We start from the raw sequence: 72,089 nt of genomic DNA on the forward strand, positions 1-72,089 counted from the left end.
AATAAGGAGATAATTTAGATAGCTATGTTAATTGAAACATTTTTCTAGATTTCAAACTAGATATATAACTAACAATTCTTTCTATTTCTAATGTCAGTTCCCATTTATAAAGCTATTGTTCTTTTCTGAATTTAGGGCATGTAACACATGACTTCAGGCTAAAACCCATTAAGTGAATTTGAATTATATAATGTATTGTGCTTGTGAATAACTTGAGATAGCTTAAAACATATGATAGGTTTTTTTAAAAATATTTTTTTTTATTTATTTTTGGCTGCTTTGGGTGTTTGTTGCTGTAAGCAGGCTTTCTCTAGTTACAGCGAGCAGGGGCTACTCTTCATTGCAGTGTGTGGGCTTCTCATTGCGGTGGCTTCTCTTGTTGCAGAGCATGGGCTCTAGGTGCAAGGGCTTCAGTAGTTATGGTGCACGGGCTCAGTTGTTGTGGCTCACGGGCTCTAGAGCACAGGCTCAGTAGTTGTGGCACACGGGCTTAGTAGCTCCTCAGCATGTGGGATCTTCCTGGACCAGGGATTGAACCTGTGTCCCCTGCATTGGCGGTGGATTCTCAACCACTGCACCACAAGGGAAGCCCACATATGATAGTTTTATTCTAGAACTATAACTAGAGTAAATTAATCATAATCAACTTAGTCTTATAAATCACATAACATGAAAAGTAAATAATTCATCATAGTTATACACCATTAATTTCTGGGAAAAAAGACACAGAGTTAAAATAGAAAAATAATTATTATTCAGATTAAGGGGGACCGTAAATGTTAGGATAAGGTGAATGTTACTTTCTTATCATTGTAACTCTTTCAAAAGTTTTGAGCAAAGAATGGACACTTTTTTATAAAATGGACTTTGGGAAGGTTTCTGTAGCTGTTTTATCTTGAATTTACTTGAACAGGGTTCGGGTATGACAACAGAAAGCCCAGATTAGTAAAAAGCTATTGCAGCAATAAGAGAGAAGATTAGTCTTGACTTAGGGGTATATCAGTGGAAATGGAAAGAAGAGGACACACATGAAAGACGCTGAGGCAAGGATATCAGTCATTTTCATTAATATTTCTCTTTACTGCAGACTTTAATAATCAGCTAGAAGATACTTTCAATATGGCTTCTCAATGATCCCCATACATTTAAGATTTTAATCAGGCAGTTACTGTCTGGTAATAAAATGATATTTAATGTTATAATGATGGGCCTTTCAAAGAGCTCTCATCAGTGATTGAGTTGATGCTCAGTAATGAGTTGATCTGTATTAATACACTGTGCTTAGTTTAATGAACTTAAATTTAATTTTTGCCAGAGCTGAGAGCCTTAAATCAAAGCCATGGCATTGTGTCCTCACTAGAAAAGTTTTAAAATTTTCCATAAATGTATGTGGCGAATTATTCTTCAGTGGGCACTTGGAGAATATTTCTGAGCTTTTCTAAATGCTATACTTTCCTTGTTTAAGCACTATTTAAATTATCAGTTGTTCATCAAATACTTCACAAGACTTTACAGTTAGAGCAGATAAAACATATTGTCTCCAAATCTCTAGGTTAATGAAGGATGACTTACTAAACAGAATATTAAAAAACTGAGATTAAAAATGTTTTCTCCATATTATTTAAATACAACAGTAATTTTTTCTGATAAAATTCAATGGAAAAGGAAATTAGATAACTCAGACAGTTAAGAGATATTTGGATTACACTCCTTCTCAGCTCTATCTATCTATCCATCTATTTATTGCTGGACAGGTATTTATATATTTGTTTGCAAGTTAATAATTTCAACAAGATACTGATCTTTATCCATTAAGTCATTCCTGACAGATGCCTCTCGAGCAACTAATAACAAGTAGGAGAGAGAATTATTTTAAGATTCCCACTATTTATATGTATTTTCTTTATATAATAGGACATAACAAAAACTGCAGTAACATTCATGAAACTGTTCATAAGAGAAGGGAACAAGTTACCTGCCATTCAAATTGTTTTCATTTGACCATGTTCTCTTATTATCCAAACGAACATACAAATTTTAGTTATAAATTTACTGTGAGTATAAATTTATAATACTCTTTCTCTTAGTATTTCTCTTTTAGTATTTTCTCTGTTGCAATATTACCTCAATATGTGTACATTTTACTAGATGTTCAATATTCCATTTTAAGTATTTTCTTATTATACTTCATTCTACCCTCTTAGCATGTATAATAGTGAAAAAATGGCAATTGGATATCCTGTAGTAAACATACTTATGCAGAGAGATTAATTTTTTCCTTTGGAGTATTTTAAAATACTCTTTCAGAATCCTTTTATTATAAAACAGTGGCATGATACTTAACATACCTGTCTAATCTGTTTGGTAGCATAGAGAATTTGGGGCCAAATCTTTTCCCCACATAGCCAAAGCTCAAGATATATATTTTATAAGTTATTTTCTGAGTAATTTCAGAAATACTAGATTTTTCAAAGAAAAGAATGTCCCACTCAGACTTCTTAACAATTTTTAAGAGAACTGCTGTATCTTGATGTATGACTTCATGTTAACCAATCTTTTGGGTTAAATATTCTAGACCTATAGAGACCATTTCTACTGACCAAAGACTTAAACATAATCTATTTGTCCAAGAAAATGAAGCTTTTAATAAGGAACCTAAAATAAAACTGTGTTCTCATTTCTTTTGGCACTTGAGGGGAAACTCTGAAGAACAGCTCAGAGATTTAACTATAAAAAATAGCTTCTGTGAAAAAGCAGCCACTACTTTTCATGAAGATAATGTGACATTTTAAAAGCAGCCCAATATATAGGCTACAGAAGAAAGGGTCCCCATGGAAAAACTATAATTGTCTTGTAAACTAAATATTTCCTAAATGTAATTCAGTTCTCTTCCTACTAATAAAAGTAGGAACTGCTTTAAAGTATAGGTCCATCTCATAAATTACAACAATATTAAAGAAGGCCTTTGTAGTCCACTGAACCAAGGATTATTTGGGGTTAAAGGAATTATAACTTTGTCAACAGAACTTACAGAGATGTGCAATCTACTGAAATATTTTGCTTTATTTGATTAGGCAGCTTCTCAAGATCACTCATACCCCAAAGAAGATGCTAGGCTCCAATAAATGATTTTACCTTTCTACCATTGTAAATTTACTGAATAATGGTCAGTATTTTTCTTCACCTTATGGCTGAGAAATCTATCCACGTTCCAGGTATCTGCATACACTTTTCAAGTTAGATTTCTATTTTCAAATCTATTACACATGAACCTTTAACAACCATTAAGACTACAGTTAGTGTTACCTCCCACGCTGCTGGCTAAGATTCAGCAGCTCACGTTAGCCTTGGTAGCTTGGCCTGAGTGTCAAAGCTATTCCCTATTTAACTACAGAACTAAAACTTTACTGTAAACGCTCATCTAAGGGGCTTCCCTGGTTAAGAATCCACCTGCCAATGCAGGGGACACGGGTTCGATCCCTGGCCTGGGAAGATCCCACGTGCTGTGCAGCCCGCGAGCCAAAACGACTGAGCCCACGTGCCACAACTACTGAAGCCCAGGTGCCTAGAGCCCATGCTCTGCAACAAGAGAAGCCACGACAGTGCGTTCAGTGCACCGCAATGAAGAGTAGCCCCCACTCACTGCAACTAGAGAAAGCCCACGCACAGCAATGAAGACCCAAAGCAGCCAAAAATAAATTTAAAAAACAAACAAATAAAAAAAAATCATTTAAGGGAGCTAATCAAGCTCGGATACATATCAGTAATGAGATTAAAACTCAGTGCTTCCTGAAATAAGTGGGAAATTTATACTGGTACACATCTGACATCATGTAGGACCTCTTTGACTTTAAATTGGGCAGGAGAGCCATCATTTCCACATTTCCCGGTCAGGAGCCAGCCTCCTACTACAAACTGAGTAGGTAGGCTATCATCCAGGTAGACACCGTTATTCACATCTGAAAAACTAACCCTGGACCTTCTTGCACTGCTAAGGAAGAAGTTACCTACATAAATCACAAATTCATTCCTCTGAAAATACCCTAACTATATAACTGTATAACTACAACCCATAGTGTGATGGGTAAGAATGAGGGAAAAGATGCTTCTAGGCTTGAATTTTTACTTTGAATTTTGAAGGAATCCTTGAGATACACAGACATGTTCTTATTTCTGCATCAACAAGTCTGCCAGCTCAGACTCTTAAACTATGGATTTTCTAGGTCAGTTCCTCATAAAAAAAGGGGAATGGAATCAGGTCTAATAGCAATGATAACAAAATAGAATCACCATCCTATAGTTTGGAAACCAAACTCTTTCATTTCTTAAACTGAATTTTTTTCTCATCTTTTTTCTCCCTCTTTCCCTTCTAAAATTATTTTTCACAAAGTTTAAATGCCAGGGCCCTGTATGCCTCTCCCGTTGCGGAGCACAGGCCCCGGGGCGCGCAGGCCCAGCAGCCATGGCTTACGGGCCCAGCCGCTCCGCGGCATGCGGGATCCTCCCGGACCGGGGCACGAACCCGTGTGCCCTGCATTGGCAGGCAGACTCCCAACCACTGCGCCACCAGGGAAGCCCAGCCCTGTATTCTTAATACCTGAATACAAACTCCACTTTCACTACCCTTTAGCTCTTTGACTTTGGTCAGTTGCATAAGCCCTATCTTAACGCTGGCCATAATAAGTATACTCACTTCACAGGACTGCTGTGAGAATTAAATGAGTTAATGTACACAAATAACTTAAAATAGTTTATATACTTGGGCATATAACAGTATCATACAACAAGCCCAATAAATGTTGCTGTTATTATTAAATACTTAGCATTTTTTCAGTAAAGTTCCATTTGTAGCTTTCCTTTTACTTAGCACTAGAAAGCATATTAAAATTTAACTCGTGGAAGATTTCTAAAATGGAAGAATTTCTAGTCCCTGGAATGCTGGTTATGGAGGTATTCTGGAAGAAGTATTATAAAGAAAGGGTCTTCCCTGTTAAAGTACAAATCCTTTGAAGGGTTGAGTTGAGCAAAATCCAGAAATACCATTTTTACTGCTAAAGAAGAAGTAACTAGTTAAATTACTAAATTCTTCCTCCCAGAATACCCTAACTGTATAGGTATTACATTAAACCTACTAGCAGAATTTCTGTACTTCAGGAGGGACATTAACTGTGTTAATTTTCAGATTGCTTTTTGACAGGACATTTTAACTGAACGGTGACATGTCACAGAGATTTTTATCTTGTGTTCCTGGTCCTTTGTTGAACCACTGTCCTCTCAAAAGTAAATCATCAAATTTTTCTCAATGTGAAAAATATTGGAGAGGATAAGAGGATAACGAATTATGTGCATACCTGAACATGTGTGTGTGTGTGTGATGGAAATATCAAGCACTGAGCAGAACAGCATATAATTTGCTAGCAGTAAAAGGTGTGGAGGTGCTGAAACTGTAAGCCTGTTGCAAAAACCATGTTTTTTTTTTTTTTTTTAGATCAGGCAAGAACACTGTCTTTTGAATATATATATATATATATATAAAGACTTCACCTTCCAATGCAGGGGGTGCCTATATATAGGCAGTTAACAGTTCCATTCAAATGCAGCATGGTGCTAAAAGGCCACAGAGCCAGTACTAAGTAAACGCAGATGCTTTTAAAGACAGTCCAAAACACATTTTACTGTAGTTGTTATCACCTGGCAATTTTGCTGACTTGTTTAATGTTGCTTTCAGTCTTTTTAAAAAAATTCCTTCAAGTACACAGGGGAATGTTCCAGTGTTCAAAGGGTGCTGCAACACAAAAGGGTCAAAAATTCCTGCTATAGCAGGAATACACATACACACACACACACACACACACGTACACACATTAAACTTTAAGTCAGAAGACTTGTCTTCCAACTGTAAATAACCAATTTTGCATCGCCTGTCATGGTACTGGATCTCCCTAAGCTGAGGCATGACAATCAGTAAGATAAGTCTGATAATACCTCCCAGACAGCAAGATCTTTGTGGAATAAAATAAATGAGACACTGCATGTAAAAGAGCTTTGTAGATAATAAACACATTTAAAAAGAAAAGATTTCCCAGAGATCTTAAAAGAGGACTCTTTGGGAGTGGGGCATAAAACAGACAGTTATATAGTTATAGAAGAATAAGGAGAGATGTACAGACTGTAGGGCTTGAATTGTAAAGGGCAGGTAGCAGCAGGAGCCTACTCAACTGGCGTGTTCTGAGCTAACAGGGACCAGTCTTGGAAACCAAGTAGAAGGAGTTATATGTGTCTCAGTTTTGTCAAAAGCTGACTGCCAACTGCTCCATCCCATGGGCTATTGCAACTTCAGGGGAAATGTTGTATTTGCTTTAAGTTCCATGGCTCCACGTCCCCTCTGGAGAAGTATAAGCAATTACATCAAAAGCCAGATGCTTGGCCAACCTCCTACTTATAACAAAATTTCCTTTTTTTTCCCAAAATTTCTTAAAACTTAATTAATTGGAATACTTGACCAGAATAGGTAACAGATGGATTATTTACTTGAATGTTTGAAGAATTTATGGTATAGATCAACTCCAGCTATTTTTTTATCAATGCTTATTCTATTCCTAAGGGTATCCACAGAGTATATGCAAAAATCCTGAGGCAAAAAGTTACGTTGTTTCATTTTAGCTTCCAGGATGGAAATATTAGCACTTTTATAATCTTTAGAATACATGAGAGTAGAAATCTGTAACCCACAGAAGAAAAATAATAAAAAGCACTGATTAGAAGCTTTTAATTTTTGTTTCCAGTCCCTTTCACTTTGTTATTCTTGACCACCCCCACTAGAGATGGAAAAAAGTTTGTAATATTTAGAATTGTGACATTTTTGTGAATGATATATTGTGCAGTTAAGTATTCTTTATCACAAAATAATCTTTATATCTCAAAATATATTATTAAATTATTTCAGTAGAGTCTTTCAGGCTGATATAAAAGAACACTAGGCAGTAAGTCAAATCCACAAGAAGAAATATAGAGCACCAGTAAAGGCAACTACGGGGATAAATATTAAAACATTATAAATATATTTATTTATAAATTTTCTCTGACTTGATTTAAAAGAAAACTGCATAAACAAATGTTCATAAAACTGCTCATGGGTTTATAAAATATAAAGCTGTAATTGATATGACAATAATAGCACAAAGTAGGGAGAATGAAGCTATGTTGGAGCAAAGTTTCTGTACTGAAAAAAATGATATCGGGACTTCCCTGGCCGTCCAGTGGTTAAGACTTCACCTTCCAATGCAGGGGGTGCAAGTTCATTCCCTGGTCGGGGAGCTAAGATCCCACATGCCTCGTGGTCAAAAACCCAAAACATAAAACAGAAGCAGTATTGTAACAAATTCAATAAAGACTTTAAAAATATTCCACGTGAAAAAAAAAATAAACCTGAACTAGATTGCCTGAAGTTAAGATGTTAATTGCAATCCCCAGGGCAACCAGTATGAAAATAACTCAAAAATATATAAAAGAAAAAATAAGAGAATTAAAATGGTGCACAAAAAATATGTTTTTAGCAAAAGGAAGGAATTGAGAATAGAGAAAAAAAGATATAAAATACACAGAAAATAGGAAAATAGCAGGAAAATCCTACCTTATCAGTAACTATGTTCTATATAAATGGATCAGACATTCAAAAATTCCAGTAAAAGGCAGAGATTGGCAGAATGAATTATTTTCTTAAAAGTAATACCAATATGTTCTATATAGGAACTACATTTTAAGTTCAGTGACAAAAGAGTTTGAAATAAAAGGATCAGAAAAGATAAACCAGGGAAACAGTGAACAAAGGAGAGCTGGAGTGGCTGTACTAATATGAGGCCAAAAAAAAGACAAAAATTGTTACTAGAGACATTTCCTCAGGATATCCATTCAATGGGGAGAAATCATTGTCAAATCTGAAGTTAAACTGGAGACATGACAGATGCTTATGCAGCATCTCTCTCATTTCCAGGCTCAGATTCAGTCAGTCCAGAGTCCACCACAGCAGTAATTCCCAAACTCACCCTCACTCAATGCCCAACCTTCTCTGTCTTCATCCCCCACTGGAAACTTGTTCTAGGATCTGTTCCCCATTCTGAGGTGGGGATTGGTAGGGGAGATATGGCCCATCAGTGGCCAAATATTTTGTATCTTGCTTTAAATTAAGTTCTGTTGCAGTAGCTAGAGTGTGACCTGAGTATTTCCTGTTGATATATTAAGATTCCTTATTCAAAGCTATAAATAGCATGTGTTCCATCCCTTCCCAGTTTTTCTAATAAGAGCCTTCTCCGTTCTCCCTTTTCTTGGCCTCCGCTTGTCAGGAAGAGGAAAAGGAGTAAATAATACTCTTTACCCTCCCTGCGCCCATGCTAGGTCTATGGAGTACAAAAGCCAGCTAACCAAGGTTACTCTACATATAGTCACATAGCTGTACCACTCACACTAGGTCTTTGTGCCCTCTCTGGGGTTAGGAGTGGAAAGGAAGTTTGTGAACACACTTCTGTTGAGTCAGGTGAGTAAAGAAGAGCCATATTATCCTCACTACCTGCTCCATGCTGACTCACCACAGATCTGGATGTACTCTGTTCCCTACTGTTCTAGAGTATATGAGGATAGATAAAGGGCAACCTGCTGGACCTCTGTAAACTTCCTTTAAGGCTACACTGAGAGCAGAGAAACAGGAAGTCTCCACAGCCTCCAGCAGGATGGTAAAATGCTCTTGGGGATCTGCTGTTCCTCACAAGTGGATTGTTGTCTCCCCTCTTGAGAATGTAGAGTCCAGCCACTCCCAAATTCCACTTCCAAATTTTTTGAAATATGAAGTTTCTTGTATCTTAACCATTCTGGGAGCCGTGTGGGGAATTTTCAGCTATCTTAGGCCTCTGTAATCCTGGTATCTCCTTTTCTCCCTGCACCCGTAAACACATCTGTATAAAGTCAAAGGTGAGGGAGCAGGGGAAAGTCTGGTTTATCCAGTCCTTTTCACAGTAGGAAACCCTCTGAATAGTTTAAGGTATTTTTGTTATGTTTTTCCTTAAAATGAATATATAATTTAAGAAAGAGGAATATTTAAGCAATTGGACCTCTGAGAAGGTACACTGCAGAAATCTAGAATTAAGTATGTGTGCAATGCCACTGTCACCCTTTTTCCTCACTCCTTGTCACTTTTGAGAATCCAAAAGAGAAAGATGTCTTTTAGTGACAGAGAAAGATGTCCCCTTCCAGGATATCCCAAAGTTATGCGATACTCTGAACAGGTAAAAGACACAGATAAAAGACGGCACATGGCTGTTCGAAGAAATAATTATATGAGGGAATGGTAAAAATCTGTGATCATGATAAAAAGAGGCCATCCTCTTCAGATGATGACTAGTATCATGATTATTAGATAAATCTAAGTGTATGCAGATTTCCTTAGAGTTTTTCAAGATTTTTAATCCACTTCCAAGCTCATTTAGATGGCAGTCCCCATTTCCCTGCTGTCTGTCAGCTGGGGCTACTCTGTGCTCCATCACACAACCCCCTCCATCCATCTTCAAACCAGCAATGGCACTTTGAGTCCTGTTCACACTTTGAGTCCTGTTCAGACTTTGAATCTTTCTGACTTCCTATTTTGCTACCAGTTGAGACAAATTCTGTTTTTAAATGACTGTTGTGGTTAGATTGAGCCCACCTACATCATTTCCCTTCTCGTTATCACAAAGTCATTTGATTAGTAATCTAAATTGTACCTGTAAAAATCCTTTTTTTCCATGGAATTTAACATAATTATGAGTATGATACCTCATAATAATCACAGTCCTGGGAATTATGGTAGGAAATCATTTTATCTTCAGCAAAATTTCTATACACATTCACATCCATTTACGATATTAATAGAGTCTGCATCATGGCATTATTCAATGAAAACAACCAATTTATGCACCATATTGTAACCATAAAACCTTGATTAATTAGATAACAGTAAATACAATGATGAATGCTAAGATTTGAAAAGAACTTCAATGAATTTGACTTCCATAAATACATGTATGATCCCTGAACTCATTTATTTGTGCATTTTATTGGCTTTATTAGTGAGTTCAAAATTACTAAAACAGTTATATCCATGTTGCAAAGCACTTAGCAGATAAGAGTTTTGTATTGGGGGAAATGAATTATTCAGAGTGACGAGTAATAGGAAGCATGTAACTTTGCATATAAATGTATAAAGTATTTATTAATAAGGAAGGAAAGAGATCCAGGAGTGTAAAGCCATCTTTCCTTTCCTTTTTTGTTTTTTCTTCAAAGAAAGGGACTACAGTGTTTAGAAAGGGAATTAAGAATATGTGTTTTTGTTTCATTTGTTTTTTATTTTTGAATGACTTTTCTATTGTTTATATAGTTGTGTGTTTGCTTGTACTTAGCATGATATCATTATATGAACCCCTAGTAAATTAAAGGACCTCAAGATTAATTGGAGATCTTTAAGCATGCCTCTCTTAACTATTCTGGAACAAATACCTTTCACCACATTGGCCAACTGCCCTCTCATTTAAAACAAAGCAAAACAAAGCCCTAAAACTGCAATAATCTATTTGAAGAACTATGAACAAAAAGAAAACCAAAGGATTTCATAGTTACTGTATAAAAGTATTAGTAATCTGTAATATTTTGAAAAATTGTTGCTAAATGTGGCTCACAATGGACAGGATTTAAGGGAATAACTGAAGATGGACTCATTATCCACTCAAAAAGTGACATTTAATAATTATAAATTGAGTGAAGGTCTCTGATTATATTAACAAAAATAAAAGTAGGGAGTTGGATGGAGAGAGATGGGTTGTTGGTCTGTTGTTTATTAATAGTTTGGGTGATTGGTGTATTAGTTATTTGCTGCATAACAAATTGGCACAGATCTCAAAGGCTTAAAACAAAAAAATTTCTATTACTGACCTGCGGTTACTGAGTTGGCCAAAAAGTGCCTTTGGTCTTTAAGTAAAAATAAAAGACACATTTTTCATTTTCACCAAGAACTTTATTGAATAACATATTCACCCTTTTGTTCCACTACCTTCTGCCATTTTTCAGGCAACTTCGTAATTCCATCTTCCCAAAACTTTGTATCTTTTTGAGCAAAGAACTATCCCAGGTACCTTTTATAGTCTTCCAGGGAATTGAATTTTTTTCCATTAAGAGAATTTTGTAAAGACCTAAGTAAATGGAAATCCGAAGGTGCAGTGTCTGATGCATACAGCGGATGAATCAGAACTTCCCAGCCAAGCTGTAACAGCTTTTGCCTGGTCATCAAAGAAACATGCTGTCTTGCTTTACCCTGATGGAAGATTATGCATTCTCTGTTGACTAATTCGGGACGCTTTTCGTCGAGTACTGCTTTCAGTTGGTCTAACTGGGAGCAGTACTTGTTGGAATCAATTGTTTGGTTTTCCAGAAGGAGCTCATGATAGAGGGTTCCCTTCCAATCCCACCATATACACATCACCTTCTTTGGGTGAAGACCAGCCTTTGGTGTGGTTGGTGGTGGTTCATTTCACTTGCCCCACAATCTCTTCCATTCCACATTACTGTACAGTATCCACTTTTCATCGCCCATCACAATTTGTTTTAAAAACATTTTCGGACTTCCCTGGTGGTGCAGTGGTTATGAATCTGCCTGCCAATGCAGGGGACACGGGTTCGAGCCCTGGTCTGGGAAGATCCCACATGCCACGGAGCCACAACTACTGAGCCTGCGCGTCTGGATCCTGTGCTCCGCAAAGGGAGAGGCCACAGCAGTGAGAACCCCGTGCACCGCGACGAAGAGTGGCACCCACTCGCCGCAACTGGAGAAAGCCCTCGCACAGAAACGAAGACCCAACACAGCCAAAAATAAATTAATTAATTTATTTTTGAAAACAAACAACGTTTTCATTCCATTTCAGTAGAGAATCACATGTGGAAATATGGTCAAGAATGTTTTTTTCGCTTAACTTATGTGGAACCCAAACATCAAAGCGATGAACATAACCAAGCTGGTGCAAATGATTTTCAGCGCTTGATTAGGATATTTTGAGTATGTCGGCTATCACCTGCGTGGTATAATGTTGATTGTTCTCAATGAATGTCTTGATTTGATCGCTATCAACTTCAACTGGTCTACCCGACCGCGGAGCATCATCCAGCGAGAAATCTGCAGCATGAAACTTTGCAAACCACTTTTGACACGTTCAATCAGTCACAGCACCTCCCCCATACACTACAGAAATCTTTTTTTGCATTTCGGTTGCATTTTTACCTTTCTTAAAATAATAAAGCATGATATGCCAAAAACGTTGCTTTTTTTCCTTCCATCTTCTATATTAAAATGGCTACACAAAAATTCACCAATTTTGATGTCTTTTTTTAAATGCATGCTGATATGACAGCTGTCACATACAGTCTAACAAAATTGTTTCGAATGAAGTTAAAGACAACTAAGTGCTACTAGAGCCATCTTACGGAAAAAAAACGAACGAACCTTTTGGCCAACCCAATACTTTCCAGAGGCATTGCCACATTCTCTAGAAGCAAACCTTGATGCTACAGGTTTTCCTCCTTTGAGGTTATGGAGGATGAATTTCTGACTTACTTAAAAAGTTTTCCCCCCAAAAAAGCCTGACCCAGTGGGAAAAGTAGCCAGAGGAATCTAGTTTCATTGTTCCAAACTTGAGGACCTTGTCTCCTGGCAGAAGTGAATCAAAGGGTTTAGGGGAGGGAAATGAATCTGTCAGATGACTGATCATTGAATATGACAGTTTTCCAAGGACATCTCTCAGGGTTTCCAAAGCTCCTGTCCCTGCTGGGACTACACTGACTCCCAGAACCTGTGTTGTGATTGTTGATGGTTATGTGATGATGCACTTTTGCCTTTGCTTTCATCTGGGTTGGAGGGAGCCATGTCGACCCAGTAATTTCCATCTAAAAAAATTCCAGGGACTGGTGTTCCTCCTCCTGTCTCTCCAGGCATGCTGGACATCTCCCTATATCACTCTTCTAGGATCATGCCTAAGACTTGCATGTGGCCCTGCTTCAGCATTCTCAGTCCGTAACATCAGCCCCAACTACATCTGGATCTGGGCTTAATACAGGGGCTGATATTGATTTGTCTATTTATAGTGGATCTTCCTACTTCTTGCCTTTTTTCTGGGAACAAAACCACTAAAACAGCTTACCTTTGTTCTCGTTTCTTTTTGGAAAGAACTTGTGTGTTCTTTGGCAATATTCGTGGGGTCTTACTACCAAGGATCTCAGATAATTTACTGATCTGGGCAGAGTGATTCTCCGCTCTGACTTGGGTATACTACAGTCTTGTCTGCCCACTGACATGCTCTCCTACTTTGGGGCAAGTAGCATCCTCTTTCTCAGCCACTGAAACTACATTATTTGTTTTGCTTCTTCCTTAGAGCCTGCAGTTTAGGTATCTCACTGGCACAGGCTGCTTCCTCTGACTTCTCAGTTGCCACCCAGAACCTAGAAAGCTGCTGGGTCCCCAGCAGGTCCACTCTGTGGATGAGACTTAGAGAGCCAAGAAACTATTTGGAGGCTAGGTGCAGTGCAGTGGACTGGTCTGAGGCTGCCGCAGGGCTGGAGCTCTGTGTCCAAATGAAGATGTGTGTTATCAGGAAGCTGCTCTTTAAAGCATGGCTGTCCTATATCTTGGGCAATCAGCATGCTTAGTGATGTGTAGCATTCCTTGCTGAAGCCCGTGGACTACACAGATATCCATTTAACTCATTGTGATTTCCCAAGTTACTAGTTACTACCAAATCTCTCAATTATTGTTAAGGAGACCCAGGGTATTTGCCCTCAAGTTTTTCCCAGGATGCTTTGACCATAGTAGAAACACCTAATACCATCCCCACTAACTCCTTCCTGATGTACAAACTGTGCTTAAAGATGTCCCCCTTCTTTGATGAGGCTTTACTGGGCAAACCTGAGTGCTTGGTATCTGCTTGAGAGAGAGGAGATCAGCCAGGAGGGACTGTTTGCAGTTGACTTCAGCAGGATTGAAACTGACTGTAGAGTGGAAGTGGAGACTGGTACTGGTACTGGTAGTGGTGGTGGTGGTAGTGTAGGGAGAGTAAGTGATGGTGTATAACAGTCAAAGGAATCACTGGGATTCATGGGATGGGCTCTGAATGGTGTACTATTTATGTCCTAAGAGAGGGTGTAGTCAGGGAAAAAGATGAAGTCCAGAGACATAGTGAGGTCTGGAAGGGTAAGTAAGAGTCCAGGATCTCAGTGTGTTCTGGTGGAAGAGAAGAAAAAGCAAGTGGTGGGGGTGAAAGTCCATTGCAAGTGTGAAATTCAGTAGCAAAAATTACAGTGCTGAAAGAGAATACCCAGAGGTAAGGGTGAGATCAAGGAAAGTGGTCGGGTTCAGAGGCACAAAATGCTCAGGTAACAGAGAGGAACCCAGAGTTGAGGGTGAGAGAAGGGGAGAATGGAGGGAGTCAGGGTCTAATATGGCTAAGAGGACTCTCGGGGCAAAGATGAGACAGCTGGTGGAAGGGGCAATAAAAGATAGCTAAAAATGAAAAGAGCTGCACAGCAAGGGGTACCCCCCAGGGCAGAGAAGTTGAGGCTCTCAGTGAGAGTAGGAGAAAAAGGGCATCAGAATGCAGAGGGCAAATGTCAGTGAGGCCTCTGATGGTAGGGACAAGTGATAGAGGTGAAAGCCATGATGTAGGGGTGGAGGCCAAAGCATAATAAAGGTAGAAAGAGAAAAAGTGAGAACATGAGGGAGAAGAGGACAGAGCCAAGATGGAATGCAGTGAGGGACAATGGGCCTCTGTAGGTACCATCTGCCAGAGGTTTTCAAATAAAATAATGTTAGGGCAGCCACAGAGAGACAGGTAATTGAGCCCCATTGGGAAACAGTGAGAAAGCAGAGACAACTTCTAGAGATATCTCAGATACAGGAACTGCTAACTAGTGTCTTAGAGGATCTGGAGATAGGCTAGAGGCCAGATATGAACATGACACAGTCACAGAATCTCTGGAGGGAGAGAGGACATAGAGGGAGAAGCATCTTCACAGGTCCTCCTGCAGCTCATCCTTGGCAGCTGGAAATGCATACAACTCACAGTAGGTGTCTTGACAATATCTAGCCTTTCCAGGGTGCTTATACAGGGTGCTGCAGGAGACAGAAAATAGAAGCTACAGTCAGAGGTAAAGGGGAGAAAAATCCCTGAAAAGCCTGGCAGGCATAGTAGCACCTAATGCATAATATCCCAACACGTTCCCCTGCATCCTTGACTTTACAGTAGACATTTCATTCTCACTCGATGGCTTTTTTAAGCATTCTTTACCTATGTGTTCTCCACTCTCATCCACCCTAGACTCCTCAGGGATCCTGGAATGGCATAGACCATGCTAAAAAGGATGAAGAATAAAGAAGTAAAAGAGGTGAATTACCTTTTCTGAATGGTAGGCATGTTCATTGTCAACACAGTTACTCCCTGGCAAACTCTCCAAGCTGGGAAACCAGGAGACTGTGTTGCATATGGTAGAGGTAGGAGTCAAAACATCTTCTATGAGCTGCATGTAACAGCCCTTTGGGAAAGACTATCGAGTGACTAGATTCTAAGAGCTCCAAGAATGAGTACACAATGTCAAGTAACCAATGGAAATAATGAAAACTCTCACACATGTATGTTTTCTTGATATCATTTACCAAGGGCCTTTACACAAATTATCTCATGTGATTTCTACAAACACCAGGCTGAACAAATAATATTTCAAAGGATGAATCTCAGGTTTAGTGCAATTAAACTACTGTCCATAGCAGAGTCTAGAATTCCTGCCTCCAAAACCAACCAAGATTCTTTCTTTCACACGTGCTTCATTCTCAGTTCCTTCATTCTTTCATTCCCCATGTGGGAGAAGAGCCCTAATAAGAGACGTGTCCCTTTTGGGGTCACTGCTCTCTTAGGGGCACTTACTCTAGCAACTGACACTCACAGGTGCAGGTGGTACATGCCCTCCAGTGTTGGTGAGACTGTATTGCCTTGGGACAGGCATGTTGAAAAAGCAGAACCTTCTGTAGCAATGCACTCTTTTCTTTATCTTCTTGTCTCTGCAGTCATGCTGAAAATCAAGAAAGGAAGGGGCACAGGGCCCAATTCTTCATCCCCTCTTTCTAGCCTACGTATAGAGCTTCATTTTTATGAATAATGAATTCTTTGTCCTTTGCCTTTTATTAATTTTTAAAGTCATAAATTACTTTCTGTTGTTTTAATGATTGAATAATGCAAGCAAATAGCTTTCTGGAGGGGGTTCTCAATTGACTTTCGATCACCAGTCCTCTTTTGAATAGGGCACAGAATCTCATTCCTATAGGTACAGGTATGTTCTGTCTAATAGGATGCTACTCCCTGAGATCAGAGCTTAGATGATAGCCTTTAAAAGGTTCACCATTACTCTCCAGATCAGGCCTAAGAGAAAGAAAAGGCTTGACCCAGAGCTGCTTGATGTGAGAAAGGGGCCAGTGAACAAGTGTTGGCAAACTCTCTCCTCCTGTGGGTATCCTGAATTTCCTAGATACGCTAGTACATAGCCAGTGGATCATTGCGTTCAGAATTTTATTCTGGAGCTCTCTGACCCACATAGATGGTCTGTGAGATTTAAACGTTACACTAATGTCTGCTTTGCCCAGCCTATTCCCATATGTTATGATCTTTTCTTTCCTGAGAGTTTATCCAAAAGGTACTTCTCTGGGCCAACAGAGACCAGAAAATTAGGAGTTAGAACAAAAGAAAATAGTGAATTTCTACTCTAAGCTGGTCCTAGGGGTCTCTTACCTCATTGCTGTCCAGATGTCGCAAAGTAATAATTAATACCATTTAATTGGATATATAGAGAGAAGAAATAGAGGGAAGGGGGAAGAAGCAATGTTTATATACTAAGAACTTTCCAGACTGATTTTAAAAATTATCGTTAGTTTTAAGAGGCACAATGAATTAAAAAAAAATGCTATTGCTAGACCATTATAGTGGAACCAAAGCACAGGAAAGCAAAGGAAAAAACTGTAAAGCAGCTGTAACAGAGGAAACCAGAGACAGTGTGTAATCTCTTCAAAAAACGAAAAGTGGTTTTTCAATTAAAATCATTTAACAATCAAAACTACCTTTCAAGAATGAAGGGTGAATTCTGGAAAACTGACAGTAATGGTGGCAGAGTTTATGAATCCCCACATAAAATAAAGAGGTGAATCTGATTTTAAAAACAGTCGTAATTGCATGACAGCATTCCCCACCAACAGAGGTGACAAGGCATTATGATGAGTTCCCAAATACAAGAAATAGGACAAAGTACCAAGAGCCATGAGCTTACACATGCTATCCATGCCTGTACTAGAAGAAGCAGAGGGAAGCTGCCGAGCCCCTGATAGTCCCGAGAACAAGTAAAACACAAGTCAACAAGTATTCACTGGAAAGCAAAGCAACTGCTTACAGTGATAGGAAACTGATCTAATCAAAGTGACAGGCAGTGGAAGTTTATAAAAGTAAAGGTAAATAGTATTACTATGAATAGATAGAACTTATCCAACAAAAGGGTAACTGATTTTTGTCTAAGTGGAAAATTTAATAAATAAATGACATATGAAAAACATGATCCATGGAAATTTACCTGAATGAGAACAAAAGACAAACTTACAGATCAAATGGTGCCTGTATATAAGGAAAATTGTGAAGGAATAACTACCATTTAGGCAGAAGTGATTTCATTACTGAACTTGATTAATTAAGAAGTAACTTTTCAGGCAACCAGGCAAAAGAACAACTAGCTTATTAGGGGAAAATCAGAAATCCAATCACCAACACTTAACTAGAGCCAGACTTTAAAATTTCTCAGGAAAGTGTGTCTTAATAATATTATTCTCAATCAAGTTGTTATTCTAGTGTGAAGACAAAGAGCAAGCATTTAGATAAAATAACTAAGAACTATAACTTTGTGTTCTTATCTTTTAAAAAATATACTGGAATGTGAAATTCAGCTAAAAAAGTGTTTTACCAAGTCACATACCCCAGAAAGAGAGTATCTATGATGAAAAAACAGGAATGATTAAGGAGCATGCAATATTGTAAAGATATTGCCAAATACTTCTGTAAATTCAATGTAATCTCAACCAAATTTCCATCAGGTTGTGTATGTGCATTCACAGCAGCATTATTCACAATAGTCAAAAACAACTAAATATTGAAACAATCAGTTGATGAATGGATAACGAAAAAGTGGTATTTCTTTACAGTGATACATTATTCAGCAATAAAAAGTAATGAAGTGCCGAGGCATGCCACAACATGGCTGAACCTTGAGCACATTATGCTAAGTGAAAGAAGCCATTCACAAAAGATCAAGATCAACTTAAGATCAACTTAAAAGACCAACTTAAAAGATTAATAAGTTCAAAAGATCACATAGTATATGATTTCACTTAAATGAAATGCCCAGAATATGCAAATCCATAGAAACAGAAAGTAGATTAGTGGTTGCCTAGGGCTAAAGGTGATGGGAGGATGGGGTTTCATTGCTAAAATATACAGAGATTTCCTTTTGGAGTGATGAAAATGTTTTGAAATTCTATAGTGGTACTATTTTAATGACCTGTGACTATACCAAAACAAAAACCTTAATTGTTTACTTTAAAAGGTGAATTTTATGGTATGTGAATTATATCTCAATTTTTAAAATGTTGAGAAAACATACTCATTACAAGTATATGTGAAAAAGTGGGATGGGATAGATAATAAAGTTGGCTGGCTACTCTTGATTTTTTTGCCTAATTTCGTATTTTTTTTAAAGCACAAGTCAAAATAGAGTAAATGTCCTAATAATAATTTCTGTTTCCTGGACCTTATAAAGAGCTCAATAAGCGGAAGAAGGAAAATATTCTGCAATTTATTGAATTCAAAGTTTTTTATAGTATTGGTAAATCTCTATAAATATTACTTTATGCTTCAACAAAAGTAACACCTGGAAAGACTTTGAAGGCTATTTTCAAATAATATTTTTTCTGTTGTTTATTTGTTAGTCAAGACATTTTAGAGAATTCTCTGATGGTCCAGTCGTTAGGACTCTGTGCTCTCACTGCCGAGGGCACGAGTTCAATCCCTGGTCGGGGAACTAAGATTCCATAAGCTGCGTGGCACAGCCAAAAGAAACAAAAAACAAAAAAAAAGACACAAAAATTCTATATGAGTCATAGGTCCAGTAAAAGATACTATAGTAAAGAGACTACATATGGACAGTAACTACAGTCAGAATAACCACCAGATTAAGTTCAAAGAAAAAAATATATATATATTTTATTGATAGTTATGTTTTAAATTTTCATTATTTCTTCCCTTTAAAATTCCTATATTGATACCATTCATTATTATTCCCTACTTAAAGAAAGTGATATTAATTCTCTAAGCAAATATGAAAATTCAAAAAGAGTACAAAGGTCAAAATAAAAATAAACCATCAAAACAATAGAAAACAGAAACCAATGTTACTTCTTACTACACAAAGAAATATATATATATATATATATATATATATATAGTGCTATGTAGAAATTTCAGATAGTTTAGTAACTGGCTTTTTTACATATCAGTTTAGAATATCAATATTCTTCTACAACCCAGTCGTTAATGGCTGAATAGGGTCCAATAGCAATGTTTTGCCAAAGGCATTGGGACTGCTTTTAATCTTCTAATACTATAAATATTTGTGCAGAGTAAATCTTTGCACATTTATCCTTGTGCACATATCTTATTTTCTTAAGATACATTCCATAAGAGAAATTTCTATATTAAAGGACATATATATTGGCAGGTCATTTTATAAATATTTTCAAATAAACAACTCCAAGTTATATAGTCATGGAAATAGTTTATTAGCTTGTCAGTTTCTGGAATTCTTGAAAACTTAGTTAATTACCATGTTTTTAAAATAAATATTCTCATGTAAATTACCGTATCTTCATCATAAATTAAATACAGATCTCATTTTGTATTTATGTAATAACATAATATTTAACAACATATATTATTATGTAACTATTTCTCTTCTTGCTAATTGCCTGCTTACATATTTTGTTTGATTTTTATTGGTGTTTTTCTTATAGAATATTAGAACTAGAAGGAAACTTAGATACATTTACTTCATCATCTTTCATGGATTCACAGAGAAAGTTATTCTCTTTCAATTATAAATAAGAATTCATTACTAAATAAATAATTTAATATTTCAATAACCTTAACTCACCATTTTGAAACTTTATGGAATAAATCTTTACTCTTTATCAAAAAGTTGTGCTCCCCCAAAATCTTCTAGCCTCCTGCAGTTAGCTGGGGCCATATGTTTAATTCTGGCCAATGTACTGAGGGGAGAAGTGATGACTCCAGTTTAAAGCATGTTAGAGCCAGTGCACAACCCACTAGTTTTTATTTCCCCTGTTGTGGGAAAATGGTAGTCTCTTGTTGGTGAAAGGTAGAAACCTGGATTGCTGAGCAATAACATCGAAAACTTGATCTAAGAGAGTTTCTCACTTCTTTTTGAATGTTTAGCCTGAATACAAAGTAAATTTTTATTGTATTACACCAATACTGTTTTGTGGTTGGTGGTTGCCACAGTGCAGTCTAATCTAACCTAATCTCTCTAAATTAAGAGAGTATTTCCTAATGATTTTGGCTAATAAATCACAATGACCATGCATACCATTTTAGCTTGAATAATGTTTCCATTGAGAGCAAATCATTGTAGCCTGGGCTAGTTGCCATTCCAATGGGCCAGATATTGGATATGTACCTTGTCTTGTGGAGGTGAAGGTAATCACCTAATAGAGCCTAGAATGGTTCCTCCCAGGAGAGAACAGTCTTGTTATTAGAAGCAGAATGGTCTAATACTGATAATGAATAGGCAGTAACAGCAAATGACTACTGTTTATATCCTCTAAATACTCTTCCCCATTGTTAGGGGCTGAATTGTGCCCCTGAAAATTTATATGTTGTAGTCCTAACCCACAGCACCTCAGAATGTGACTGTATTTGAGGATAGGGTCTTTAAAGAGATGATTAAGTTAACATGAACCCATATTAGGATGGGCCTTAATCCAAACTTACAGGTGTCCCTATGAGAAGAGGAAATTTGGACACACCAAGAGACAACAGGAATGTGCTCACACAGAGAAAGGGTCATGTGAGGACACAGTGAGAAGACAGTCATTTGCAAGCCGGAGAGAGAGGCCTCAGGAGAACCCAAATCTGCAGACACCTTGACTTTGGACCTCTAGCCTCCAGAACTGTGAAAAAATAAATTTCTGTTGTTCAAGCCACCCAATTGGGGGAATTTTGCTATGGCAGCCTGAGCAGACTAATACACTCATACTTACAAATAAAATTTCCCTAAATAACCTAATGCTACTTTCCCAAAATACAACCCAAAACACACTACGCCCTCTTCAAAGTAGGAACTCAAATATCATCCATTCATTGGACCAGTTCCAAGTCAGGAACTCTAGTTAACATGTATTTCTCTGATCAGTTTCAAGTGCTACCTCCTTAGGATCCAGAACCTATAGCTAACTTGTAAGATTTACAGAGAAATTCTAATAATCACTAATCAGCATTAACAAACAGCATTGCTTTGAAATACATAAAGCAAAATACCTTTAGCATATATAAATAAATTCACTGACATGCAACAGTTATAGGAACCTTTTTTTTTAAAATCAGTTTACTGTTTGTTTATTTATTTATTTATTGGTTGTGTTGGGTCTTTGTTGCTGTGTACGGGCTTTTTCTAGTTGCGGCGAGCAGGGGCTACTCTCCGTTGTGGTGCACGGGCTTCTCATTGTGGTGCCTTCTCTTGCTGCAGAGCACAGGCTCTAGACATGCAGGCTTCAGTAGTTGTAGCACATGGGCTCAGTAGTTGTGGCTGGCAGGCTCTAGAGTACAGGCTCAGTAGTTGTGGCACACGGGCTTAGTTGCTCTGCAGCATGTGGGATCTTCCCAGACCAGGGATCAAACTCGTGTCCCCTGAGTTGGCAGGCAGATTCTTAACCACTGCACCACCAGGGAAGTCCAGCTATGGGAATTTTTAACGCATCTCTTTGAAGAATAAAATAGGCAGAAGTGTAGGTGATTATAAATTACATAATCTGTATTATATATGTTACAATATATGTATTAAGACGTATTTAATTTGGGATGACATAATTAAGAGATATGTAAGACATGTACTAAATTATGAACATTTCCAGTACAATGTATTTCAGGAATTGATCACTCATTAAAACAGAGCTTGCCAGTCCTTCAGATGGGTTACAGATGTGTTCAAATATTGATTCCCTCAGCCCACTGTGCAGGTTGGTGAACAGCCTCATCTCTATTAATCTTTATGTGGCATACAATCATTGGAATTTACTATATATGCCACAACGTGAAAATTATTGCAAAAGAATACATAGAAAACCTCAGTAAATTCCAAATGAGTAATTGTTCAGGTTGCATTATCTAACTGGGGTATAATAAAAATTGAAATGGCCATATTTTCTCAATCCTTAAGTCTATACATTTTCACATTTTAAATTTTCTGAAATTACAGTCACTTTTAAGAAGTTGAAGCTGCTGGGCAGAGAGTAGGTTATAATGTAGTGGTCAGTTCTTGTGTATCTGTGAATTAGACATAGCTTGGAAATAAATTTAACATGGTTATCTTTTCAATTTAGGTATCTGTAATAGTAGTATAACTGGATGTTAAAATGTGACTTCATCTCAGTTTCACTTATGCCTCCAAGAAAAAAATACACCAACTTTTCTAAGAATTCCAAAGTGAGGTACATGGTCACCAAATCAGGGATTATAATGAAGATTCTGAAAAACTAGTTTGGGGAGACTTAAGTAGTCACCAATATCTAGCTTATGAAATACATGGAGAAGCTGAGAGGGGGCTTTTTGAAGGACTGCCAGAGTACAAACAATGCCTACGGACTAGGATGGGAAATGCTTTTCTCTTACCACAAAGTCAGAGAAAAGGTGTTCAGAGAGATCACTCTAAGAACATAATATGTTTATGTTGAAGCATGGGGTAGAGGTATGAGGGTCTAAAAGAACTGAATTCTGATTTAAGTCTGAGAAATGTAAAGAGCTGGTGACTCCATTTGGTTAGCCTACGGCAAGGGGATATGTAAGTCTGTAATGGGGAAGCTTGACAGTCAAGAGTTCGTTGGGGCAAAGGAGGCATGGGTGTTTCCCATTGGCCAGATCTAAGCCATGTAAGGGAGAGAATTATACTGAATGTCTTAGATAGTGTCCAGTAGAACCCCTTAGAGGGATGAGGCTGCCTCAGCAGCAAGAAACTGGAGATGAACTATCAATGCCTAGGGGCTGAGAAAATGGCTTAGGCAACCAATTGGAGGAGATGGGTTCACCTCATGGTAAGTGGAGGATGGACAGGGTGCTAAAGAATCCATCACCCAACATAGATCGAGTTGACTTTAAACATCTGCTAAACTCAGAGAAGCCAATGCTAAACCACCTCAACAAAACTGGAAGAGTAAGACCCTATCTATTGTTACCTCCTCCAATGCTAAACCACCTCAACAAAACTGGAAGAGTAAGACCCTATCTATTGTTACCTCCTCCTCTTAGGCCAAATTCAACCTTAAAAGAGGCACCAGAGTAGATGACATGATATGAGTCCACTATATCCCTTTTCATTTCCAGGGGTCTGTCTGTTTTGTTTTGTTTGTTTGTCTACTATTCAAAACTGCTTTGTAGGTTTACATATTATTAGTAGGCACGAGGTAGGATGTAAAGGTTGGTAGTTCTTTTCTTTTTCTTTTTTTGGTTGTGCTGCACGGCATGCAGGGATCTTAGTGCCCTGACCAGGGATTGAACCTGTGTCTCCTGCAGTGGAAGCACGGAGTCTTAACCACTGCACCACCAGGGAAGTCCCTCAAGGGGTCTGTTTTAAGCATGCTTGAGGAGGGGGATGAAATAAACTTTAAATTAATTTTAAATGTGGATAACATTGGAATGGGTGTTATTTTTAAAATTTACTTTGTTGAAGTATAATTGATTTATGATGTTGTACAGCAAAGTGATTCAGCTATACATATATAAACATTCTTTTTCATATTCTTTTTCATTATGGTTTATCACATGATATTAAATATAGTTCCCTGTGCTATATAGTAGGACCTTCTTGTTTATCCATTCTATATATAATAGTTTGCATCTGCTAATCCCAGACTCCCAATCCATTCCTCACCCCCCCCCACCCCCTTGGCAATCACAAAGCTATTCTCTATGTCTCCAAGTCTGTTTTGTAGATAAGTTCATTTGTGTCATATTTTAGATTCCTCATATAAGTGATATCATATGGTATTTGTCTGTTTCTGACATAGTTCACTTAGTATGATAATCTCTAGGTCCATCCATGTTGCTGCAAATGACATTATTTCATTCTTTTTTATGCTGAGTAGTATTGTATTTTATATAGGTACCACATCTTCTTTATCCACTCATCTGACGATGGACATTTAGTTTGTTTCCATGTCTTGGCTATTGTGAATAGAACTGCTATGAACATAGGGTATATGTATCTTTTTGAATTATAGTTTTGTGCAGATATATGCCCAGGAGTGGGATTGCTGGATCATATGGTAACTCTATTTTTAGTTTTTTAAGGAACCTCCATACTGTTTTCCATAGAGGCTGCACCAATTTAAATTCCCACCAACAACAGTGTAGGAGGGTTCCTTTTTCTCCACACCCTCTCCAGCATTTGTTATTTGTAAACTTTTAATGATGGCCATTCTGACCAGTGTGAGGTGATACCTCATTGTAGTTTTGACTTGCATTTCTCTAATAATTAGTGGTGTTGAGCATCTTTTTCATGTGCCTTTTGGCATCTGTATTTCTTTAGAGAAATGTCCATTTAGGTTTTCTGCCCATCTTTCAATTGGGTTGTTTGGTTTTTTTCTTATTGAGTTGTATGACCTGTTTGTATATTTTGGAAAATAATCCCTGTCAGTCACATCATTTGCAAATATTTTCTCCCAGTCCATAGATTGTCTTTTCATTTTGTTTATGGTTTCCTGTGCTGCACAAAAGGACTGGGTCCCATTTGTTTATTTTTGCTTTAATTTCTATTGCCTTGGGAGATTGACCTAAGAAAACTTTGGTACAATTTGTGTCAGAGAATGTTTTGCTTATGTTCTCTTCTAGGACTTTTAAGGTGTCATGTCTTATATGTAAACCTTTAAGCCATTTTGAGTTTATTTTTGTGTATGGTGTGAGGGTGTGTTCTAACTTCATTGATTTACATGCAGCTGTCCAACTTTCCCAACACCACTTGCTGAAGGGACTATCTTTTCTCCATTGTATATTCTTGCCTCCTTTGTCGAAGACTAACTGACTAAAATACTGATGTGTGGGTTTATTTTGGGGCTCTCTATTCTGTTCCATTAAACTATATATCTGTTTTTGTGCCAGTACCATGCTGTTTTGATTACTATAGCTTTGTAGTATCGTCTGCAGTCTGGGAGAGTTATACCTCCTGCTTTGTTCTTTTTCCTCAGGGTTGCTTTGGAAAGTCTGGGTCTTTTATGGTTCCATATATATTTTAGGATTATTTGTTCTAGTTCTGGATAATTTGAGAGGGATCATATTAAATCTGTAGATTGCTTTGAGTACTAAGGCTATTTTAACAATATTAATTCTTCCAATCCAAGAGTGTGGAATATCTTCCCATTTCTTTGAATCATCTTCAATTTCCTTTATTAATGTTCTATAGTTCCCAGCTTATGTCTTTCACCTCCTTGGTCAGGTTTATTCCTAAGTATTTTTTAATGTAATTTTAAAAGGGATTGTTTTATTTACATTCCCTTTCTGATATTTCATTGTTAGTATAAAGAAATGGAACTGATTTCTGTATGTTAATCTTGTATTCTGCTACCTTGCTGAATTTGTTTATCAGTTCTAGAAGTTTTTGTGTGGAGGGTTTTCTATATAGAGTATCATGTCATCTGTATATAATGACAGGGTTTTCTATATAGAGTATAGAAAGGGTTTTCTATATAGAGTACAGAAAGGTTTTCTATATGTAGAGAGTATAGGGTTTTCTATATAGAGTATCATGTCATCTATATATAATGACAATTTTATCTCTTCAGAATGATTTTTTTTGAACTAAGCATTTTGTCAATAGAACTATCTTTAATTGCCTAAAAGTAGATTTAAAAGGCATGGGCCTTGCCTTAGATTTTATTGAAGAGGTAGGGTATAATACTCCTCTAGAGAATGATTTGAAAAGGTGAAAGGGATGCATAAAAATAAAATTGTTTTGACTGTACCCTTGAGTACACTGGCTCTTCCAATGTAGTAGATACATTTCTGATGTTAAATTAGCAATACATGCATGTGGATTTAAAACCACTTAAATTTGAATACCTTAATTTCACTTTAAAATGTCTTTTGAAATATTATACTAATATAGCATTGAAATGAAGAAAATATTTTGTGTAAAGAAGATTGCCTGTTCAATGTCATGATTTAGGGAAATCTGCTTATGTGATAATATGCATAGCCCTGATAAAAATCTCATAAAGGACTCAAAAGACTCTTCAGTCAGGGAATGTAAGAAGAATTAGATTCAAACCTAGATTATGAATCACATTTATTATCAATATTTTTCCTACAAAATATTCATAATTAAATTGATAGTGCATCTTACAATTATTGACATTTGAGAACAGATGAAATATGTTGGTGAAAACTTTTTTTTAAAAAAAGTATACCACTTGTAAATAAGTTTCATTAAACAGTAAATCAAAAGTACACAGATTATTAGAAATTAGTAATAATAACAACAATAAATACCAAAACAGGAAGATTGTAGCTGTAGAGGATGCTTTTATTATTAATAAGAAAGAAAAAAGAACTTGAATTTCAGCATACAGTTTAAGGTATTAAGAAGGGGAAAATAAAACAAGCAAAAAGTAAGTTAAAAATAAAAGAAGTTAAATAAAGATAAAAAGAAGTTAAAGAATAAAAAGAACTATAGTGGATACAGTTAGCTAAGAGTTCTTCTACCTTCAAGAAAACCAGTAGCATAGGGTAGCCTCTCACCTGTTTAATCTATCAAAGATGATAAGAAAAAAAACCCCACAAAAATTCAAAATTAGGAATGAGCGTAGCAGTTTAACTAGAGATTTGGTAGCTATTTAAAAGTAAGAGAATATAAATAACTCCATACTAATAAACATGAACATATTCAACTACTTGTAGAAAAAAATATTGATTACCAAATCAGATTCATAACTTAAAAAACAAAACTGGTTAGTAATCAATGGAAGAATTTTAAAGTGTGTCAAATTATTACCTTCAAATTAGGGACAAAGCATATTTGATCATAAATATGGTCTTTAGGTCACTTCTGTTTCCAGCCATAATGGAGTAACAATGACTCTTCTAAAAAAAAATAGACAAAATATGGGGAACCATAATGTTCAGACAACTGCACACAAGGCAGTGCAGAACAGTGACTCCTGTGAGAAAGACACAAATCAGGTGAGCCCCATCACTGCCTCAGCTTACTTCCTGGAGAGTTTCTGGCATGCAGTGCAGGGAAAAGGAACCCAGATAGAACCTGGCAGTCTCCTTGACAGGAGAAAAGTGTTAAAAATTTGGGGTGGACGAAATGGCCTCAGTTTGCTTGGCAGAGTAACAGAAAGGACAGAACTACTTGTAGAAAAAAGAACTGAACAGAAAAGAGTGAGCGGAGAGTTTCCCATGAATCTTCATCTATATGAATACATCACTGTGAGGAAACTAACCAAAAGCCAGGAGGAAATAAACACTGGAAAGGCAATTTAAGGGGGTAAGGAAAAATGGCATTGGAACAATCGAATAGCCACATGTGGGGGAGAAAAGGAGGTTCCTCAATCCATACCATATCATATACAAAAATGAATTTTTTGATGGATCAAATCAAAAGCTAAAATGATAAAACATCTAGAAGAAAACAGGAAAAATGTTACTGACCATAGTTTTGGCAGAGGATGTATGATGCAAAAGCACAAACTATAAAATAGAAATTTAACTAAATTGGACTTAATAAAAACAACCAAACAAGCAAACAAACAACAAGTTTTGCTCTTCAAAAAAACACTGTTAGAAAGATAAGGCAAGCCAAGGACTGGGAGAAAATACTTGTGAAACATATATCCAACAAAGGACTTATATTTAAAATATATCTTCAACTCAATTTTTTTTAAATGGGCACAAAAAGTTGAACAAATAATTTCCTATGAAAGATACAGGGATGGCCAATAAGTCTATGAAAAACGCTCAACTTCATCACTATTTGGGAAAGGCAAAATTAAAACCGAAATGAAATGCCACTACCCATACACTACATATATCTTACAAGTGTTAGCAAGGACCTGACACAACTGGAATGCTCACATACTGCTGCTGGGAATCTAAAGCAGTATAATCAGTTTGGAAAACAGTTTGGCAGTTTATTTAGAAGCTATTATTTAGAAGCTTCAGTAGTACAAACAAATTGTGATATTCATACAATAGAATATCATTATTCAGCAATACAAAACAAAGTATGAACAACATGAATGAATCTCAGAATTACTATCTGTGTTAAAGAAACTAGACAGAAAATAAATAATACATAATTTCATTTATATAAAACTCTAGAAAATGCAAAGTAATCCATAATAACAGAAAACAAAGTGTTTGTTACCTGGAGAGGAGAGGGAGGGGAAGAAAACAAGAATTGCAGATGAACAGGGTGAAGCTTTTAGAGATGGTGTATGGTTATTATCTTAATTGTGGTGATGATTTCACATGTGTATACATATGTCAAAACGCTTAAACTGTGACAAAATTGAGGACCCTAGAGGGTATTATGCTAAGTAAAATATATATCTAGAGTTTTTTTAAATTTTTCCCCCAGCTTTATTGATATAAGTGACAAATTAAAATTATATATATTTAAGGTACACAATATGGTGTTTTGATATACATATACATTGTGAAATGATTACCACAGTCAAGCCAATTAATCTATCCATCACCTCACATACTTATACATTTTTGTGATAAGAACATTTAAGATCTGTTCTCTTAGCACGTTTCAAGTATACAATGTACTATTACTAACTACAGCCATCATTCTATACATTAGATCACCAGAACTCATTCATCCTGAACAACTGAACCTTTGTACCCATTCTTGCCCTCACAAATGATTTTTGTATATTGATCTTGGATCCTGCAACCTTGCTGAACGTGTTCATTAGCTCTAGTCGTGTTTTTGTTTATTCCTTAGGATTTTCTATATATAAGGTCACATCATCTCCCTTTCAATCTGGATGTCTTTTATTTCTTTTTCTGGCCTGATTGCCCTGGCCAGAAACTCTCTTCCTGACCATAGCCATCTGATAAGCTTCATTAATTGCAGCTGATTGCTCTATCACCTCAACAATGTCCTGGGGCATCAGTTGCTTCACAGACTGGTCCAATTAAAACTGGGCTTTTTTGCAGGGATCTTTTTTTGTTTTGTTTTGTTTTTGGTTTTTTTAAACATCTTTATTGGAGTATAATTGCTTTACAATGTTAGTTTCTGCTTTATAACAAAGTGAATCAGTTATACATATACATATGTTCCCATATCTCTTCCCTCTTGCGTCTCCCTCCCTCCCACCCTCCCTATCCCACCCCTCTAGGTGGTCACAAAGCACTGAGCTGATCTCCCTGTGCTATGCGGCTGCTTCCCACTAGCTATTTTACGTTTGGTAGTGTATATGTCCATGCCACTCTCTCACTTTGTCACAGCTTACCCTTCCCCCTCCCCATGTCCTCAAGTCCATTCTCTACCTCTGCGTCTTTATTCCTGTCCTACCCCTAGGTTCATCAGAACCATTTTTTTTTTTTTAGATTCCATATATATGTGTTAGCATATGGTATTTGTCTTTCTCTTTCTGACTTACTTCACTCTGTATGACAGACTCTAGGTCCATCCACCTCACCTCACTACAAATAACTCAATTTCGTTTCTTTTTATGGCTAATATTCCATTATATATATATGTGCCACATCTTCTTTATCCATTCATCCAATGATGGACACTTAGGTTGCTTCCATCTCCTGGCTATTGTAAATAGAGCTGCAATGAACATTTTGGTACATGACTCTTTTTGAATTATGGTTTTCTCAGGGTATATGCCCAGTAGTGGGATTGCTGGGTCATATGGTAGTTCTATTTGTAGTTTTTTAAGGAACCTCCATACTGTTCTCTATAGTGCCCGTACCAATTCACATTCCCACCAGCAGTGCAAGAGCGTTCCCTTTTCTCCACACCCTCTCCAGCATTTATTGTTTCTAGATTTTTTGATGATGGCCATTCTGACTGGTGTGAGATGACATCTCATTGTAGTTTTGACTTGCATTTCTCTAATGATGAATGATGTTGAGCATTCTTTCACGTGTTTGTTGGCAATCTGTATACCTTCTTTGGAGAAATGTCTAGTTAGGTCTTCTGCCCATTTTTGGATTGGGTTGTTTGTTTTTTTGTTATTGAGCTGCATAAGCTGCTTGTAAATTTTGGAGATTAATCCTTTGTCAGTTGCTTCATTTGCAAATATCTTCTCCCATTCTGAGGGTTGTCTTTTGGTCTTGTTTATGGTTTCCTTTCCTGTGTAAAAGCTTTTAAGTTTCATTAGGTCCTAGAGTTTATTTTTATTGAAGTATAATTGACTTACAATATTATATTAATTTCAGGCATACCACATAGCGATTCAATATTTTTGTACATTATGGAATGATCACAATAAGTCTAGTAACCATACAAAGTTGTTATAATATTATTGACTGTATTTCTATGATGTACATTATATCTCCATGACTTGTTTATTTTATAACTGGAAGTTTGTACCTGTTAATCCTCTTCCCCTATTTCACCCATTCCACCCCTCCTTGCTGGTAACCACCAGGTGGTTCTCTGTATCTATGAGTCTGTTTCTGTTTTGTTTGTCTAATTGTTTTGTTTTTTAGATTACACATGTAAGTGAAATCATACAGTATTTGTCTTTCTGTGACTTATTTCACTTTGAATAATACCCTCTGGGTCCCTCCATGTTGTCAGAAATGGCAATATTTTATTTTTTATGGCTGAGTAATATTCTATTGTATATATTCATACCACATCTCCTTTATCCATTCATCTATCAATGGACAGTTAGGTTTCTTCCATATCTTAGCTGCTGTAAATAATGCTGCAGTGAACACTGGGGTGTATATATCTTTTCAAATTAGTGTTTTCATTTTATTCAGAAAAATACCCAGAAATGTAATTGCTGGATCATATGGTAGTGTTTTGAGGAAGCTCCATAGTGTTTACTATAGTGGTTGGACAAATTTACATTCCCACCAACAGTACAGGAAAGTTCCTTTTTCTTCATGTTGTCACCAAACTTGTTATTTTCTGTCTTTTTGAAAATGACCATTCTGATGGGTGTGAGGTGATATATCACTGTGGGTTTGGTTTGCATTTCCCTGATGATTATGATATTGAACATCTTTTCATGTGCTTGTTGGCCATCTGTATGTCTCCTTGGGAAAAATGTCTATTCAAGGCTTCTGCCATTTTTTAATCAGGTTTTTTTTTGATATTGAGTTATTTGAGTTCTTTATATATTTTGGATATTAACCCCTTATTGGACATATCATTTGCAAATATCTTGCTTTCAATAGGTTGCTTCTTCATTGTGTTGATCATTCTTTTGCTATGTGAAAGCTTTTTATTTTTTGTTTTTCTCAAATTTATTTTTATTGAAGTATAGTTGATTTACAGTGTGTTAGTTTCAGGTGTAAATAAAAGTGATTCAGTTATGCATATATATATATATATTTCATATTCTTTTCCCTTATAGGTTATTAATTAGTATAGTTCCCTGTGCTATACAGTAGGTCCTTGTTGGTTATCTATTTTATATATATAGTAGTATGTATATGTTAATCTCAAACTTCTAATTTATTGCCCCCCCTTTCCCCTTTGGGAAACTTGGTAACAATAAGTTTGTTTTGGGGTCTATTTCTGTTTTGTAAATAAGTTCATTTGTATATTTTTAGATTCCACATAAAAGTGATATCATATGATATTTGTCTTTGTTTGGCTTACTTAGTACGATAATCTCTAGGTCCATCCATGTTGCTGCAAATGGCATTATTTCATTCTTTTATATGCCCGAGTAATATTCCATTGTGTAAATATACCACATCTTCTTTATCCATTCATCTGTCGATGGACATCTAGGTTGCTTCCATATCTTGGCTGTTGTAAATAGTGCTGCAAAGAACATTGGGGTGCATGTAACTTTTCAAATTATGGTTTTCTCTGGATATATACCCAGGATTGGGATTGTAGGATCATATGGTAGCTCTATTTTTTAGTTTTTTGCAGGAACCTCCATACTGTTCTCCATAGTGGCTGCACCAAGTTACAGTCCCACCAACAGTGTAGGAGGGTTCCCTTTTCTCCACATCCTCTCCAGCATTTATTATTTGTAGACTTTTTGATGATGGCCATTCTGACTGGTGCGAGGTGATACCTCGTTGTAGTTCTGATTTGCACTTCTCTAATAATTAGAGATGTTGAGCATCTTTTCATGTGCCTGTTGACCATCTGTATGTTTTTGGAGAAATGTCTGTTTAGATCTTCTGCCCATTTTTTTTGGTATTGAGTTTTATCAGCTGTTTGTATATTGTGGAGATTAATCCCTTACTGGTCACATCATTTGCAGATATTTTCTCCCATTCTGTAAGTTGTCTTTTCATTTTGTTTATGGTTTCCTTTGATGTGCAAAAGCATTTAAGTTCAGTTAGGCTTGGCTTGATGTCATCCCATTTGTTTACTTTTGCTTTTTTCCACTTGCCAAAGGAGACAGATCCACAAAAATGTTGCTAAGACCAATGTCAAAGAGCATACTGCCTATGTTTTCCTCTAGTAGTTTTATGTTTTTAAGTCTTACATTTAAGTCTTTAAACCATTCTGAGTTTATTTTTGTCTATGGTGTAAGAAAGTGGTCTAGATTCATTCATTTGCATGTAGCTGTCCAGTTTTCCCAACACCATTCATTGAAGAAACTCTTTTCTCTTGTATATTCTTGCCTCCTTTGTCATCAACTTATTGATTATGTAAGTGTGCATTTATTTATGGGCTCTCTGTTATGTTCCATTGATCTATGTGTATGCTTTTGTACCATACTGTTGTGATTACTATTGCTTTGTAGTATAGTTTGAAATCAGAGAATGTGATACCTCCAGCTTTGTTCTTCTTTCTGAAGATTTCTTTGGATATTTGGTGTCTTTTGTGGTTACATTCAAACTTTAGAATTATTTGTCCTAGTTCTGTGAAAAATGTCATGGGTATTTTGATAGAGATTGCACTGAATCTGTAGATTGCCTTGAATAATATGGTTATTTTAACAATATTAATTCTTCCAGTCCATGAGCACAGTGTATCTTTCTGTTTGTTTGTGTCATCTTCAGTTTCTTTGATCAGTGTCTTACAGTTTTCCAAGTACAAGTCTTTTACCTCCTTGGTTAGATTTATTCCTAGGCATTTTATTCTATTTATTTCATGTGATTGATTGTAAATGGGATTGTTTCTTGCTTGCTCCTTCTGGTAATACATTATTTTATTTTGTAGAAATGCAACAGATTTTTGTATATTAATTTTCTATCCTGTAACTTTACTGAATTCATTTATTAGTTCTAATAGTTTTTTGGTGGAGTCTTGAGGATTTTCTATATATAGCATCATGTCATCTTCAAATAGTGACAGTTTGATGACTTCTGTTCCAATATGGATGCCTTTTATTTATTTTTCTTTTCTGATTACTGTGGCTAGGACTTCCAGTACTGTGTTGAATAAAAGTGGCCAGAGTGCTCATCCTTGTCTTGTTCCTGATCTTAAAGGAAAAGCTTTAAGCTTCTCACCATTGAGTATGGTGTATGTGGAGTTTATTGTACATGATTTATACCTCATTAAAACAGAAAAAAAACCCAGTACTTTAAACTTTCCAAGGAATTAATAATTTCATTTCTATATAAACTTTTTTAAAGGATGGACAAATGGGCAATTCTACTAGTCATTTTTAAGCTAAACAAATATATAGATGCAAACAATCCAAAATACAATAGTAGCACTTAATCTGTTATTTAAGAATAATAAATGCATTTTCATCAAGTAGAATTTACTTCAGGAATACCAGAATGTTTCGGTAAAGCAGTACTTTAATAAAGAAAAAAGTAAATAGGTATAATGATAGATGCTAAGAAGACATTAGGAAAAGTAAAGTTCTCATATTCTTAGACAATTTTAAGAAAAACAAATTCCGATCTTAAACTAAAAATCCAACAGTCATTTAAAGCCAAAATATAAAGTCCAGATCAAGATAAAAATACCAGTTATTCAGTCACATGATGCCATAATTTACTGACACTGCATTATTTTAAAAATTTATTATTTCATTCTTAAGGAAAAAAATATGTAAAGTCACTTTTAGGATGACTTTGAACTATTATTTACTTTAAAAAGCAAATGACTTCATTATTTACTTTAAAAAAACAAGTTAATCTAATTTTTTAATTATCTAGTTTCTTTAGAAGTAATAGGGAAGTTTAATAATACAGTTTTATACAAATTACATTTATAAAAATTAATAACTATGGTCTCTTGCATCTATATGAGAGTAAGTGGTACCAGACTAGCTTTCCCAACATAAACAACTAGACAGTTGGATTAAATACCTGAAACATTTGTTTTAAGACATTAGATTACAGGCAGGACTGTGGACATGAGAAAGCAAATGAACAAAATATGCCTGTGATCTCTCAGGCTTTGTACCTGAAGATACTTTCCAAATACAGTATAGTGAGGACAAACAGAATTGCAGGAGAGACAGACATTGGAATTTGGGGAGAGTTGCTAAGGATGCAGAGGGGAAATTTTAGAGAGGAGCTTCAGAAATCTGCACATGATCTCTACTAATACACTCATCTGACATGTCTTTACAATGGGTACATCTTATTGAAGATAAATTATAACTCAATAAAGTTTAGTTTTAAAATGTAAAACTTTCTTATATACCAACCATACTCTGTTAAACTCCCTAATAGAGAAATTATAATAACCAAAAAAATCAAAATTCTAGGAATCAATTCTAGATGTGCAATATAGAATCTCTTTGATGAAATATACCAAAGAGTTTTATAGAATATAAAAGATGATTTGAATAAATGAAAACATATACCATTTTTTTCTAATCTCACTGTACATAACCAATAGAACTTATGTAAAAAATACAGTATTTGTTCCACTTTAAGTAAGAACTGATTTCGTATATGAAAGACGTCTTCTTATTTTCAGGTTGTTTTGCAAATTTACATTAACCAATACCCGCTACAGACAAATTACCTTTCCAAAATATACCTAAAAGGGCTCTTTACAGGGTTTGTCTTTTGTAATAGGGTTTAGGTATATTAACTGAACATGATACTATAATTAAAAATGAACACTGATAAGGCGAAGGCTTAGAAATCACAAAATTTTTGACAGTTCATGGAAATTGAGTGTATAATTTCATATTTTAATCATTATGTAGCTTATAAATTATATTATTCAGAAGTTTAATAAAAAGGCTAAGAGACTAATAAAAGCTAAGAAACAAAAATGATGTACATTATGGCAAATTGTTTATAATATATAAGTACTGCTACTCCTACCCCCTTTCCTTATTTGACATCAACCCCTTGCCTTAAACCCAGCTTGGGTTTAGTCTTTTGAGTGAGCCTTTCACAAATACCTGCATCTTAAATTTCATCAAGTCAATAATAGTAAATCTTTTAAAATAGTTCTAGTTCCATAGCTCAAATGTGTTTCTAATTTGAAATTTCAAGCAGAGAACAGAAATAATGTATTGATCTCTGGTCCCATGCAGGTGTTTCATAGCTAATAGTAAGACTGCATTAAAAGAAATAACCTTAATATTTTATTATTCAAAGTTAAGTGAAAACAAATATTAAATTTTTGGTGCATTACAGGTATCCCTCTTTATCACATATCAATGCTGTGTCTATATGAGGGGTCAGCACCAAAATGAGACAGTTGAACTGCTTCCTAAGAGAAGTGACAGAGTGTTAAGATCTAGCAAATGAGGCAGAGAGAGATGAGGTCTGTGGTGAGACATTGGGAGACTTCAACTCCTATCAAGGAGAAGTAAAAACATAGATAATTTCAAGATAAAAAATGGGGGATAATCAAAAAAGAACAAATAGACTGGTTCTAGGTCAATGTACCTAGACCAGAAAGAAAAATTTCCAATGGCATAATTTTGTTAAGGCTTTTAGAAGGCCCAAAACTTCCTTCTTTGAATAATTCCACCCTACATAAATAAACCACCCTTTGAACACACTTCTAACTAGGTTATTTGCTTGTGTCTCTATCCTATTGGAATAACTGTAAACATGAGATAGTAAAAAAGGAAAACAATTCGTAACTCAAAGATCAATTCCAATGTTTTGTCAGTGCTGGTTTCTTAAAGGGGTGTAGGTATTACTTCAATAAAAATCTGGAATGAGAAATTAAGAGTGTTCATAAGCTATGATAGAAAATACCATATTTAGTCCTCAGGAATTGGGAAACTTTATTCGTATGCATAGAAGCTTTTGTTTTATAGAAGGATTCAGGTGGTGCTTTCAGTGGGCAATTTCATCTGTGGGCAATAAAAGAGGATGATATAAGAAGTGATATGGCATTTATTTGCATATCTGCCATATGTACTGAGCTTGAACCCTCTTGGTTGAGGGTCAAAAATTATTAGAACTAATCAAAAGTTCTGCATTTGCGATCTAGGGCACAAGTATTCTACCACATTTCTCAGGATTCAGTGAATGACCGAGTTGTTGAGTAGGCACTTATATCTATCTCTATATGGAACCCAGGTTGGGCACCAGGAAGAAAGGAAGCTTTGAAAACATGGAGAGCAAAAACAAGAATCATTGATGAGAAAGGAAGATGATGAAGACTTCTCTGAATGGCCTTTCACATATAAGATACAGAAGAGTAGGAGCTACAGCAGGAGAGAAAATATCGCTCCTGAGGTATAAAATAGCTTAGTGCATCAAGGAACTGAAAGAACCATTTTGGCTGGAGCAGAGTGAGGACATAAATTCCATGAAATGAGACATAAGAGGTGGGCAGGAGTCAGATTATGCAGGCCTTGTGGAAATTGTTGAGGGTAGGTGCAATGCACAATAATGAAGAATTATTTACAGAAGTCTGAGGCTTACAGATATAAACAGGAAAAAACATTATTTTCCTTTGTATCTTCTGCACTATATATACACACCTAATGGAAATGCTTATTCATCTTGGTCAATTACATACTTTGCTCTTCTGAAAAGTATAATAGTTGAGGACGTCTTAATTAAATAAACTCTATTATATTTGCCTTATTTTAGATATTGCCTGATATACCTATAGGGCATTCAGAATTATCAATGTAGGTATAATTTTACCACACTTCAAATTAAAGAAGTAAAGCTCTCACTGTTTGCAGATGACATGATACTATACATAGAGAATCCTAAAGATGTTACCAGAAAACTGCTAGAGCTAATCAATGAATTTGGTAAAGTAGCAGGATACAAAATTAATGCACAGAAATCTCTGGCATTCCTATACACTAATGATGAAAAATCTGAAAGAGAAATTAAGGAAACACTTCCATTTACCATTGCAACCAGAAGAATAAAATACCTAGGAATAAACCTACCTAAGGAAACAAAAGACCTGTATGCAGAAAACTATGAGACACTGATGAAAGAAATTAAAGATGATACAAACAGATGGAGAGATATACCATGCTTTTAGATTGGAAGAATCAACATTGTGGAAATGACTCTACTACCCAAAGCAATCTACAGATTCAATGCAATCCCTATCAAACTACCAATGGCATTTTTCACAGAACTAGAACAAAAATTTCACAATTTGTATGGAAACACAAAAGACCCCAAATAGCCAAAGCAATCTTGAGAAAAAAAAACGGAGCTGGAGGAATCAGGCTCCCTGACTTCAGACTATACTACAAAGCTACCATAATCAAGACAGTTTGGTACTGGCACAAAAACAGAAATATAGATCAATGGAACAGGATAGAAAGCCCAGAGGTAAACCCATACACATATGGTTGCCTTATCTTTGCTAAAGAGACAAGAATATACAATGGAGAAAAGACAGCCTCTTCAATAAGTGGTGCTGAGAAAACTGGACAGCTACATGTAACAGAATGAAATTAGAACACTCCCAAACACCATACACAAAAATAAACTCAAAATGGATTAAAGACCTAAATGTAACACCAGACAGTATAAAACTCTTAGAGGAAAACATAGGCAGAACACTCTATGACATAAATCACAGCAAGATCCTTTTTGACCCACCTGCTAGAGAAATGGAAATAAAAACAAAAATAAACAAATGGGACCTAATGAACGTAAAAGCTTTTGCACAGCAAAGGAAACCATAAGCAAGATGAAAAGACAACCCTCAGAATGGGAGAAAATATTTGCAAATGAAGCAACTGACAAAGGATTAATCTCCAAAATTTACAAGCAGTTCATGCAGCTCAATATCAAAAAAAGAAACAACCCAATCCAAAAATGGGCAGAAGACCTAAACAGACATTTCTCCAAAGAAGATATACAGATTGCCAACAAACAAACACATGAAAAGCTGCTCAACATCACTAATCATTAGAGAAATGCAAATCAAAATTACAATGAAGTATCACTTCACACCAATCAGAATGGCCATCATCAAAAACTCTACAAACAATAACTGCTAGAGAGCGTGTGGAGAAAAGTGAACCCTCTTGCACTGTTGGTGGGAATGTAAATTGATAAAGCCACTATGGAGAACAGTATGGAGGTTCCTTAAAAAACTACAAATAGAACTACCATACGACCCAGCAATCCCACTTCTGGGCATATACCCTGAGAAAACCATAATTCAAAAAGAGTCGTGTACCACAATGTTCTTTGCAGCTCTATTTACAATAGCCAGGACATGGAAGCAACCTAAGTGTCCATCGACAGATGAATGGATAAAGAAGATGTGGCACATATATACAATGGAATATTATTCAGCCATAAAAAGAAATGAAATTGAGTTATTTGTAATGAGGTGGGTGGACCTAGAGTCTGTCATACAGAGTGAAGTATGTCAGAAAGAGAAAAATACCGTATGCTAACACATATATATGGAATCTAAAAGAAAGGAAAAAAAGGTTATGAAGAACCTAGGGACAGGATGGGAATAAAGACACAGACCTACTAGAGACTGGACTTGAGGTCACGGGCAGGGGGAAGGGTAAGCTGGGACAAAGTGAGAGAGTGGCATGGACATATATACACTACCAAATGTAAAATCAATAGCTAGTGGGAAGCAGCCGCAAAGCACAGGGAGATCAGCTTGGTGCTTTGTGACCACCTAGAGGGGTGGGATAGGGAGGGTCGGAGGGAGACACAAGAGGGAAGAGATATGAGGATATATGTATATGTATAGCTGATTCACTTTGTTATACAGCAGAAACTAACACACCATTGTAAAGCAATTATACTCCAATAAAGATGTTAAGAAAAACAAACACAAAAAAAAACCAAAAGAATTTAAAAATAAAAATTAAAAAAAATAATTTTTGAGGAAAATAAAAATAAATTTTACCATAATTTTAATTAAATATCAAATATATAAATATCTATCATTGTAACTTCTATCAAATGTTATTTCTCCTTATAATCAAATTCCAATGGGCCTTTTGTGTTTTATGATTTAATAAACCATACTAAAATGTGTATCCTAGTTATACACTTTACCTAATTCATCAGTGCACAAAGTACAAGTGTCCTTCAATAGTTAGACAATTATACCACAGTCTCAAATTTATAGCCAAATATCTACAATTTAAGGAAAGCAGTCCTTTACAATGTGTAATGTTAATCATGCATGAGAATGCTTACAGAGGGCTGAACTATTAAAATTTGTTTCATGTCAGCCCATTAAATGTGTTTCCTTGGTTGAACAGGCAAAGCAACCCATAGAAGAGAACAAAACAGAATAAGGAAATAAAACATCTTGAAATAATTGTTATTCTTTGACAATAATCTTATAGTATTAACTTCTGTGCTCTACAATGTGATTTCTGTTGTCATATTTTTCTGTAGTCTATCACTAGAGGAAATGTTATGAATTACAATTTTATAGTACTGTTTCAAGTTTATAGAATATCTGCAGGATATGTACTTCATAAGCGTAAGTAGTATATTTTTCTTAGATAAATGTTTAAATATATACATTTTACTACTTTCAAACACATACAAACCTAAATATACAATTCAGAATTAATAATTGTTTTGCTTAGTTTTTCTAATACTCTCTTAGGATGGTAGAATATTCATACTTGAAGTAATTTAAGAAATTAATCCAATACTCACATTTTATCAATTAATAAACTATAATCCATAGAAATTAAATAATTTGTCTAATATTATATATTAATCAACTTGCCTATCCTGTGTCAAACACCCAGTTATTTTTTATTTTATGGTTTTCTGCACATACCCCATTCTTCCCCACCCACTTTTCTTTCCTCTCTGCTCTTTACACAGTGAGGTACATAGCAAAAAGAAATGTCTTAAAAGATAAATGTGATACAAATATTTCTTGCCATAGTCAAGATATTTAAGACATTAAATATTTAAGACATTTGATTTTAGAAAGGAATATGGAGGTAGTTCTATAAGTATATCATCCAAATATATAGGTAATTTGAAATTGCAAATATTTGCCAAGAAACTATATTTTCATTATTTATCAAAAAATTAAGATGTGCTTAATGTGAGAGGTACTATGTATTTTTCTGGGGATATACAGGGCAACAAGACAGACATGTTCACTACAGAATTTATATTAAATGAAGGAGACAAAATAAGTTAAAATTCACTTAAAATTCTGTATTGTAGTCAGTACTGTTTGTGGGCACGGGGTGGTGGAAAGGTTTGTGGATACTGACTTAGAAAATTAGGAACAATTGGCAAGGCCTTCTTTCTACAGGCTGCTCAGAGAAGCTCTCTCCAAAAGGTGTGTTTTAATGTGAGACTGAGGACAAATGAACCATGTGAAATGGGGTCAAGAGTGATTTAAGCAGAGGGAAGGGCTTGAGTTACAGACAGGGGGAAGCCTTGGACACGTTTGATGACCTACTATTGTCCAGTGCATTTGAAAAGTAGGAAGCAGAAGAGACAGCATCAATGGAAGAGGTACAGAGAACTCATATCAGTACCAGTGGTTTCCTCAAACACCCAATTTTTTTCTTTCCTCAGGCTTATGTTAGGGTAGCCTCCCTAATTCCTCAGAGAGGACCAGAAATAGGAGCCACCACTGTCAATTACTCTTACTATGACTAAGTTGTTTAAATTTTATGCAACTTAAATTGTGTAATTGTTTACAATTTAAAATATGTGGAACATTTGCAATTTTATTTGATCCTCATATCAACTTTCAGAGGCAGCCAGATCGGGACTTCAAAGTGGCATTTACATACAGTTAGCTCAAGTTTAGGGTGCAAATTTTATCATTATGTATTTTTGTTGTCCATTTAATAACACTGGTCTGGTCAGCCCCTTGTGTTTTTGTATTTTGTTTTCATTTTTTAGTTTAAAATCCCCTTGATTGTAGTGTACAGAGATTTCTACCTTGGGGAGAATCCCTGGTGTCATCAAATATCCTTTGGGTACAGTTTTCAATTGTCATATATGTTTATGTCAGCTGTTTTGGGGACTTTTCCTGACTCTCACATGAAAAATCATTTTTATCTCAGATAAACTCTTTAGATTCTATAAAATTTCCTTGGTTTTACTTTGGAAAGAAAATTCGTGAAATATTCAGTCATATTCTTAGCTGTTCTCTTAGACTCTTCAGGGTGTATGTCCAGAAGGACTCCCCCAGCACAGAGGAATTACTCATTTGGGACCAATGAATGATGAAGCCCATGATTTTCAGCCTGGCACTATGCAGGGGATTCTGTGCTAACACTAGATTCTTCGTTACAATATCTCCCCAAGAAGTTACAAAATAGCGAAGTCCAGGAATTACCCTAATATTTCATAAGTTCTTATATTAATATGAAAAGTAAACAGATAACGATAGTAGAGTCATGTAAGAAAACAAGAACCTTTTGACCTTCCCCATGGTGTTATAATATACCTGGATTTGCTAAGTAGAAGAAGGTTATTTTCCTTTATGTTTTTATTCCTACAATTCTGTTTTCCATCAGATGTAAGTAGAACCCTGGAATACATACATACATTTGCTGTCTAGATAAGGCCAGTTTATACACATTGATTTATTAATTTAAAGTCTTTTGTGCACCTTCTATTGTGAGTACTATTCTAGGTGCTGGGATTACAAAGAAAGATTTATAAAGAAGACAGATCAGAGAATTTGTGCTAGAGGAAAAGATAGATAATTAAAACATGCAAGTAATATAGCCAAATAAGCAACTCTTAAATTAGAATACAGTAAATGCTGAAATGGTCGTATGCACAGGGTAATCTTGAATCACACAAGAGGTGCCCTTGACTAGACTCTAAGCTAAATCCTGACGTATGAGTGCAGTGGACTGAATTGAATATTTGTGTCCCCCCCCAGAATTCATATGTTAAAATCTTAATCCCCAATGTTACAGTATTTGAAGGTGGAGGCTTTCTGAGCTAATTAGGTGTGAGGGTGGAGCCCTCCTGAATAGGATTAGTGTCTCCATAAACGGGGGCCCCAGAGAGCTCTCTGACCCTCTTTCTGCCAATGTGAAGATACAGTAGAATCACAGTCTATATTCCAGAAGAGGGGTCTTACTGGAACCCAGCCATGCTGTCACCCTGACCTTGGACTACCAGCCTCCAAAACTGAGAAATAAATTTCTGTTGTTTACAAGCCTCCTAGTCTCTGGCACTGTGTTATAGCAGCCCAAACTAAGACAACAAGTAATAGGTTAAAAGTAAGTCTCAGAAATTAAAGCACTTGTTAGATTTTATATTAGGAAATCTTATTAATAAACCAGAGATATTATATAAGCAGTAAAATTTCAGGAATTAGATTATCCAAGGACAATTTAATAACATACTATTATCTCAGCATCAATTACTGTCAAAAACAATACGATGTTGTATCCTTGCTCTATTACAGACTTTCAGTTATAAAAAAGAAACTTGTCTACATTGGTATGCAAGCATCTCTATCAAACTTTATAGTAAAACAACTTTTACGTTTGTTTTATTCTCTCAAAGATGCACAGAATAGGTCTCTCTTTTTGTAGTCTTAAAAAAAAAAAAAAAAGATAAGGTAACCTGAACTTGCTGCTGTATTAATTTTCTAAATTTGACTTTGAAGGCAAAACCCAGAATGTGGCTTTTTGTCTCCAAAGTGCTCAAGGTCCAATTACCCTCTCTCTCTCACCCCATAAACCTGTATCTCTCTGTGTTATTCTCCAAGACAGCTCTAGAGATCACAGTATGTATCTTCAACCTATCACAGGCTAAATACTTAGAGTTAATAGTCTCCTACAGCACACAAAATGTAAGAACATTGCAAGTCTGTCTTTTATGCTATTATTGTCATATCTATTACATCTACATAAGTTATATGCCACACAATGTTGCACTAATATTTCCTTATACATTATATTTACCAAAATACTTACTAGTTCTGGTAACTTCAATACTTTCCTATAGATCTGGTGGTATTTCTCTTTAGCCTGAATGGAAATATTCCTTTTCTTCCTGCCTCCATTGTCACTGGTGAGAAGTCAGCATCACCTATATTGTTGTCTCCCTGTATGTGATGTGTTGCTATTAAGCACATCCAGTCCATTTTTTATTTCAGTTATTAGAATTTCAGTGCTAGAATTATGACTTTGGTTTTTTAATTCTATTTTTTCTTCTGAGAATTCTATTTATATTTATGAATTATACATATAATTTTAAATTCCTTGAATATATTTATAATAATGGCTACCTGGGTACCCTCTGTTTTGATTTCTATTGACTGCCTTTTTTTCCTAGAATATAGGTCACTTTTTATTTTTCTTTGCATGTCTGAGAACTGAACATTATGAGTGATATCTATAAGGAATCTGTATTCTATTCTGTTCCTACGGAGTGAATTTTGTTTTCTCAGGCAGTTAACTTGGCCTGTACCCATACTCCAATCTCTGCCTTTTTATACTAGACAGCAGCTAAAGTTTCTGCACAGTTTTTTCAGCTTCTAGTTGCTACATTTTTCTAACCTTCGGGGTTCCCCTCAAGCATTTACAGATTAGCAGACAGCCACATAGCTGTGTGAATTTTGAATGGAGATATGGGGGCTGGTCCTGTTTGTGACTTCCTCTTTAGCTTTCCCTCCTAGCTTTCTCCTCCTCTTCTAGCCACTAACTCAGTCCTCTGCCCTCAAACCAGTGAGCCTACAGCTTTCTGCCCTCAGAGCTGAACTTGATTAGGGAGACTCTGACAAAAAGTCACGAACAGAATACCTGCAGCATTTCATCACTGAATGGTAGACGCCTCTCCAGTTTCTGCCTGCAATCTGCATTTGCCAGTAGTTTCAAATTTCAAATAGGTTTGTTTTTATGATTTTATTTCCCCCTGTGAGAATGCTGGTACTAACAAGCTATTCTGCCATTACCCTAGAGACTCTTTTTATAAATTGTATATTTTTCAGATAATTGTATATTTTTCAGATAATTAATTGAATGATGTGAATTTATTAATGATGAATCTCTGTTTTATTTATATAATCAGTTAATATTTATCTAGTCTTATTTTTTGTTGTTGTTTGCCTATGCCTTTCTGGGTGCTGTTAGCATCTTTTGCTCAGTGTTTCAGATTAACAGCTATTTGATGTAAATGTAACTACCAGTTTAGTTATTTGGGTTCTCTACTATAGTTAGGAGAGAAACTAAAGTTATAAGTAATCTCAGCAGTAAACTTTATATGTGTGCCTTTTGTGTATGTGTACATTTTTACCTGGGCCAAGGTTGCTGTGTTCAGCTCTCTGCATAGATTAGTCTATAATAAAGAAACACGTAGTAACCCCAGCTTCCTCCCTAGAGCTGGCATCCATCATATCAGGAATAAACTCCCCCTGCCCTGCTGACTTCCTGCTTGGATTAGCTATATTTTCATCACCTACAAGATTTCCTCATGTCAGCATAACAGTCAATCCTCAGTCCCATGCCCCAGTTCAAAGAAAACACTGATCGATATCTGTCTCTATAGTTTTGAGTTTTCTAGGAATTACATTTAAATAAAACCGTACAATATGTGATCCTGTGTCTAGATTCTTTCACTTAAAATATTTTTGACAATCATTCATGCTGTTGGATGGGTCAGTTGTCTCATCCTTTTTATTCCTGGGTAGTATTCCATAATATGTATATACTGCATTCAGTAGTTAATGGATATTTGGAGTTTTCCGGTTCTTTTTTTGTTTGTTTGTTTTTTGGTTTGTTTTTAGTATATTGTTCATGTTTTTAAATGTTGTATATTCAAGGTGGTAAAAAGATGCCCGTGCTGTATTTGCGGTATGATACATTATCTTCCTTTACCCCTCCAAATTATAAGGATTTGTGTGTGATTTTAATTTTTTTCTACTTATTTCCCAGTAGTAATACAAACTCTTAAGAGATTTAATAGTATAAGTGTATTCAATTTCTGTAGGAATCATTTCCCCCCAAGAAGAATTATTATAAGATTACTTGTTTGTATGTTTGTTTTAATATTTCAATACTCCCACCCTTTAGACTCTGTGACAAGAGGAAGCTACTATGCTGCTGTTTCTTGGAAATCCTTAGTTTAGGTTTCCCCCAAATTTGATTGCAAAAACTCTGTGTATCAATATCTTAGTTTTCTATAAAAGTATATAGCTCACAGTCTAAGTCTTTTACAATAACACAAAAAACATGACATTCAAATAATTAATTACTATCACTAACACATTATGCCTGAAAGGTCTAGCTTACACTACTGGCCATTAACTTGGTACTACATACCTTCTTTCATCTGTCAAACAAACAATGGTTTGCTGATGAAAAGGTACATCAAAGTGGAGGTCAGCAGTTCCAGGAAACCTTCTCATCCAATTTTCCAGCTTTGGAGGAGCAACTCTAGAAGCCACTTTTTATCTCATTTTCATATTTTCTAGCTCAAAGGGCCAGAGATAATTAACATTTGAATAGAACTGCCCCAGATGGAAACCACTATAAAGAACACAAACAGAACTATTCCTTTATGTTGATCATCAAAATTTAAAATAAGTCACTTACATATTAATTAAATGACATACAAATTGAAGGAAAATAGAGCCTAGATGTTTTTATGATTCAAGACCCACTTATAATAAGTTTGTGGGCTTCACCTATGTTTTGATTTTAAAATAATCTCTGAAATCACTGTAACTTTCAATAACATATAAAACTTATAATTTGTGTACATCATTTATTTATTAAAGTACCATTTCTTGGGATAGCCAAAGCTCTAGTCAGTTATACTAATTCATTCCAAGACTCAATTCTGTATCACAAAACAAAACCATATACAAAAGATGTTGTATGTATATTATATAAATTATATATAGTGTACATATATATAGTACATATACATACATATATATAAGAGAGGCGACTGCAGGTGGGATTTTGCAATTGAAACATATACCCTACTTACAATATTATGTAAAATTTTCTCTAGAAGCAGGATGTAATTAAAGTGTGAAATGTTAGTAAGGTCCAATAATTTATGTGTTTTCTTTTACCCCACCTGATCCTATTTGATGTAGAGACCTGACCATAGTGTTTTTCTTTTAGGGTTCTAAAAAGAGGTTGCCAGTACTTTTCTTATATCTAAAAGTTACTATAAGTAATAGGTCTTTGCATAGTAGTCTTTCAACAGAAAAACTAAAACATTCTCAAACACAATCTTACTATTGTATTGTAGCACTGAAAACAAAATAAGACAAAATGAAATATCATTTACACTCAGTTACATACAGTAGCATAGCTCCTGCTTCTCAAAATTCCTCCCTGCAACCCAAAACAAAGTTTAGACCACACAAATCATCCTATTTGTCCCATTGTGCCTAGTTTTTGCAGTTATTCTGCTCTGGCAAATAATTTTTTAATATTTTTCAATCTCAAGTGTTTATTTGACCCTTAAAGAAAATGTAAGTAAAGGTAGGGGGAAATATACTAGTCATATCATTTAGATATAGTGAGGATGAATAAGGACTTTTAAGTAGTTTCCTCCTTTTTCTTATACTGAGAAATAACTGATGAGTATGAGAAAGTAAGAGGAATACATTATTCTGGCAATAGGTAGAATTTAAGGTGTGCAAAAATATTTTTTGCCTCATTTTACTTTACCCCACACCTCAGCCTAAGCTCATGCAACCCCACAGATCATTCTACCCCATATTCCCCCTGTTTTTTTCAGTAACTGTGGAAGATACTCAAAACTGCTTACTCATTTCCAACCCCTTGCAATATTTCCCCCTGCAAGTTAGAGGCTAGAAAATTAAAGCTGCCTTTTCTATAATCCCTCACAGTTTATCATCTGCAGGTGGCCTAGCTTCCACCAAACAAATGATCATCCGTGAGCTTGTGCAGGAGTAAGGGAAAGTTGAGGGGTGTGCCGTGAGTAGGTTTGTAAAGCCTTGGCATAGAAGTGCACACATTCCTTCCACTTATATTTATTTTATTAGCCCACATTTTATTAGCCAAAGCAAGTCACATGCCTGCCTTAATTAGTTGCATGAAGTATAATTGCACCAAGGCGGGGGAGCAAATATGGAGAACAATGATATAGTACTTTAGCAGGGGAATGGCATGATCTTCTTATTTATATTAGGGAATGGATTGTAGGGAGGCAAGAATGGAAGAATGAAACCAGGAGATTTTTTCAGATGTCCATGCAAGATATGATTGTGACTTATATAGAGCAGATGGAGATGGAGAGAATTCAACACATTTGGGTATGTTTGTTTTGGTGGTAGCATCAACCTGACTTGCTGATGGATTAGATGTGAAAGACCAAGGAAAAGGATAATTCAAAGATGTGACCCCTAAATTTTTATTTCATCAACTATTATTAGCAGTAACCCAAGAAAAGGTGGAATCCAGGAAAGATGATTCACTATGGAAGAGAATTAAATGAAATGTGATAGGAGCAGATGAGTCTACAAATGTCTTCCAAAGCACTAAGGAATATATAAGACCTATGCTGTATAAAGTGAACCATGGCCAAAAATATGAAGATTTTACAAAGATATTATAATGCTGATAACAAAACTTAAAGAAGAAAACATAAAAGGGGGGAATATAACTATAACTTGAGGTAGATTTATTTGAAAAATCTAAATTTCTACTAGCAGATTCCAAAGGACTTTAAAATAATAATGTACAATGACCTAATACTGTCTAATCCAAGAATGCAGGCGTGGTTCAAAGTTTAGGAAATCTCTAATATAATAATCACATAAGTAGGTCAAGAGAGAATATAAATCATATCAGCTCTTAACTCTCTTTGTCCTGTAAGTTTACCAAGGCTTTTTTCCTTGGAATTTCCCCCCCCAATTTTGCCTGATAAGGCTGTTAGAACAATGAAATTCAATAACTTTTCACTCAATTTTCCCCAAAGTCTCTAGTGAGTAGTTTATATCTCAGTGATCTCCAATCTAATTGTCTCTCAGCTTAATGGGCCCCAAATTTCTCCATGCAGGATTAATTGCTTCCACAGACAAGGCAGTTAAGTGTTTTTAGGTTGTTTCATTTAACATTTCTAATGGCTTTATTCGCTATCAATAGTGGATGAAAAACCTGGAGATAAATACATATTGTAAACATGGAAGGCATACGTGCATATGCCTATGTACATACAACTAATTGAAGCTATTTATTTTTCATTTATTCACACATTCATTCACTCCCATTTACTTATTCACACACTCAACAAATATTTATGGTGTTCCTAATATGTTCCAAACACTGTGATAGGTTCTAGGAGTGAAATTTCTTTCTGGGAGTGAAGAATATCTTAAAATCTATACATCTGAACATAGGAAGATATATTTAATTTTTTTAAAGGCTCAAATTAACTGGAAACAAACAAATCAGAAGACATTGTGATTCATAGGTAGATCAATAGAGCAATAGAATATGGGATGTTATAAGTTAGCCAAGTGTTTGGCTGCTAAATTGTTATGTGGACCACATAAGCACAATATGGATATATTATACTATAGTAGAAAACAGACAACAGACAACTTGTCTAATTTATCTTTGTATCAATTGGGGCTCCATCAAGAAACAGATGGCTCAAACTTCAATTACATTAATTCATGGAGGGACTAATAAAGGGACTAATTTTAAAGATATAAGAAGGATATACGGAAAACACAAGCTATACTGTAGTCCCTCTTGACCTAGGGACAGCATGGTTGTTACCAGCCCTAGATCCAAGAGATATAGACAGAGGACTCTTAGAATAGTCTTGAAGAAAGGACTGCAGAGGGAAGCAGCCATCCTAAGACAACCCAACAGGGAGGAGCTCTGGGGAAAAAATACCCATATTTCACTTTCATTTTACTCCTCACCAACCTCCCGCTGGGCTCCCCATTAGCCAAACTAGTTAGCTGCTAGAACAAAAGTCGATATAGTCACTAGAGATTAGTTATCCTAAGGCAGAGAAGAAGAGGGAGTAGGCCTGGAGGGGGTGAAATGTGGCGAAAGGCGGGGGGAAGAATTTCCACCAAGGTCTTCTCAGATATGATATAAATTTATAAAAATTAAACTTATAACTAAATACTATGATTATATTATCACAGTCATGAGTTATACAGTTGAAAACTCATAGAGTTTTTATGTTATAATAAACGAATAACTCCCCAGCCAGAACTTACATGGCATTCTACTGTAATTAGAGTATTCTGCTCCCTCACACCTCCCAATCAATAGTGGGAGGTACCTCACTATAGAGTCCACATCTCTGTCAGCAAACAGTTACCTTGACAGCCCTAAGAATTCCAGAGTGGATACTTCTCCCAGTCATCTTTGCTTCTACCTTTCCTTGAGACAGGAATGGTTCTTACCTGCCACCAGAATCAGCAGCCATGCAAACAACCTAGAGACCTTTTTTATGAAAGCAATTGACAGAGAGAAAAGTTGCCTCAGAGAAGCAGCCCTGTCTCTGCTGCTAATGCTAAAGAAAGTAAACGCCTAGGCTGTCTATGCAACATGCTAGGACTGAGCGACCTGTTCTACTTGTTGCCATTAGCTTAACTGTAGATCCTGCCCAGGTTGGAATGATTCTTCAAAGTGCTGAGGAGATAATCATCCACAGCCTGTGCTCTCCAGCCAAGAATGTTACCCACAGAAAATGATTTAGGTTCATATCACAGCTCATTTTTATTCCTTTTCAGATCCATTAACATTTAACTCACTGATTGACATTGTTGGATTTCTCCACCATTTTATAGTTTGTTTTATGTTTATTAGACTTCTCTTCTGAAAACAATAATAGCTACTTTATTTGAAGGATTTAGTATTGCTCTAGAGACTTGCCAAATGTAACTTGAAGAGTCAAAAATCCTGTCTCTCATTTTCTCCTTATTCATGCATTTGCTTACAAAAGAGTTATGCATTATGCTTTTGCTTTATGCCAAGCACTGAGATCTTAGAATACTAAGAAAGGCAGACTTAGAGAGAGAAACAAACAAAAACCTCTAATAGAGGTTTACCTTACTTATTACTAACATGCCAGTGGTATCCCTGGTTAGCCTGGCGAGAAGTGAAGGAGAAGAAGTATGTCCGTGGAGTTTTCACTTTGAAAATGACAGATTAATTGAATCCTGAAATATAACATAAAAAGAATCAGAGATGGAAAGGGGAAAAGTGGAAGGTAGTGGACTTCTTAGGCAGGACAGTAGATCATGAAGGACCCCTTATGTCATTAATATTGAACACTTTAAATTTTATTGATTGTTGTAAATGCATTAATGAAAATAATGGAAACGTTGTAAAGTATTGAAGGTTGCAAGATATATTATCAAACCATTCCAGATGGATAAAATAGTAATTTTATGTGCTACAAATGGGAAAATGCTAATAAGAGCAACTGAATTTCCTTGAGCCAAATCATTAATAAAGGTCTGCAAGCAAGATTTAAATACATTGTTCTAATGATGCTGATTAGCTTTAGCTTTGTAGAAAAATCTGAGACTTAAACAGTCTAAATAAATTGCCCAAAGTACTTTAGTTTGCTCTTGTTAGAGCCCTGACCCAAAGCTATGTATTTCTGCTTTCTAAGGCCAAGATGAGGAAAACACTTGGGATAAACTCACTTTTCCTTTATGTATGGTGACCTATTTCATGTTTTGTAAAATATAGTAAGCTGCTAAATTAGGGAAAAAATTAAAAGCTAATGCTGAATTCTGTTAATGGGAAATAATTTATTCTTCCCTCTTAATAAATCAATTTTTACTCTGAAGCATGAAAGTTAATCAGTTTTATCATGGTATGCCTATATGGGCTGTTATTAACAGTCGTAAAATTATCAGGACACAGCCCTTGACTTGATAACCTGGAGTGAACAAATTTCCAAAGGTTGATTTTTATGGTGCATACATTAGTATTCCCATTCATTTGTTCTCAGTTGGTTGACTGCTAATTCCAAGCAAAGGAGAAAAAAGAAATTCTTAAAGCTACTTTTTTTTCCTAAAATAATATAGCCTTTGGTCACATTACGTTAGCATGATGGAAGTATCTGTGGTAATTTATACATTCCATAAACATTGTTTGGATTCAAAGCAATTTTTATCACCAGTTAAAGATATTGTTTAATGGAAAGATGAATTAATTGCTTATTTTGACTTGCTTTTTAGAATCAAAATAAACCTTTCCTATTTCTGAACATGAAAAATTTGCTTCCCAAAATCTACAAACAATAAATTCTGGAGATGGTGTAGAGGAAACGGAACCCTCCTACACTGTTGGTGGGAATGTAAATTGGTGCAGCCACTGTGGAGAACAGTATGGAGGTTCCTTAAAAAACTAAAAATAGAGCTACCATATGACCCAGCAAGCCCACTTCTAGGCACATATCCAGAGAAAACCATAATTCAATAGGATGCATGTGCCCTGATGTTCATTGAAGCACTGTTTACAATAGCCAGGACATGGAAGCAACCTAAATGTCTATCAACAGAGGAATGGATAAAGAAGATGTGGTATATATATATATATATATATATATATATACAGTGGAATATTACTCAGCCATAAAAAGGAATGAAATAGTGCCATTTGCAGAGATGTGGATAGACCTAGAGATTGTCATACATAGTAAAATAAGTCAGAAAGAGAAAAGCAAATATCATATAATATCGCTTATATGTGGAATCTAGAAAAATGTACAGATGAACTTATTGGCAAAGCAGAAATCAAGTCACAGATGTCGAGAACAAACTTATGGGGGAAAGATGGGGGTGGGACGAATTGGGAGATTGGGATTGACATATATACACTACTATGTATAAAATAGATAACTAATGAGAACCTACTGTATAACACAGGGAACCCTACTCAATGATCTGTGATGACCTAAATGGGAAGGAAATCTAAAAAAGAGTGGATATACATATAACTGATTCACTTTGCTGTACAGCAGAAACTAACACAACATTGTAAAGTAACTATACTCCAATAAAAATTTTTTTAAAAAGTTGCTTCCCCAACATAACTTACTTTTTTAATAGATACAAATTCAATACCTCTCAGCAAAAAAAAAAAAAAAAGTTTAAGGTTTTAAAATAAAACCAAAAAACAAAGCATATAGATAAACACAGATAATCCTGAGAAAATGAAAATGATATATATATGGGGTGTGGGGAGAAAAACAACTAAATCTTACCTATTGATATTATGTTACAGAAGATAGGCTGTAGAGATATATTTTTCTTGCCACATAGACTAATGAAAGCATTTCCTTTGAAGAAATATTGTGGAAAGAATTATCAACTATTTCTCTGCCACAGCAAAAGTCAGAATTTTTTTAAAAGTGAATTTTTCTGCTATCAGTGGTCTTTTTAAAAAGGTCATCATAATGCTCTTTGCTTATTGTGTATAAATACCCTAGATGTACAACATATTTTACAATATATTTGCAACACTAATAAAGTGGTAAACTTTGGGCAAATTCTTTTAATGTTCTACATATGTGTAATGGGACATACATACTTTAAATACATGAGACTATGGATAACAACAAATTTCAGAAAATGATCAGAAAACAGAACCAGAAGAATAAACATTAAGGTTGGGAATAAAAGTTAAGGGCCAGGCATGGAAAGGATCATAGCCTACTGGTTTTCCCTGCCTTTCCATGTATCCCATATCCCACGACCTGTAATCCTGCCAGTACCCTCAACTCTCTTGCCACATACCCTCTGCAGAAAACCAGTGAACACTCCAGCCACTGCCCCGCTTTATTTTACAATTCTTGTCACCGCTATAGATACTCACATACTTGTTTCAATACGTATCTCTTTAAATTCATGACATTAAATTTTAGCTAAATCCCATGATATGTCTTAAAAATTCTATTTTTGCTTGACTGTCTAGTAATTTCCAACTGCCATTTTCCCTGAGTGATATCTTTGAACTTCCAGTGCTTTCTTCAAACTATTTCTCCAGTTCCTTACATGTTCAGGGTGACTTGCACTCCAATAATTTAACTAGCATTTGAGTGCATCCAGTAAGATGTCCTGTTTTCTTGCCAACAAACCTATTTGTATAATCATATCTTTACATATTTCCCCTGATTTCATCACTTCTGCCAAGGCCTATGAATAACAATGACTGCATCCCTTCCTGGGCTTGAACATTCATACTTACTTACTACTGCTAGGAGGCTTGAGTTGTCTTCATGCAGAAAGCAGCCCTGTGAGAGGTAAGAAATCTACAATTCTGACCACCAACACAGAACAAAACAAACAAACAAACACATAGAGCATCAAGAATCGTACTACCCTCTCGCTAGCTACAACTCCCTCAGGAACAGAGATCTTAGTGTCTCCTGAAAATGCACATCACTTCTCCAATTTTTTCCAGGAACTGCAGTGATGGAAGCAGTGACTCTAATAGCACAAGTGGCACCTGAGTCAAATAGGTTCAGATACAAAGTATTGTTTTTTGGTTTTTTTTCCATTGACATTTAAATTGCATTTCAACCTATGGCCCCAACGCAGGGACAAGTGAGTATCCCTAAAACTATGAATCTAGTAATGGATTTTGAACAATGGTAATGAATTCTAAACACCCTCCAGGGCAAATAGGGGTCTGATATGAGGGAGAGGAATGAGATTGGTCCATGGGCAATAAAGCATAGATCCACTATCATCTAGTGGAAAAACCAGGATTAAAGAAAATAAATTGCTACTGAAGAATCTGAAAGTTCTGGGCACTGAGGCAGAAATTAGAAATGAAGAAATAGGGAGGAAACTACATACATGAAGCCAATGTTAAAAGGTGTTGAAATTAAGGTAACAGAAGAGGCCTGGTGAGATTTCTTGTGGTGCTGGATCATAAGCACAGGTGATTTTTCAGGGGGCCTATGACTTCACACTTGCAGGAAGAGAGATCGGTTGACCTATTTGAAAGTGACCAACTTAATTTCTGCCTTCCTTTTACATTTAAAATCCTTGAAAATAGCTTAACTGTGTCAGACTTTTAATTATGTTAGCATCCTTTCTGATATAAGAGAAGTTGAGAGATAGATGGCCATTGTTTTAATCCCTAATTAGTTTCTTATTGATGCCACAGAACTCATCAATAATCCAAGGGTATGTTCCCCTCAAATCCATACAGTTTATTACTACAGGTATTGGCCAGCATACTTTGTGTATCCTCTTAAGTCCAGCCTACTGGGCTGGACTACCTGAGTTATGGGATAGCCTTTGTCTCTCTGACCTAAGTCCTATATTTATTAATTCAACAATTATTTATCGAGTACCTATATTTTGCTAGGAATTTTCTATGCTCAGGGTTACAAATATAAAGAAAATAGGCATAATTCCTGATTTCATTAAGCTCACAGACAAGCAGGGAAGAGAGACAGTTAATTTTATAGATACATTAGCTAACTCATATATAACAGTATGACCAGAATGAAAATAAATTAATCCAAGTGGAGGAGCAACCTAGTGACAGTTTTTGGTGATGCCCTGAGATCTTAAGTGGGATTAGAAACACCCATATGGTCCTCATCACAATAATCTAGAGGTGCGGAGTAGAGACCAGTGGGAGAAATGATCTTCTCCATATGTGGAATTGAATTATATTGTCTCCAGTTGATAACTAGCACTAGTTTTTATATGGTATGCTTACTACACAGGTGAATCACATGGAACCAAGCCTTCCTGTGATTCTAAATGGTTAGGTCTACTGATCTGTCCGGGACCCAGATGCAACAGAGCCCTATGTTCCCAGGAACCTGTGAGTTGGAGAAAAAGGAAATGTCAATGCTCATCCAGGTGAAGCCCAGGAAACAGCTTTCTTTCCTAGAAGATAGGAAGAAACCAAAAAATGGAACCTCTTCCTGTAGAAAGGGTAGTTTTTCCTGAGAGGGGGAAATGGATTGCCACCTGAAAGGGGGTTATAATGGAAAAGGTGAAGGGCACCTGAGGAGAAAATAATCAGATCAGGAGTAGAAATATTCCACTGAGGATCTTTTTTGTTAGGGCTAAATCTGAAAGCACTTACCCTTGAGTTTTTATTGATATGCTTTTCTATCCTCTATTCCCACTTCTCTGGTAATAGCATGCTGGAATTTCTTAAGAGAAACACGCAATCTAATTGTTAGATAGAATTCTCCTATCAGAGCTTTTTCCATTTCTTGTCTCCAAGGAATAAGGGAATACAATAAGGGAGATGTATAAATTAGCCAAAATGTCAACCTTTGTTCTTTATACCCTCTAATGTCCTTCTAGAAATATCCAATCTTTGGAATTATCTAAATAAACAAATAGATTCTATTGATGTGGTAGAGGTTTGGGGTCAGGATGGTGAAAGGAGGGATGGGTATGTTCTCCTCAATTTTCCCTTCAGGCACTGGAAGAGAAGCTGGATAAAGGAGCAGGCAACTTTTGTGGATGATGATACAAGTTCCCTGGAGATTACTGGTGTGAGAAAAATCCATGACTCAGGAAGTACACAAGAAATTCCAGGCATAGGAAATTATGTCTAAGTTTTATGAATTCTCTGTAATTGCATACCACCTTTTGAGAAGATAAAGAGCTGAGTAAAACTCAGACAAAAAGGTAATTTTAAAATTGGTTAATACTAATTGGACAAATTGCAGAAAATATGAGAGTTCACAGTTCCGTTCAAAGCTCATTTGGACTCGACATTGTTTTCATGTTATCTGATGTTACCTCTCCCAACTTCATGGCTGAGTTTTCTTTACTCAAATCAGGTCCATACATTCCTGGGTTCTTTTTGTCTGGAACATGTGTTAAAGCAGAGGCCAAGAAAAAAGGTGGAGGTTAAAAATCCACCTGTTGAGCATATCACTGCCAAACTTCCTACTGAATAGCTTTGGTTACACACACATCTTGCCACTCACAAGGTTTCCAGCAAAGGGAGAACTCAAGCCTAAGGAGATTTCGGGGTGAGAGCAGAAACAGATGTCGCTAGGACAACTCTTTCTCTCTCTCTATCCCTCTCCCTGCTACTGGAAAAGGAGATAACATTCCCAAAAAAGGTGTGGCCAACCCAAATCAGGAATCCTGTGATCAAGAGCACAGCCTGTTTGGAGGGAGGGAGGAATGGTGGCGGACATAGTTCTAGAAGCAGAGTTCCTGGGAAGATGGAAAAGAACTATAATCAAAATCAAGTGTTCCCGTTGTCAAATCTAGTTGAGAAAGAACAGGAAGGGGACTCATTGCCCCTCTCTTAGTTCTCTTCTTCTGCCCTCACTGCTGACTCCTTCTCTACTTGGAATGATTAAGAGTGAGAGATATAAAAAGGAAGTAGGTCTCTGTTAAGAGTCAGGGCCCAATTCAGGACTTAATGGACAGAGAACTCAGTGAAGCATCTGATCAGCCATGGTTACCCCAGTCTCCCAGATATGTAGTGTCTTAACCTCTGCCCATAGGCAGAGGACATAGAAGATACTTCCAAATGGGGCAGAAAAATACCTGAAGACTCCTTGGGGCCAGAGAACAATGGCCAACTCACAGACCCAGTCCTTCTTTCTCTGATAACAACCTCAAGCTCTTTCTTTTCAATCTTGGTTATGTTTGTTATTTTAGTTCTGTTTTTTATTGTTTTTGCTTTCTCTTCAGTGGTCTTTTATAAAAATGGCCATTGTTGACAAGGAGAGCAGGGGGAAGGAGAGCAAGTCAAACCAGGATCACCTATACTCTGAAGCTAGACCCTCAGAGTTAAACCACTTCTAGTACCTCTGAATGCTTCCAACACCTTTCCTCCTTGAGAGACTTCATCAGCTCTAAGTTGTGAACAGCTCTGTCCTTTCAGCTACCTATCGGATGATCTCAATTATTTTTTTTCCTTCTTCTGGATGTTGTGGCCCTAAATTAATTATTAAAACTACAAAGGTCTCAGCATTAACAATGTGCAGAAATGCATAAAACTATTTTAAGGGTTGGAGGTTTCCCAGGAAGATACACAGGAACTTATAAAACCTCTGAAATAATGATCCAAATGAATTCACTTGGGAAAAGGTTTGCTTTAAAAAACAAACAAAAAAACAACTAAAACTTGAGTTATCTGTCTCCAAGGTAACTTGAATTTCTAAATAAAAACAGTAGGCATTCCTCATGGATTTTGCAATGCTTCCATATGTTTTTTATTCCTTTGAAGGCAGTCATTTCTCAATTCTGTCAATCTTTTGTGGCACGAGATGGCTTATTTCACAGATAAATTGTTATTATAACTCACAGTGGAATCCAAAATAATCCAAAGCACAGTAGTAGAACAATCCCGTGATGACCATGGAGCCAAATAAGTCACATTTTGTACCATTTGTCACCTCACCATGGAAACATTTCTATCCAGATGAAATAAGGATAAATACCAGAGACATCATAATTCATAAGAGGGCAGTATGGGAACTAAGAAACATGTGTAAAAGAGAAAACTTTGATGCCTTAGGTTGACTATGGGATGTCCTCAGGGAAATCAAATTAAGAAAAATAGATGTCCCCCTGGGTATTTATATTATAAAACTTGTTATAATGTATTACATCGGTTATTCAAGATTACTTTCAAAAAAAGTCAAGGAGCAAGCAGAGAAAATGATACTGAAGAAGAGCATTCTTCCAGGTGGTGACAGAGAATACAAGACAGGGAATTTAAGACTCATACAAGGTTTCAGAATGGAAACATTTTCAGAGGGGTTAAGGAAGATAAAACCTGAAAAGTACTCACTGACCTTGGCAATTTGATAAGGGGTTCTGAGAATTAAGGCAAACTTTTTTTCTTTCCCATAATCCCCTTGAAGTATCTTAAAGCCATTGGCTTTCAAGATCAAATATCTGGGTGTTCCTTTCCCAGCTAATTGATTTAGCACATTTTGCTTTAAAAAAATGCCTCCAGGCCTTAGATGCTTTTACTGAACCATGTGTAAACAAGGCAGGGGAAAGAAATGTTTATAAGCAAGCACAGAGAGACAGACAGACAGACAGACACACACACACACACACACACACACACACACACACACACACAGGAGAGACACGGAGAAAGAAGGGGAGAGACAGAAAGAGAATTTGCTGAGTTGATAGACAAGGATCTAGATTTTTCAAAAGTAGCCTTAAACTGTATTTATTTTTTTGATTTCCCTTTGAAATTGGAAGAAAATAGAAAAGCACATAAAGAAATATAGGTAAGTCTAAATGTGGGAGTGGGAAGACAGAAAATTAAGGGAATTCATGCCTAATAGACTGGGTTTTTTTTTTTTCCTGTGAAGTAGGAAAGCAAATGATCATTTAACAAAATATGTGGTAGATATGGGATTTAAGGAGAGAAACATAAGTTCAGACAAATTTATTGAGGGGAATTATAAATGGAACCAAACAGAGACAGAGTAGTACTGATTTGTTAACCTGTATTGTGATAGATTGCATAGTCGCAACATTTCAGGCACCTGCTCTGTGTGGTTTGACCTCCCAGACTCTGCTCCCCACTATCTGGGATGATGCTTACTGTGTGCTGGCAGCCGGCCAAGGGCACCCAGGACCAGGTGTTTACTGCAAGCTGCCCTTCATAGAGCTCGTGGAAACAGTTGTATTGTGCACAGCTTTCCTACCTCTCTTAGTTTGACTTTTTGATCAATCAGTTTCTGATGTGGGTATGTTAAAAATGAAACCCTGTTGTTGGGGTTATGTTAGATTCTTTTGAGTCTGTCCACTTTTGCAGTATATCACTTGGGGTTGTATTTTCAGATGCATACATGTACCCTCCTGGTCCACATCCGGGACTGGAGTGAGGCATTACTCTTAGGTGCAAAATTTAAAGGGGCACCAAAAAGCTGAGTAACAAGATAAATCACATTTTAACACAATATGTTAAAATAATACAAAAATCCATGATGGATCAAATACTACAATTTTAAATGAAAAAATCCGATGTGATTCTATGAGGCCACCATCACCCTGATACCAAAACCAGACAAAGATATTACAAAAAAAGAAAATTACAGACCAATATCACTGATGAATATAATGCCAAAATCCTCAACAAAATACTAGCAAACAAAATCCAACAACACAGTAAAAGGATAATACACCATGATCAAGTGGGATTTATCCCAGGGATGCAAGGATTCGTTAATGTATGCAAATCAATCAATGTGATACACCATATTAACAAACTGAAGAATAAAAACCATATGATCATTTCAATAGATACAGAAAAAGCTTTTGACAAAATTCAACACCCATTTATGATAAAAACTCTGCAGAAAGTGGGCATAGAGGGAACCTACCTCAACATAATAAAGGCCATATATGACAAACCCACAGCCAACATCATTCTCAATGGTGAAAAACTGAAAGCATTTCCTCTAAGATCAGGAACAAGACAAAGATGTCCACTCTCGCCAAAATTATTCAACATAGTTTTGGAAGTCCTAGCCACGGCAATCAGAGAAGAAAAAGAGATAAAAGGAATACAGACTGGAAAAGAAGAAGTAAAACTGTCCCTGTTTGCAGATGACATGATACTATACATAGAGAATCCTAAAGATGCCACCAGAAAACTACTAGAGCTAATCAATGAATTTGGTAAAGTTGCAGGATACAAAATTAATGCACAGAAATTTTTTTGCATTCCTATACACAAATGATGAAAAAATCTGAAAGAGAAATTATGGAAACACTTCCATTTACCACTGCAACAAAAAGAATAAAATATCTAGGAATAAACCTACCTAGGGAGACAAAAGACCTGTATGCAGAAAACTATAAGACACTGATGAAAGAAATTAAAGATGATAGCAACAGATGGAGAGATATACCATGTTCTTGGATTGGAAAAATCAATATTGTGAAAATGATTATACTACCCAAAACAATCTACAGATTTAATGCAATCCCTATCAAATTACCAATGGCATTTTTTACAGAACTAGAACAAATCATCTTAAAATTTGTATGGAGACACAAAAGGCCCCGAATAGCCAAAGCACACTTGAGGGAAAAAAACGGAGCTGCAGGAATCAGACTCCCTGACTTCAGACTATACTACAAAGCTACAGTAATCAAGACAATATGGTACTGGCACAAAAACAGAAACATAGATCAATGGAACAAGATAGAAAGCCCAGAGATAAACCCACGCACCTATGGTCAACTAGTCTATGACAAAGGAGGCAAAGATATACAATGGAGAAAAGACAGTCTCTTCAATAAGTGGTGCTAGGAAAACTGGACAGCTACATGTAAAAGAATGAAATTAGAACACTCCCAAACATTATACATAAAAATAAACTCAAAGTGGATTAAAGACCTAAATATAAGAACAGACACTATAAAACTCCTAGAGGAAAACATAGGAAGAACACTCTTTGACATAAATCACAGCAAGATCTTTTGTGATCCACCTCCTAGAGTAGTGGAAATAAAAACAAAAATAAACAAATGGGACCTAATGAAATTTCAAAGCTTTTGCACAGCAAAGGAAACCATAAACAAGACGAAAAGACAACCCTCAGAATGGGAGAAAATATTTGCAAACGAATCAACGGACAAAGGATTAATCTCCAAAATATATAAACAGCTCATGCAGTTCAATATTAAAGAAACAAACAACCCAATCCAAAAATGGGCAGAAGACCTAAATAGACATTTCTCCAAAGAAGACATACAGATGGCCAAGAAGCACATGAAAAGCTGCTCAACATCACTAATTATTAGAGAAATGCAAATCAAAACTACAATGAGGTATCACCTCACACCAGTTAGAATGGGCATCATCAGAAAATCTACAAACAACAAATGCTGGAGAGGGTGTGCAGAAAAGGGAACCCTCTTGCACTGTTGGTGGGAATGTAAATTGATACAGCCACTATGGAGAGCAGTATGGAGGTTCCTTAAAAAACTAAAAATAGAATTACCATATGATCCAGCAATCCCACTACTGGGCATATACCCTGAGAAAACCATAATTCAAAAAGACACACACACCCCAGTGTTCATTGCAGCACTATTTACAATAAATAGCCAGGTCATGGAAGCAACCTAAATGCCCATCGACAGATGAATGGATAAAGAAGATGTGGTACATATATACAATGGAACATTACCTAGCCATAAAAAGGAATGAAATTGAGTCATTTGTTGAGACGTGGATGGACCTAGAGACTGTCATACAGAGTGAAGTAATTCAGAAAGAGAAAAACAAATATCGTATATTAACACATGTATGTGGAACCTAGAAAAATGGTACAGATGAACCGGTTTTCAGGGCAGAAGTTGAGACATGGATGTAGAGAACAAATGTATGGACACCAAGGCGGGGAAACTGCGGTGGTGTGGGGATGGTGGTGTGCTGAATTGGGTGAATGGGATTGACATGTATACACTGATGTATATAAAACTGATGACTAATAAGAACCTGCAGTATAAAAAAACAACCAAACAAACAAAAACAACTAATACTAAACTTGCTTTGGGTTATTTGTATGGAAATACGTTAATATAAATGTTTCAGACATTATATGAAATTTCTAAAAATCTTACATGTTCTGGTATAATGTTATAAGTCATAATTCTAGTTATTACTTTAAAATGTATATCTCAGAAATAACTAAGTGTCCCTGTTAACTGCATTATTATGAACTTTCATCAAATCTTTAACCGTAGTCATTTTTAAGTCTTTTGTCATTTACAGACAGTTCTGGGTGTACTCTGATGCTTTTGCAAAAATGTTCCTATGAAAGGGTTTCATCTTCAAGGAATTCATGGAAAAGACTCTGACAAGTACAGGTTTCTGGTAACTGACTATACTGCTTAACTGAATGAATAAGCATTTTCAGAACTCTAATGGAAAACTGATGAATTCATAAAAGTGCTAACAAAAGATCAAGATGAAAAAAAATTAATTACATGGGAATGAGTGAACTGATGAGGATGATTATAATTTTTGAGACTTTCTGTTTGAATAAAAAAAAAAAATCCGATGTGCACTTACAGGACTCACCTCATTCACCTCACTTCCCTCACACTATTGTCAGCCCTAAGTTACCTTCTTAGTAAACTGATCCTTTATATCCTTCCGTAAGACTCCTCTAGTCTTATTACAGCTTTTGGCTTAAATTCTGTTTTTCTGATACTACTATTATGACACTAAACTTTTGGTTAAGTTTATCGACCTTATTTTGTGTTTTCTTTTTATCATCCTTTTTCTTTGCTTCTTTTTCCTTTTCTTCTGTTGGATCGATAAGTTTTCTACATTTCCTTTATTAATTTCTTTTAACTGAGTGTTTGGCTGGTTAGCTCAAGAAAAAACTTCCTTGGGAAAACAGTATGTCACACAACCATCTTCAACTTTGAATCATTTGAGTTAATGTATTAAATTACTAATGAAAGTGATTGCCACATCAATAAAATTCCATAAACATTTCTCTTTAAAAACATTTAGGATTGCTATAAAGGGAATAAATCCAGGAGAGGTCTGGTAGTTTGGGGAAAAAACTTAAACTGCTTAAGGGAGCAGAGTTCTTGATGTGAACAGGTGTAGAGAATTTATATATATATATATAATTGTGATGAGAAGATATTGAGTTGAGAGAATGGAATATTAGAAACTAAAAATTCTGATGTAGAATGATTATAGGAGAAAATTTTTAGAGAACTCTTGACATACTGCCTTGGGCGGATTATCACCCCATCATTTGAAGCTTCAGAAAAAATGCTCCAGTAGAACCAGTCACAGAGTTTTTAATAGATCTCTTGTATTTTGAGAGACACAGTAAACTGGAGTGACTGTAGTCTGAAAAACAGTAGAACAGCTGCTTTGATAACTGACTTTAAAAGTGGCAGAATTGGGCTTCCTGGGTGGCACAGTGGTTGAGAGTCTGCCTGCCGATGCAGGGGACGCGGGTTCATGCCCCGGTCCGGGAGGATCCCACATGCCGCGGAGCAGCTGGGCCCGTGAGCCATGGCTGCTGGGCCTGCACGTCTGGAGCCTGTGCTCCGCAACGGGAGAGGCCACGATGGTGAGAGGCCTGCGTACCGCAAAAAAAAAAAAAAAAAAAAAAAAGTGGCAGAATTGGCTGTGATAAATGTACCATATTAATATAAAATGTTAATTGTAAAGGAAACTTGGGCTTCCCTGGTGGCACAGTGGTTGAGAATCTGCATGCTAAAGCAGGGGACACGGGTTCGAACCCTGGTCTGGGAAGATCCCACATGCCGCGGAGCAAGTAGGCCCGTGAGCCACAACTACTGAGCCTGCACATCTGGAGCCTGTGCTCCGCAACAAGAGAGGCCGCAATAGTGAGAGGCCCGTGCACCGCGATGAAGAGTGGCCCCCGCTTGCCACAACTAGAGAAAGCCCTCGCACAGAAATGAAGACCCAACACAGCCAAAAATAAATAAATAAATAAAGGAAACTGAGTGTGGAGTATACAGCAACACCCTGTACTATCTTTGCAATAATTGTATAAATCTAAGATATTCTAAAATTAAGAATTTATATTAAATAAAATGAGCAGCAGTGTTTTCTACACATTGGTACAGGCCATATGCAAGAAAACCACCATGGTATCACAATAAATTTGACCAAAGAACAAAGTGTGAGTGTTTCTTACATATCTAGGGAATGAAGAAAGACTCAGCTACTGACAGAAGAGAGATGTATACATTCATCAAGGCAACTGTGGATTAGAGACCCTGAGTGACCAGGGGTATATTAATTTACCAGGGCTGTCCAAGATCAATATGTCAGCAGGTTCATTTCTTCTAAGGCCTCTCTCCTTGGCTTGCAGCCACCTTTTCATTGTGCCCTAACATGGTCTTTCCTCTATGAGCAAACATCCCTGTCTTTGTGGGCCCATATTTCCTTTTCTTGTAAGGATATTGGATTAGATCCCACCATAATGGACTTATTTTAACTTACATCTTTAAAGGCCTTATCCCCAAATACAGTCACATTTTGAGCTACTGGGGGTTAGCGCCTCAATTTAAGAATTTGGGGGATACACAATTCAGTTCATAAGAGGAGGGGAAGGGAAAGAGGATAGCAAAAAACTCATGAATGCACTCAGGAAAGAAAAAGCCCACTTTGAACATCTAGTCTAAACACTAAATCACTGTGACCTCTTGATGATCCAACTCCTAATAGGATCAGAATATATACTTACTGAGATTAAGTAGAAATACTAAGTGGGAAAAGAAAGAAGTGGCTAACCTAGCCTACCTTCACCAAAAGTAGTCTTCCCACCTCTCCACAAAAGGCTCCAGCAGAAAATGGAGGGAAAATGAGGCAGAAAAACTACAACCCTAAAGAAAGAATCAAGTTTTGATTATTAAATGGATCTGAGCAATGTACTAATGACATCAAGGTGGTTTTGTGACTTGAAGTGGCCATGGAAAAATTTGTTTCTGGAAGTCATAGGGGCTTGCTGAGTTTTTAATCTAGGAATCAGGGGAAAACAAGACCACAGAGCAGATTTAAAAATGGATTGGCATGAAGAGAATGATAAAACAAGGCACAAACTGGTAGAAAATCTTTGCAAAATATATATCTGATAAAGGATTAATATCCAAAATACATAAAGAACTTTTAAAACTCAACAATAGGGAAAAAAAGCCCAATTAAACTTCGGGAAAAAGGCAAATGACAACATCATCTATGTAGAAAACTGAAAGAATTCACAAAAAAACTTTTGGAACTAATAAACAATTATAGCATGGCTGCAGGGTACACAGTTAATATACATAAGTTGATTATTTCCTCAATCTTGAGGAGCTAGAGGAATCACACTCCCTTACTTTAGACTATACTACAAAGCTACAGTAATCAAAGCAGTATGGTACCTGCACAAAACAAGACACATAGATCAATGAAACAGGACAGAATGCCCAGAAATAAATGCCCCTGCACTTATGGTCAATTAAGCTACAACAAAGGAGGTAAGAATATAGATGGAGAAAAGACAGTCTCTTCAATAAGTGGTGCCAGGAAAACTGGACAGCTACATGTAAAAGAATGAAATTAGAACAACCTCAAACATCATATATGAAAATAAACTTAAAGGCCTAAGTGTAAGACCAGATACTATAAAACTCCTAGACAAAGACATAGGCAGAACACTCTGTGACATAAATCGCAGCAATAATTTTTTGGATCCATCTCCTAGAGTAATGGGAATAAAAACAAAAATAAAGAAATGGGACCTAATTAAACTTATAAGCATTTGCACAGCAAAGGAAACCATAAGCAAAAAGAAAAGACAACTTGTGGAATGGAGAAAATATTCACAATGGAAGCCATAGTCATGGCCTTTAATTCTAAAATACACAAACATCAAAAAAACAATCCAATCAAAGAATGGGCAGAAGACCTAAATAGACACTTCACCAAAGAAAACAAACAGATGGCCAACAGGCACATGAAAAGATGCTCAAATTCACAAATTATTAGAGAAACACAAATCAAAACTACAATGAGGTATCACCTCACACCAGTCAGAATGGCCATCATCAAAAAGTCTATAAATAATACTGGAGAGAGTGTGGAGAAAAGGAAACCCTCCTACCCTGTTGGTATGAATGTGAATTGGTGCAACCGATACGGAGAACAGTATGGAGGTTCCTTAAAACAGTGAAAATTACTAAGTTACCATATGATCCAGCAATCCCACTCCTGGGCATATATCCTAAGGAAACTCTAATTTGAAAAGATACATGCACCCCAATGTTCACAGCAGCATTATTTACAATAGCCAAGACATGGAAGCAACCTAAATGTCCATCAACAGATGAATGGATAAAGAAGATGTGGCATATATGTATATAATGGAATACTACTCAGTCATAAAGAATGAAATAATGCCATTTGCAGCAACATAGATGGACTTAGAAATTATCATACTAAGTTAAGTAAGTCAGTGAGAAACACAAATATCATATAATATAACTTATATGTGTAATCTTAAAAAAAGATATAAATAAGCTTGTTTGCAAAACAGAAACAAACACACAGACATAGAAAACAAACATATGGTTACCAAAGGGGAAAGTGGGGGATGGATAAATTAGGAGTTTGGGATTAACAGATACATACTACTATATAAAAAAGAGATAAACAAGGTCCTACTGCATAGTACAGGGAATTATATTCAATATCTTGTAATAAATGATAAATGGAAAAGAAAAAATATGTCAAAAAAACAAATTTTCAGTAAAAAAGAAAAAGTGCTCTAAAAACCTTAACAGACATCTCACCAAAGATTATATTTAGATGGCAAATAAGCTTATGAAAAGATGCTCCACTTCATATGTCATCAAGGAAATTCAGATTAAAATAACAATATGATACCACTATATACCTATTGGAATGGCCAAAATCTAGAATACTGACAACACAAAATACTTGCAACGATGTAAAGCAACAGTAACTCTCATTCATTGCTAGTGGTAATGCAAATGGAACAGCCACTTTTGAATACAATTTGGCAGTGTTTTATGCAACTAAACATACATTTATCACAGGATTCAGTAATCATACTCCTTGGTATTTATCCAAATTAGCTGAAACTTATGTCCACACAAAAACCAGCGCATGAATGTTTATAGCAACTTTATTCATAATTGCCAAAACCTGAAAGCTATCAAGATACCCTTGGGTAGGTAAATGGATGAACAAATTGTTGTACATCCATACAATGGAACATTTTTCAGCACTAAAAAGAAATGACTTATCAAGCCAAGAAAAAACATGGAGGAAATGTATGTATATTGCTAAGTGAAAGAAATCAACCTGAAAAGGCCACATATTGGATGATTCCAACTGTATGATATTCAGAAAAGGCAAAACTATGCAGACAGTGAAAAGATCAGTAGTTGGTTGCCAGGGGTTTTGGGGTAAGGAGAGTAGGAGGGATGAATCAGTGGAATGCAGGGGATTTTGGGGGCAGTGAAGCTATTCTGGATGATATTATAATGGTGGATACATGATATTATACATTGCCAGAACCCAAAGAATTATACAACACGAAGAGTAAACCCTACTGTAAACTACAAACTTTTGTTAATAATGATGTATCAATGTTGGCTCATCACTTCTAACAAATGCACCAAACTAAATGCAAGATGTTAACAACCGAGGAAACTTGGCAGAGGTGGGGACAGAGATATATGGACACTTTCTATACTTTCCACTCAGTTGTTCTATAAACCTAAAACTGATTAAAAAATAAAGTGTATTAATTTTTTAGAAAGGGCCAAGTAGAAAACGGATGGTAGAGTAGGGAAGACAAAAATAAAACCCTTTCATTATTTAACAGTATTAATGTTGGTGTTTTCTTGTACGTGGGGTTTAGAAGATCAAGCTGCCTCCCCTAGAAAGTATAACAAAAAGGCAGTGATCTTGGGAAATTGTCAGATTTCAGATAACATTGAGGTGGAAAAAATTCCTCAAGATTGTGAAAATTTATACAGATAAATAATGGGCTATTTTGGAACAAACAATTTAAAATGAAGGAGGAGTGTTAACTGTGTTACAAAAAGGGATAGGAGCAAGAACTGCAGAAAAATAAATGAATGACAGCCATAACCAGAATCTTGCATTTTGGCTTTAGCTTTTAGTTTTTCAATAATAGATGGCTGTTTCAGGCCCAGAAGGCCATGACCCTGGGTGATATTGGAAATGTGAATGGGAGACTACTGCCATTACTTACACAAGCAGTACAGTGTTCTAGACAGCAGTTTGCAACTCCTCTCAAGACTCTAGCAGCAAAGGGAGTTACCATGTCTTTGTAGTGTCTGCTTCCCGTTTGGCAAGGTCTGTGGGGATAGAGTCAGACGTGGGTATGATCATTTAAGTAGGGGTGTCAGAGGTCTACATGGGTTGCTGAACGATATTAGGGCTGGAGACATGAATTATGAATCATAGAATTGTAGCCCAAGGGATTCCACTTGAAGAAATAATCCCATACAAACGTTTTCTGATGTGAAGAGGCTGCAAACTCAGAAAAGTTGATGGAATGACAATGACCTCAGGATTTTATACATTTTGAAGTTTGATAGAATTTTTAACTTCTCTTTACCATCTGTTTTAATCAGTCATATATTATTCACGTTTGAAGGAAAGTTGAAGGTTATTTAGTCCAAATCCTCCAATTTAAAGTGAGCAAACATAGCCAAGAAAAGTTCATAAATCTATTTAATAGAGAAAATGACTCCAGGATTCTAAAAGCTAATTAGATCTTCATGTTCTTTCAAAATGTGTGTCCCTTTAGTGGATGAGTGAGCTCTTTCTGTTATGAAATGTGATTTTAATTTATCAAATATTTTATTGTATAGCTTACAATAAATCAGTCTATGAATCGATGTTATGTGTAATATGCTTAAATACAAAGATGACACTAAAGTACCAAGCATGACTTCTGTACTAAGGATACTTCTTTTATGTCAATCCCTTTCCTTCAATATGTATTTCCAAATTTCTTTCTCATTATTTTATATCTATTCAGTGAATAACCAACCCTCCCTAATCATTTTTAACATTTTCAGCTTGAGAGTTTCACGAGTGTTTTGGTTATACATAAAGCCTTCATGCTGCTAATACAAAAGAGCCTCTCATGCTGTATTATATACGTGCTGATTACTGTGTCAGCTTTGTCTCTGAGCTGCATCTTTTGAAGGACTTTTTGAGAGGTTCACTTTATAATTTAACTGTAATGGAATATGAACACAAGTGGTATAATGTCTGGGGATAGGGCAGACTGACAGAGTAACAAGTAAACCGTTTACTTTCCAAAAATAAGCAGTGTAATTTTGGTAAATAATTATGCAGGCTCTGAGTCTTTGGAATGCATACCCCACATATACACACACATCAAATAGACATACACACATATTAAAGTAAATGCATTCAAAGTCTAAAGCTAAATATATATGAAATAACATTAGCTTTAGGGTGGATTAATTGAAATATAATAGGCAGAAGAATGATATAACTCACTGTCATTTGCACAAGTTAGACCACATCTACTGTGATCACTTCTGTGCGTAAAATTTTATAAAGTTTACCAGAATAATTAAAAGAACTGGAGTCATTTCCTTCCTTCTTAAAAAAGCCATCTTAATGGAGGATTTAGTAGCTCTTTCAAATATTTGAAGGACCATCAAATAAAGAAGAGAAAAGACATATGTACTAGGGTACAAAATCTAGAAATAAAACTAATGGGTAGAAGTTACAAGTATAGTCAATACAACATTGAATTTTCTTAGACATTGTTGTTTAACAATAGAGATTTCTTATGAGGAAGTTGGCTCTTCGTGACTCAAAATGTACAGGGGGGATTAACTTTTTGCTGGCATTGCTCTCATTAAAAGGAGTTGTAGTAGGAAGAGGATTATTTGTAGGGGGATACTTTATAACTCTAGGATTTGGGGTGAATAATTATATATAAGTCAATACTATGTTCAGTTTTCATGTGTACAGATGAGTATATTTAAATTTACTCTTAGGTCCCTTTGCAGTTCATTAATAAACTAAATGATTTGTTTCTTCAGGCATGTTGAAGTTTCTGAATATCATGTTTAATAAAAATGTCCTATATGTTTACAAATTTTGTTAACTAATCAGAGTAGAAATTGGCTGATTCTTCATTTTTAAAAGATAATTTTAATGGGGTTAATAAGTCTAGTAATACTTGTATCATAGCAGCACAGAAATTAAGTCTAAAAGTATAGCTACCAAAAATGCTCTCATGAGATTTACTATTAATTTTTAAATGTATGTAAAAATATTTACAGATTCTAGAACTATTTAAGCCTTCTTTAAATTTAAATCACTTTTTATTTGTCTAGACTGTGAAAAAGATTATAGCCAAGGGACCTGATGCTTTCCCCATTTGTCCTTCATCAGGACAAATTTGTACTAGCAATTTAATAGCACTGTTATTCATAGTGAAAAACTGAGAATAGGATGTAAAAATAATGCATCTTTAATGAAAAAGTCTCATCTCATAATTATATTGATCAAGTTACAACTATTTCTCTGTTCTGCATTTAAAACATTTGCACATATTTTGAAACAAGCTTTATACATTTCAGTAATGAGTAAGAAATCCAGAACAGATCCAATGTTATATGGAATCTCTAATAAAAACCCAAGATTTTCTTTATGTATATGGAAGATATTTTGTATGAGAACACACATGAAAATATTACGTTAATTAAAGTTTTAAAGCAGCTTTAAGAGTTAACTAATTTATTATAGTAGAAGAGCTCATGAGCTGTTAAAACTGGTTTTGCTCTAAAATACGATAAATATCTAAAGAATCTCAAGATTTTAAAGTATATATTTTTTCTAAAATGATAAACCTAGTCAAGATATTTATAAATATCAATGATTAAAGAGAATCATTATGGGAGCATTATGAAAATGCAGGTCAACCTTAAATTGTCACTTCAAGGGACAGAGTAAGGCAGTAGGACATAGTTGGAACCTATAGACTAAGAGTATTAATAACATTGGGTGGACCAGGACCGTGAGGCAAAAAAGAGAGAGTGATATGGGGGTTGTGGGGTTGGGAATGAGAAAAGGGGGGAGGAAAGAAGGAAGAAAGGAAAGAAAAAAGAGAGGGAGAAAAGGAGGGAGGAAGAATGGAAGGAGAAAGAGGGAGTGATTGCAGGCAAGCATTTTTGCCTTAGCAACTGTAAAAAAAAAAAAGTGTAGTGTTCATTGCAGGTTCACAAACCGTGACTCACTCTGGCCCACTTGTGTATGAAAACATGGCCCAGGATCTTGTGGTACCTTATTTTTCATAGAGTTTTTTTCTTTTTCATATTGTATCATATAATTAATGCTCTTTATCCTTAAAATACAATGGTCAATATGAAATATACTGACATTTGCCCTATCTTCAGGAAAATTACAAACCATGAAGAAAGTATATATGGGGATGAATACAGATAAGAACAAAAGAAGGGACATAAATATAAATGATCTAAGTCATTTCACTTCAAAACATATGCTAAAATACAATTATTTTTCTAATTTATCATATTTATTAAAAGAACATATATGCTAATGCATGTTGTTTATCATTAGAAAACAAATTGTTTAACCATTAAACCTATTGGTGGTAACACAGTGGTTAATTTAAGAGACA

The sequence above is a fragment of the Lagenorhynchus albirostris genome, chromosome 7 (genome assembly GCF_949774975.1).
Source record: "Lagenorhynchus albirostris chromosome 7, mLagAlb1.1, whole genome shotgun sequence".
Lineage (NCBI taxonomy): Eukaryota > Metazoa > Chordata > Mammalia > Artiodactyla > Delphinidae > Lagenorhynchus > Lagenorhynchus albirostris.